Source organism: Lactuca serriola, chromosome 8, assembly GCF_051521515.1.
Source record: "Lactuca serriola cultivar US96UC23 chromosome 8, Lser_US96UC23_V15, whole genome shotgun sequence".
NCBI lineage: Eukaryota > Viridiplantae > Streptophyta > Magnoliopsida > Asterales > Asteraceae > Lactuca > Lactuca serriola.
Window position 1 is genome coordinate 289013332 of NC_136415.1, and position 72089 is coordinate 289085420.

The 72089-nt window shown below is 36.1% G+C and overlaps 1 protein-coding gene across 1 annotated transcript; it reads left to right on the plus strand.

Moving 5' to 3' along the window:
• The first annotated feature begins 23769 nt into the window (after nt 1–23769).
• On the plus strand, nt 23770–31271 carry LOC145069381 (cysteine-rich receptor-like protein kinase 2). The gene is made up of 8 exons (XM_079016302.1): nt 23770–23949; nt 28126–28894; nt 29290–29403; nt 29477–29616; nt 29723–29933; nt 30002–30236; nt 30477–30627; nt 30750–31271. Exons 2-8 carry the CDS (start codon nt 28138–28140, stop codon nt 31086–31088), a joined length of 1947 nt encoding a protein of 648 aa, XP_078872428.1. The 5' UTR covers nt 23770–23949; nt 28126–28137; the 3' UTR covers nt 31089–31271.
• The last annotated feature ends 40818 nt before the right edge of the window (nt 31272–72089 follow it).

The following is a 72089-nucleotide window of genomic DNA, read 5'->3' on the forward strand; positions in this document are numbered from 1 at the left end:
AATTTGTATTCCACACCTAATAGAGTGTATGATATAGGGTTCTATAGCAATAGAATTGCCAACTGCGCTTGTTCAAAATTTCTCCATAATTATGAAGTAGAAACTAATCCCATAGAAGCTTAATGTAACACGATTACCATAGTACCACAAGTTAAATTTCGGGGATGAAATTCTTTTAATAGGAGGAAAATATGACAACCAAGAGAAAATGCATCACCACTCCCTGATAGGAACAATGATACCTAGGAACGTAAAAGAATAACGATATAACATTTAATAACATCAAACAGTTTCAAAAATCTCATACTAAAAATACACTCCTAGCTAGATAGCAAAGCCAACTGTACTCGTTGAGACCTTCATGTGGGTATAAAGGTCGTCGAAAGTAGAACTTGTACGCGGAAGACCTTCACTTCAAAGGTGACTTCACGACCCTACTTTTTCGATTTTCAAATGTTTTCGGAGGGAGGGGGTGGACACATATGATACTACTACACTACTAATTTTATAATTATTTCTAATTGTATGATATTAGTGATATAATTATGTCTATAAAACGTTAGGATGATATTATGTCTGGTAGATATCTTGCCAAACCTTTAAAGATAATATTATGCCTCGTTGTTACATTGACCAACTCATTAGGAAAAAAATTATACATAGTCGTTACTCTGGTCAACTTTTAACATCATACCTAGTCGGTATGGTAGCCAACTCAATGGGAAAGTATTATACTTAGTCGTTACCCTGGCCAACTTTTGGGATAACATTGTACTTAGTGGTTACTATGTCTAAATATCCTACTGGAATAAACTATAATAACTTAATATATAACAAAACACACACACGCACACACGCACACACACACACACACACATATATATATATATATATATATATTAAGTACAACTGAAGATAACAACGGAAAGCAAGGTATACGATATGGCTACACGAAAACAATTGTTAAATGAGACATTGTTCATCTTTTAGCTAAATAATTTTTAGCTAATCTCGACATATAATTGTTAAATCTTAAGCGAACAGGAGATGTATGTATAGATCTATACAGAGTTTACACCCCCATTTATAGTTGCTAGCTACAAACTTGACGGTCGAATCACAACAAACATAATTTTCTAAACTTTGGCGACTTCCGATGAAGTGTCGTCTCGAGAAGATTGAACGTTTGTTCTATGGTTTTGATCTTTTTTTTTGTTCGTTGATTCTATGCCTTACAATTTTCTTTTCCTTTTCTGTGTCTTGATTAGTTGTGTTAGTTTCAATGTGTTTTTTTTATCTGATCTATTTTTTGTGTTAGTTCTAAAGATTATTTAAAAAAAATGTAAAAATGTTTAAAAACATTGGAAAAAACGTAAAAATAGATGTAAATTATTTTTATAAAGAGTTTAAAACAAATAACCAAAAAAGTTAAAAGTTGTATAGAAAAATTAAAAAAAAAAAAAAAAGAAAAGAAAAAGTGGTGTAAAAAATATAAAAATATATTGTAAAAAATGTTATAAAACAAATATGAAAACATTGAATACAAGTTGTAATTTTTTTTGTAAAAAAGATTTGAAAATACTAATACAAAAAAGTCAAAAGTTATAGAAAATGAAGAAAAGATTGTAAAAAAATATTTAAAAAAAAATTATTAAAACGTTAGGTTTAATATTTCTTATTTTGACATTGAAATGTTGGCAACTTGAATTCATTAGACAAAACTCCATAAATGATCCCTACTATTACTTTAAAATTGTCATTTTTGTCCAAAAAAATTTGGACTACCATAAGAGTTTTAAACTTTTTAGACAAAATTGCAAAAATGGTCCCTGTGGTTTGTTAAATTTATGTGTCTTTGGTCCAAAACAAAATGTTGGTGCACCACTGGTCCAAAATTTAATCTTTCTATTGTTTTTGGTCCTTATCAACATAAAAAGACTATTATACCCTTATATTTGTTTTTTTATTTTTTATATTTATTCAAATGTTTTTCATTAATTAAAAATGAGAAAAAGGCCTCTCTCTCTCACTCTTTCTCTCTCTCTCTCTCTCTCTCTCTCTCTCTCTCCATATGTGTAACCCACAGAAAAAAAATGGGTCGATGCCCTTATCCACCCAAAGCTTTATCATCTTCCTCGCTTCCTTGACGGTCACTACCATCGCCATCCCCCGTTACCCGAAAATCAGAAATCAAGGTAGAAGCCCATGAAGTCGGGGTCAAAGTTGTTCTCTGTTTTTGAAGAACACTAGAAGTCAAGGTTCAAATTACTCAATTTTCCCTTTTTTCTATCATCTTTGTATGTCTCATTCATTCTTCATTTTGATTAACGATTAATCTTTCAAGTTCCAAATTTGATGTGATCTCCTTTTGGATCGTAATCGGTACTATCACCGCCATACACCACAAACCTTGAACTCCATTACAACCATCCCGGCATCACCCATTCTAATCAGCCATCCTCACATTCTGCTCCTCTGTTCCATCATCCTGAACATAACCTTTAATGCCACCCACATCACACACCACCGGACTACCATAACCCAACATACCTGTAAGCCAACACACATCTGCCATCAAAAAAGATAAAAAGAAAAGAAAAGACAGAAAACGAGATTGATTCAGAAGAGAGAAAGAAGAAGGGGTTGTGATCTAGTTTAATAAAAACGAAAAAAACAAATACACACCTTAACCTCTTCTTGATTTACCATAGAAATCCGATCAACACTACCAGACTCACTGTCCCCAAGCTCTTGCGATCTGAATCGAAGAAGGTGTGGTGAGAATCGAATCAGAACATAAAAGAAGGAAGGGAGGGTCATGGTTGTTGTGGATTGAATCTAGAATATAAAGGAAACTACCTGTGATTGTGAAAGAAGGAGGGGTGCATCGATTTGAGATTTGAGCTACGTGTGATCTGAAGAGTTTGTTGATGAACACATTGAAGAACACCAATGATTTTTTTTGGGTGAATGTTTGATCTGAAAAGTTAAGTTCTTTGTGTGTGTGTGTGTGTGAGAGAGAGAGAGAGAGATAAGTGGGGTGATATATATTTTTTGTTTTTTTTAATTAAAGGAATTACGATTCAATTAAAAGAAATAGAAAAAAAAACAATTTTAAGGGCATATTAGTCATTTTAGGTGGGGTATAGACCAAAACCACACAAAAATGCTAACTATAAGGACCAATATCACACAAAGTATCCGAAATTGGACCACCGATGCACCACCAAACTTTTTTGGACCAAAACCACATAATTTTGACAAGCACAGGGATCATTTTCACTCTTCTGAATGGTCGTCAGAGAAGGAACAAGACAAAGTCAAATTTATGTGGTTTTAGTCAAATTGGACCACCGATGCACCACTAAACTCACAACCCCTTCTTCGTTTTGGTACAACCACATAATTTTGTTAGTTTAGTCAAATTTGCTTTGAACTTTTTTATAATGACAATTATACCTTTATTTTTTTCGTTTTCAGTTTATTTATTAAATTAAATAGTTTTCCAATTAAAAGAAAAAATAAAAAGAAAATTTTCCATTTCTATTTTATTTTTATAATTTTTTAACCGAAATAAAAAAGAATACCCACCCACCCTCCTTTCTCTCTCTCTCTCTCTCTCTCTCTCTCCCACACACACACACATATTCATAAATACTTAACAACACTTTTAACACACATTTAAGAACAAACACTTGTTTTCACCATTATCTGCCACCACCACCACCACTGTTGATTACTGGTGTCTGCCACCACCACCATCGGACATAGCACCACCGTTAGAAAACTCATCGTTGACCACCAGTCTGTAAAACACCCCTCGAGTTGTCACCACCACTAGAATTACAACCACTGGAGATTTAGAGCACCGTCGTCTTCGTCTTGCTCCTTCTCCGATGACCATTGGAGTAATAGAGCAGTCACCGAACCACCATTGGAAGGCCACCTAAAACCACCTCAGATTTGTAAGGAAGAAGACGAAAAAGTGGCAATCATTTGCAGATTATCTCCAGCAGCAGCGTAGCTCGCCACCCTAGCATCGAGTTGCCCCCTTTTTTCAAATGTATATCACCCCTTTCTCATATCAACATCGCCAGGGTTTGTAGATCAAGTCATTGTGACAACCCGGAATCTCCATTCTGTACAAACTATATCACTTCAATAGAAGTTGTAGCAGTCACAGTTAATTTTCAGACTTTTCGCGTAAGTTTGAGTAATTCAGGGTTTACACTTTAGGAAATATCAGGAGAGTGGGTGCACTAGGGTTTTGTGCAACACTGTTATTCCAACACTCTATTATATTAGAGATCATTTAAGGAATAAAAATATTTTCTGCCAAAAATATTTCAGGACTATAAATAGAATTCTGAACCAAATTCATTCATTATTCGCATTTCCAACTAGAGAAAAGCCATTTTCTCTCTCACGGATCTTTGGATTTTTATCCCGAATCGTGAGTACCTCTTTCTATTAATGTTAGAAAGCTTTATATGTGTTTATAACATGATTTAGAAGGCTAAATCACTAGATCTAGGAGTTTACTCCCCAAGGTGTTCTTGGGCGGTAAACTCCCGAAACAAAGCCGAGACCGACCCTTGTGTTATGCAACTGCCTTAGACTCATATGTATGTCTGTTAGGGGCAAGAAAACAACCTAGAATCACCCAAGTTTGGGAGTTCACGGCCCAAGAGTTTCTTAGGCCGTAAACTCCCTTTTCAAACTCAAAATGGTGTTTTAAGGCACCTAAAGCTTTAAGACTTTTATCAAGACTAGTTCCCGTTTAATCTAAGGCCTTAAGCACATCAAAATCATTTATCAAAGTGAGTTTACGGCCAAGACTTTGTTCTTGGGCCGTAAACATGAAAGGATGGCACCAAAGTGTGCCTAATGTCTTCATATGCTTGGAATAAAAGCCTAGAACTTATACCACCTATGCTTGAGACTTGAAAACAACAAGAACACCATTCCAATGGAGTTTACGGACGTAAACTCCAAAGGAAATGGCCTTAGGGCCGTAAACTCCTAATTGGAGTGTTTCTAGACCTTAAACCCTTTCAAGAATTGAACCACCAAGTTGGAATAATTCTAGGAATCATTTGGGACTTCAAAACAAACAATACCCCCATGGTTGGGAGTTTACGGCCATAAACTCAAGAGTTTACAACCGTAAACTCCATGTGTGATGGTATATGGGGAGTAAACTCATATATGGGGTCCTTTGGAACCCTAAACACAAGTACCTTGTCCCACAATAGCTTAGATGCAATCCTTAGGGCTTAAAACACTTATATAAAGTGTTTATTATGTCTAGGATGTCTTAACATTATCAATTAGTGATTTGAGACTAATTGAGTGCATATATGTGTGATTATATGTTCATTAGGATCGTAGTGTGTGTACAAGTCCTCGCTTAACACCTAGCAATCCTATACCGTTCAGTTCATCCCAATCACCAACTTCAGGTGAGTTCATACCCCTAATCAATGTTTTAAATGATTTTAAATGCTTTAAAGGGGGGGGGGAATACAAGTAGAAACAAACATGTTATTAAATCATTAATATGTATTTTATAACTGTGTTTGTCATTTAACAGATTTCACATGCTACAAAATGTGATGCATGAAATGGTTTTAAATCTTAAAAACACATTGTTATCAAATGTTTTACCTTTGAAATGTTTATTAAAATGACATCAAGTCATTGTTAATTATTGTTCAAAACCCATAAGATGTCTTACAAAACCATTTTACATTCTTGAACTAAACTATGCATATAAACTTATATTCTTATATATGTATTGATGTTATAGTTTACATCTTTCATTTAGTTTCCCACACCCTTGAGTAGTAAGAGTGTATAAACCTACATGATCAACCAGTTATATTACAGTAAATTAACATAGGGATAATTTGAAGATATCAAACATTACTTCTATTACAAGGAATCACACAAGAGTCAGTTCATTCATGAGTCTATACTAGTACATTACCTGATACATGAGTACTTACAGATGTTTACCTCATACATGAATATGTTTACATATACTTACCTGTTACATGGACACACATACATGAATACCATACAGGAACACTTTTACATAGGTACATTATCCTGTATTCACTTACCTGGATACTTGTACTTAGAACTACGTGGATAATTTATTAGTACTTACTGTGTAAATTATCTTTCCTATCCTGGTTCAATGGGATAGCTCGGCGGGACTCACCATTCCGAACTCCACTGATTAGCACCAGTGGTCGATGACCATCTACAGAGGTCTAAGGTTACTACTTATACTAGGTAGATCGATAACCGGGGCTAACCCCTCCACCCACCTGCTGCTGCTACAGAGGACAAGTGGACAATCTTCGATTGTTCATTAGGTTATACCTTTTGCTTAATGCGATGTTGTGTTACTCCTAGTACCCATCGATGACACTTACATTATTACTTTTTCTGGACAATCTTCGGATGTTCATTAGGTTACATATTTCTCTTAATGCGATGTTGTGTTAGTCCTAGTACCCAGTGACCACACTTACAGTAGTACATTTTCTTGTTTACTTTATTTTGTGATACTTTCACATAAACGATGAGTTAGACTAAGTACTTTAGTACTAAACAATTAAAGGAAAACTATCATTTTACTTACAAAACATTCAGGTCTTGGTAGAAGACTACATTTCATACTTATAGAAAATAAGGGATTTTCTAGGGATTTCATACTTACATCAACATTTTCATTTAAAGGTTTACATGGCCTTCATAACAGATTTTCATAAGCAAGACAACGACACTTAATTACTTATGAATTCACCAGCTTTAAAGCTGATACTCGCTTTCAAAATAACTTGTATTCTCAGGTCAACAGTAGACAGGTTTGATGGCCAGGTTTTGAGAAGACGGAGCAGACAAGTCTCATCTTTTATTTTGATTGTATATTTTTGGTGTCTTATTACAATGAAAGAACACACATGTATTAAACTTTACTTATAATGCAATGGATGATGTTGTTTCTTGTTTATTATATTACACTGTTGTGATACTGTACATGACGTCCTCCACCCCTGAACGTTTCCGCCGTTCGTGGTTTTGGGGTGTGACAGATTGGTATGAGAGCATTGTTTATAGTGAATAAAGTATATCAACCCATAAAAGATATACTAACTATAAATACATCTGGATTAAAACACTCTGTCTAAGAGTTATACTTTTAAATAATAAAATATTTAACAAAGTATACATGCCTGCATTCATACTAAAATCAGTGTCACAACGACAAGTACAAAAGTATTACGATTGTTGAATATCACAAGTAAGCCTGAGGATATATGGTCAGTCTTGGGAATGGTATAGCCTGATCAACTATGCTGGTCCGAGGAGTGATTAGAATATGCCCAAGAATGGTTGTGATATGGCAACAAGTCGAAAAACTTACCAACACAACCATAAAGAAATACCATAGGGGTATTGGTCTTACTATAATTATCTTAGTCAGTTCGTCTATCTAGCTATTCCTTACATCCCTTTTCTCGCGTAGATTAAAATGGCTGGATTTCACCATGGCGATCCGTACTTCCCAAACCAAGGCAATGCTGGTTGGCTAGAGGCTGAACCAGAAGATGATCACCCAATCCCTTTGGATGATCACCATGCTGAGGGTTTTTCCGATAGTTCTGACTTAGAGCCTGAAGTCAACAACCTACCCCCAAGTGCTCAAAACCCAAACCTGAACCCCCGCCTTGTGTTTCAAGGACCCACACCTCTGTGGGCCACTGACTTGATTACTTGGAGTCATGAACAGGGTCAGCCCATTCCCTACAATGGAGACCGAAGTTTCTACAACCTCACTGAAGGAGGTTCTGCTGATAGAGTCTTACCGATCATGGTGCGTAGGATTTCTCGGAACTCGATAATGGCTCAGGCGACTATCAATCAAGTCTTGGAAGTTGACGCCAACTCTGGTGTTAACACTGTCCACATTCGCCAACTAGAGTCTACTTATGAAAGGACTTTGGTCCGCAATGCAAATCTGCAGAGGGAACTTGCTGAAACCCAAGCTGAAGTTAGAGAACTTCGAGCTCAGCAAGCAAGGTCGGACAAGCGTATAAGGGACATTGAACGTCTACTGTCGGGATCGAGGACTCATGCTAGCAGTTCTCGTTGCCGATAGAATATCCTCAACTCATCTTTTGGATATAACCTAGTTTATGTAAAACTTTGTTCAAATTTCCTGTCTTTATAAATCTTAGACCTGTTAGGTCTTGATCTAGTCTTAATTCTGTCAAAATTTTCCATCTTGGTTGATGTAAGGCCTACTTCTAGGCCATTTTTCCCGAACTTTTTACATCTGTAATTCTAGTATTATTGACAGATATCTAATCTTATGGAAATCATTATCTAAATGTTGTCATCTTCATTTAAATCATTCTATTCATTCTGTTGTTGGACTATGGGGAGTTAGTCCATGAGACACATTCATTAATAATTTATTCTTATCCATGTCGTCATCTTTTAAACGTACAGTTAAAGATGCCGCCACGCAGAAGTACAAGATGTAACCCAAACAACGAAGCACCAATACCACCACCTGAACCTCTTCAACCACCTAATCCTTTTGATGCCAACATGTTCCAGGCAGCTTTCACAGTAGCAGTTGCAGCTGCTGTGTCAGCAATCAACGCTCCTGCCCCTAGTGGATCAGGAACAGGTGCACCACCCTTGAACCACGACGAAAGCCATGGACACCCTCGAGAATGCACCTACAAGGACTTCACAAACGCCAAACCCCGCAGCTTCAATGGTACTGGTGGGGTTATGGTGTTAAGACAGTGGATTGAGAAGATGGAATCTGTCTTCGGATCTGTGGATGCCAAGAAGGCAACAAGGTCAAGTTTGCGGCTTGTACCTTCTCTAACAGAGCACTAACATGGTGGAACAGCCATGTTAACTATCTGACCTTGGTGGTGGCGTATTCCATCGGCTGGGAAAAGTTGAAAGACATGCTGATGAAAGAATACTGTCCTCGAGGTGAAATACAAAAACTCGAGCAAGAATTCTGGGGTCTACAAATGGTTGGATCCGACATCACGACCTACACAAATAGGTTCTGTGATCTGGCAAACTTATGCCCTGACATGGTTGCTCTCCAGAGCAAAAAGATAGAGAGATATATTTGGGGACTGTCGCCCCAGATCCAGTCAAGTGTGATTGCTTCTAGGCCTATTACCTTTGATAGCGCCAAAGAACTGGCATAATCTCTCATCGATCATCGGAAACCTCAGAACCCAACAATCCCTACACCCATACCCCAAAAGTCCAACCCCGACAACAACAAGAAAGGGTGGAATAAGAGGAAAAGAGGGGCTTCGCAAGGATCCTCCAATAAACAACAACGTGTGGCGATCAATGCTGCCACAGTGACTCCTGTTGTCCCTGCCAACCCCTTACCAGCAAAAACTTATGTTGGGTCTCTCCCGAAGTGCAACAAATGCAGCTTCCACCATCGCGGGCCTTGCAAGGAGATGCAATGCACCAACTGCAACAGGAAAGGGCACACAGCCCGTTTCTGCCAGGCTCCAATAGCTCAAGCCGCCCAGGTTCCTAATGCCGGTATGGGCCAAACTTGCTACGGTTGTGGCGAGGTGGGCCACTACAAGAAGAACTGCCCTAAAGCGGGGATGGCTAGCGGAGTAGGAAGAGTTATGGCCCTAGGCCACGAGGAACCAGTAGTTGATCCTACGATAGTTACTGGTACGTTCCTCCTCTATAACTCATATGCTTTCATACTTTTCGATAGTGGAGCCGAGAAAAGTTTTGTAAGTCACAAATTTGCACACCTGCTTAAACAAAAACCATGTGCATTAGATAATTCATTCACGGTAGAAATGGCTAACGGGAAAATAGAGAGTACAAACTGCATATACGTAGGTTGTACCTTAACTTTAGATGACTATACTTTCAAGATAGATCTCATGTCAGTCCCAATTAAATGTTTCGACGTTATCATCGGTATGGATTGGTTGAGTCTTCTTCACGCCGACATTATGTGCTTCGAAAAAGCAGTTCATCTTAACCTTCCTAACAATGAAAATTTCGTTATCTACGGCAAAAAACCTAGTACGAGCCTTCGCATCATTTCGTGCATTCAAGCCCAGAAGTGCTTGCGGAAGGAGTACCATGCATTTCTTGCACACGTCGTCGATACCAGTCAAGAACTGAAAGACATCCAGAAAATCCCAGAAGTACACGACTTTCCCGACATATTCCCAGAAGAACTTCCCGGTTTACCACCACAACGCCAAGTCGAGTTCAGAATCGACTTAGTGCCAGGGGCTACCCCCGTCGCTAAATCTCCTTATCATCTGGCACCGGCTGAAATGCAGGAACTTTCCAGTCAACTTAACGAACTTCTCAAGAAGGGATTCATTCGACCAAGCTTCTCACCATGGGGAGCACCGGTCTTGTTCGTCCAGAAGAAAGATGGATCGTTTCGCATGTGCATCGACTATAGAGAACTCAACAAACTTACCATTAAAAATCGTTATCCCTTGTCCCGCATTGACAATTTATTTGATCAACTTCAAGGAGCCAACTACTTCTCGAAGATAGATCTGCGATCCGGATATCACCAACTACGAGTGTTAGAGGAGGATGTTCCCAAGACAGCCTTCCGAACTCGTTATGGGCACTACGAGTTTGTAGTGATGCCGTTCGGATTAACTAACGCACCCGCAGTATTCATGGATCTGATGAATAGGGTGTGTCGTCCTTACTTGGATCAGTTCGTCATCGTCTTCATTGATGACATACTCATCTACTCTCGAAGTAAGGAGGAGCATAGTCAACATCTCCGTAAAATCTTAGAAACATTGCGATCGGAGAAGCTCTACGCGAAGTTCTCAAAGTGCGAATTTTGGATTCGGTGAGTCGAATTCTTGGGCCATGTTGTTAGCGAAGAGGGAATACACGTGGACCCTTCCAAAATTAAGGCCATCGAGAACTGGTCAGCACCAAAGACACCTACTGAAATTCGTCAATTTCTAGGTCTAGCTGGCTACTATCGCAGGTTCATTCAGAACTTCTCCAGTATAGCGAAACCTCTTACCACCCTGACCCAGAAAGGCGTGGCCTTTGACTGGGAAGAGAAACAGGAAAGAGCGTTCCAAACGCTCAAACAAGCCTTGTGCACCGCCCCGATACTATCCCTTCCCGAAGGGATAGAAGACTTCATTGTCTATTGTGATGCATCCAATCAAGGACTCGGATGTGTTCTGATGCAGCGAGGTAAAGTCATCGCCTATGCCTCGAGACAGCTGAAGACACATGAGGTTAACTACACAACCCACGATCTTGAACTAGGAGCAGTTGTGTTTGCTCTAAAGATCTGGCGACATTACATGTACGGTACAAAAAGCACGATCTTTACAGACCATCAGAGTCTACAACACATTTTCGACCAGAAAGAGCTGAACATGAGACAACGACGGTGGGTCGAGCTACTTAGTGATTACGAGTGCAAAATTCGTTATCATCCGGGTAAAGCGAATGTAGTAGCCGACGCCCTAAGTCGGAAAGAATATACTGGTCGTAGAGTCAAATCTTTGACTCTAACTATCCATTCACACTTGTCCACGCAAATAAAGGAGGCTCAGCTCGACGCTTTGAAACCTGAAAACGTGGCGGGTGAATCCCTTAGAGGGATGGATAAGAACTTAGAAATCAAGGGTGGCGGAGCCTTATACCTCATTGATCGGATCTGGACACCGAAACACGGTGGCTTCAGAGACTTGGTCATGACCGAAGCTCACAACACTCGTTATTCCGTCCACCCGGGTTCAGATAAGATGTATTTGGATCTTAAAAAGTTATACTGGTGGCCTAACATGAAAGCAGATATTGCTACCTTCGTGAGTAAATGCCTTACTTGCGCAAAGGTCAAGGTCGAATACCAGAAACCCTCCGGTCTTCTACAACAACCGGAGATACCAGAATGGAAGTGGGAGCGGATCACTATGGACTTCATAACCAAGTTGCCCAAGACGACGGGTGGACTTGATTCCATATGGGTCATCGTCGATAGACTGACCAAGTCTGCACACTTCCTACCGATCAAAGAAATAGACAAGATGGAGAAACTTACCAGAACTTACATTAGGGAGATTGTAAGGTTGCACGGTGTTCCTTTATCTATCATCTCGGACCGAGATAGTAGATTCACTTCGAGATTCTGGCAGTCATTACAAAGTTCCCTAGGAACTAGGTTGGACATGAGTACAACCTACCACCCACAAACCGACGGGCAAAGTGAGAGAACTATCCAAACCTTAGAAGATATGTTGCGTGCCTGTGTGATTGACTTTGGAAAAGCTTGGGATACCCATTTACCCCTTGTTGAATTTTCCTACAACAACAGTTATCATACGAGCATAAAGGCAGCTCCATTCGAGGCCCTCTATGGCCGAAAGTGCAGATCCCCTCTGTGTTGGGCTGAAGTGGGTGATACCCAGTTAGCTAAGGGACGAATTCCCGAAAGCGCTCTCACGGGTCCAGAGATCATTAGGGAAACGACAGAGAAGATCGTTCAAATTCGTGAACGATTGAAAGCCTCTAGAGACCGACAGAAAAGATATGTTGACAAGCGTAGGAAACCATTGGAGTTCCAGGTGGGCGACCGAGTCCTACTGAAGGTCTCACCCTGGAAGGGCTTGATACGCTTTGGAAAGAGTGGGAAGCTCAATCCAATATACATAGGGCCTTTCGAGATTCTTGCGAGAATCGGCCCTATGGCTTACAAACTCAATCTACCGCACGAACTCAGTAACGTACATCCTACCTTCCATGTGTCAAACTTGAAAAAGTGTCTATCCGACGAGACTCTTGTTATTCCACTCGACGAGATCGAGATCAACGAGAGCCTCAACTTCGTGGAGGAACCAGTAGAGATCATGGACTGAGAGGTCAAGCAAACAAAGCAGAGCCGTATCCCGAAAGTGAAGCTGCGCTGGAACGCAAAGCGTGGATTGAAATTCACTTGGGAACGTGAGGATCAGATGAAACTGAAATACCCTCACCTTTTTGCTTAGTTATTTGTAATTTCTTATTTGCTTAAATTCTAATTTCGGGACGAAATTCCTTCTAACGGGGGGATGATGTGACAACCCGGAATCTCCATTTTGTACAAACTATATCACTTCAATAGAAGTTGTAGCAGTCACAGTTAATTTTCAGACTTTTCGCGTAAGTTTGAGTAATTTAGGGTTTACACTTCAGGAAATATCAGGAGAGTGGGTGCACTAGGGTTTTGTGCAACACTGTTATTCCAACACTCTACTATATTAGAGATCATTTCAGGAATAAAAATATTTTCTGCCAAAAATATTTCAGGACTATAAATAGAATTCTGAACCAAATTCATTCATTATTCGCATTTCCAACTAGAGAAAAGCCATTTTCTCTCTCACGGATCTTCGGGTTTTTATCCCAAATCGTGAGTACCTCTTTCTAGTAATGTTAGAAAGCTTTATATGTGTTTATAACATGATTTAGAAGGCTAAATCACTAGATCTAGGAGTTTACTCCCCAAGGTGTTCCTGGGCGGTAAACTCCCGAAACAAAGCCGAGACCGACCCTTGTGTTATGCAACTGCCTTAGACTCATATGTATGTGTGTTAGGGGCAAGAAAACAACCTTGAATCACCCAAGTTTGGGAGTTCACGGCCCAAGAGTTTCTTAGGCCGTAAACTCCCTTTTCAAACTCAAAATGGTGTTTTAAGGCACCTAAAGCTTTAAGACTTTTATCAAGACTAGTTCCCATTTAATCTAAGGCCTTAAGCACATCAAAATCATTTATCAAAGTGAGTTTACGGCCAAGACTTTTTTCTTGGGCCGTAAACATGAAAGGATGGCACTAAAGTGTGCCTAATGTCTTCATATGCTTGGAATAAAAGCCTAGAACTTATACCACCTATGCTTGAGACTTGAAAACAAAAAGAACACCATTCCAATGGAGTTTACGGACGTAAACTCCAAAGGAAATGGCCTTAGGGCCGTAAACTCCTAATTGGAGTGTTTCTAGACCTTAAACCCTTTCAAGAATTGAACCACCAAGTTGGAATAATTCTAGGAATCATTTGGGACTTCAAAACAAACAATACCCCCATGGTTGGGAGTTTACGGCCATAAACTCAAGAGTTTACAACCGTAAACTCCATGTGTGATGGTATATGGGGAGTAAACTCATATATGGGGTCCTTTGGAACCCTAAACACAAGTACCTTGTCCCACAATAGCTTAGATGCAATCCTTAGGGCTTAAAACACTTATATAAAGTGTTTATTATGTCTAGGATGTCTTAACATTATCAATTAGTGATTTGAGACTAATTGAGTGCATATATGTGTGATTATATGTTCATTAGGATCGTAGTGTGTGTACAAGTCCTTGCTTAACACCTAGCAATCCTATACCGTTCAGTTCATCCCAATCACCAACTTCAGGTGAGTTCATACCCCTAATCAATGTTTTAAATGATTTTAAATGCTTTAAAGGGGGGGGGGAATACAAGTAGAAACAAACATGTTATTAAATCATTAATATGTATTTTATAACTGTGTTTGTCATTTAACAGATTTCACATGCTACAAAATGTGATGCATGAAATGGTTTTAAATCTTAAAAACACATTGTTATCAAATGTTTTACCTTTGAAATGTTTATTAAAATGACATCAAGTCATTGTTAATTATTGTTCAAAACCCATAAGATGTCTTACAAAACCATTTTACATTCTTGAACTAAACTATGCATATAAACTTATATTCTTATATATGTATTGATGTTATAGTTTACATCTTTCATTTAGTTTCCCACACCCTTGAGTAGTAAGAGCGTATAAACCTACATGATCAACTAGTTATATTACAGTAAATTATCATAGGGATAATTTGAAGATATCAAATATGACTTCTATTACACGGAATCACACAAGAGTCAGTTCATTCATGAGTCTATACTAGTACATTACCTGATACATGAGTACTTACAGATATTTACCTGATACATGAATATGTTTACATATACTTACCTGTTACATGGACACACATACATGAATACCATACAGGAACACTTTTACATAGGTACATTATCCTGTATTCACTTACCTGGATACTTGTACTTAGAACTACGTGGATGATTTATTAGTACTTACTGTGTAAATTATCTTTCCTATCCCGGTTCAATGGGATAGCTCGGCGGGACTCACCATTCCGAACCCCACTGATTAGCACCAGTGGTCGATGACCATCTACGGAGGTCTAAGGTTACTACTTATACTAGGTAGATCGATAACCGGGGCTAATCCCTCCACCCACCTGCTGCTGCTACAGAGGACAAGTGGACAATCTTCGATTGTTCATTAGGTTATACCTTTCGCTTAATGCGATGTTGTGTTACTCCTAGTACCCAACGATGACACTTACATTATTACTTTTTCTGGACAATCTTTGGATGTTCATTAGGTTACATATTTCGCTTAATGCGATGTTGTGTTAGTCTTAGTACCCAGTGACCACACTTATAGTAGTACATTTTCTTGTTTATTTTATTTTGTGATACTTTCACATAAACGATGAGTTAGACTAAGTACTTTAGTACTAAACAATTAAAGGAAAACTATCATTTTACTTACAAAACATTCGGGTCTTGGTAGAAGACTACATTTCATACTTATAGAAAATAAGGGATTTTCTAGGGATTTCATACTTACATCAACATTTTCATTTAAAGGTTTACATGGCCTTCATAACAGATTTTCATAAGCAAGACAACGACACTTAATTACTTATGAATTCACCAGCTTTAAAGCTGATACTCGCTTTCAAAATAACTTGTATTCTCAGGTCAACAGTAGACAGGTACGATGGCCAGGTTTTGAGAAGACGAAGCAGACAAGTCTCATCTTTTATTTTGATTGTATATTTTTGGTGTCGTATTACAATGAAAGAACACACATGTATTAAACTTTACTTATAATGCAATGGATGATGTTGTTTCTTGTTTATTATATTACACTGTTGTGATACTGTACATGACATCCTCCACCCCTGAACGTTTCCGCCGTTCGTGGTTTTGGGGTGTGATAGTCATCACCACCATCCATTTTCTCTGGTAGCATCGTTATCACCTAGAATCGTCATCACATCGAGATAGATCGAAATACTTGCAAAGGGTTTCAAGATCTGGTATGGTTTTCTGACGGCGGTGACATTTTATAAGAGACCAATGAGAAGGGTTTCAATATTTGGTAGGGTTTCACCGGAGATCTAGGGTTTCCTGGCGACGATGAAATTTTAGGAAGATACCGATAGGTGGCAGTGCTTCAGATCTACATCGTCGAATATTCAAATTTACGTCGTCGGAGGTGGTTTTGGGTGGTCTAGCAAAAAAAGATTCTCCAGCGACTAAGATAGGCTGACACACGATGGTGGTCCAACAGATGATAGTGGTCCATGTTGAGTATTTAAGATATTGAAACTGATATGGCATATTTGGTTATTTAGGGAAGCCTTTTTAGGGTTAATCATTTTATGATTCCCTACAGTGCCTTTACAGTAGAAGTTCTTAATCGAGCTCTGCTAAGGCATTGGTTTTATATTAGACATTTATTTTATATTTATGGTAGATATTTATTGTTCCCTATAAATAATCATTAGGTTTACTTTTGGTGTAAGCTTTTTACCATATTAGGGTTTTTCTCTGTACGTTCATGAGATAATCAATATACAAAAACCCTTTATCAGATTACTTTCATATTATGGTGATTGATTCTTGATTGTTCATGATATTCCGCATTCGTCATCTCAGATTCATTCCCAACAAGTGGTATCAGAGCAGGTTCTTGTAGATCTCAGCGATTATTGCAAGAATCGAACTTGTTTTTGGCGAAATTTTATCTTGAATCTCACCTTGTTCTTCAAGTTTTGTAAGTTTTCTGAAAAGAAAAAGTCTAATATCTCGTTTTATTGCAAAATCTTGTTCAGATCTGTTATCTTCTACCCATTCTATCATATGATTTGTTCTTGAATCGTGTTCTGGAAGAGAGTTAGAAGAAAATTTTGTGTTTGTTTGAATTTTCGTGTTCAGATCTACTTTATCTCTCTAAAATCCACTCAGATCTGTTTTCTCTCACTAAAAACCCTTTCAAATCCGTTTTTCTCTCTCTAGAATTCTCATCAGATCTACTTTCTCTCTCTTCAAGTTTTCTTTCTTATTGAAGATTAAATGGAAGATTATTAGGTGTTAAAAGAAATTAAGAGACTAGGATTAAAAGTTACAGATCCAAAGTTTCGACTTAAAGAAGGATATTTGTTTTGGGATGTTCCTGAACAATCTATGTTAAAGAATGCCATTGAGATGTATAATCTCTATGTTGATGAGATGATTGGTGATTTTACACAGATCTCTAGTGGTGGATTTAAAAGTAATTGTGTAGAGCAAGATAAAGATTTGTTAAAACAATTTATTATCATCAAAGAATACTTACTTTTGAAGCATATAGAACAGAAGTCAGAGAAAGAAAGAAAAGAAAAAGAAGATGTTCTTGATATTCTTGAAGAAGTTCATGATGTTCTTCAAGGTTCTGAAGAAAAAGCGACTCCAGATGTTCTTGTTGAGGGGGAGTCAAGTGTTTCAAGTTTTTCAGAAGCTTCACAATCCGAATCTAGTTGTTCTGAAGAAGAATCTCAAAGTATATCTCCGGAAATCGTGAAAGTGAAGGAGTTTTGCTCTAATGGAACAACTACAGATGATCAGATTCAGAAAGATGAAAAGGTTGTTCAAATCAGAAATTTGTTTCTGAAGCCTAGAAATAAGAAAAGAAAGAACAAGAGAAAGAACAAGAGTAAAATGCAGAAAGTTTGGATGCCCAAGGTACAAGTAACCAATGCTTGTGAAAAAGTTCAGAAAGTTGAAGTCAAGAATGTTCAAAAGAAATTCCGTTCACACTTTTCTTCAGATGAATATGGTAAAAGTTGGAGAAAAGAGAAAAGAGTATTTGGTTGGTTCAATGAAGTTTTTGGAAATTTTTGTTTTCCAGCTAAAAAGAGGGTATTATTTTCAGAGGATGATATATTTTCTTCAAATAAGTGGGTGTGCAAGAAACCAACTTCAAAGTTGAACCTTAAATGGGTACCAAAAGTCCCATAACAATTTTGTTCTCTATTTAAAAAAAAAAAACAACAAAAAAAACAAAAAAAAATGGGGACAAAATCTTGGTGAAATCTGGTGAATATTGGGTCAAAGATATGAAATCTTATTGAAGAAATCAAATTTATTGTTTTTTTGTGTGTTGGAATTGACAAAAAGCTGAAAAAGTTGAAAAAGGGGTGAAAAGTGTCATTATTCTGCAAAAATAAAGCTGCTCTCTGACACTTTTCTGCTTAAAGCGTACAAACTGTCAATTTGTTGTAACAGGAGGGGTTGCTTCCGGATTTAATCTCAATAAAAGGTTCTTTTCTCAACTATGAAGATGTAAAGGGATGAATGTGTCACTTCGTTGATTCTCTAGGGGCCAAAATCATAACTTTGGTATAGACTTCCAATTTTGCAATTAATCGCAATCAAGGTTTCGTTTGTTCATTTGCAGTCGGCATACTGTATATCTATGTTTCTTTGAAGCCGACTCAAAAACGAAAGTCTCAGTCAAGAAGGAGATTATGAACCGAACTCATAGAAGCGAACCTCACGAATAAGAACCGAACTCAAGTTAAAGAAGCGAAACTCAGATTAAGAACCGAACCTCACAATTAAAGAACCGAACTCTCGATTAACAACCGAACCCAAATCTACTGTTCACAACCGAACGTTCAGTTGATTTCGCTTTCGGTTGTGTAATTGATGGAGCGAACCTGCAACTGTATTTCAAGCGAACCTAAGAACCGAACTCAAGATTAAGAAGCGAAACTCAATTGGAACCGAAATAGACCGAACGTTCGGTCTATTTCGTTTTGGGTATGAAATTGAAGCGAACCTGCTCTCGGTCCTTGATTAGCTTTCGGTTCATGAACATTCGATTGGGAGCGATAGGAACGAATCTGGATTCACAGTTGGAACCGAATGCCACAAGAGGTGAAGGTTGGTTCATCAAGAACCGAACTCACCAGAACCTTACAATCAAGAAGCAAAACTCATAGGAGCGAGACGTCAACGATTCCGGGCTGCCTTGATTTGCACCATTGAACTTGCAGCGAACCTTGTCGATGTTTCTAAACTCAGTTACCCTCGCTCAAATCAAGAGAGTTCGATTTCAAATGTGAATACTGAAAGCAAAACGAAACTGAAATCGGGGTTCAAGCGAATTGAAATCAGAATTTTTGTTGGAATTAGATGTCAAAAATCGTCGGCATCGTGAAGTCGCTATTTGATATTTTATATAATCGGCACTCCAAATATGATAACGGGTCTTCTAGCTTGTGAATTTGACACTGGGAAATAGGAACAAAAATCAGTCGACGTCATTATTCTAAATCGATTTGGATTTTGTTTGAAAACAGAAATCAGTAGTATCAAAAGCGATTTGGGATCTGAACCAATCAAACTACGATCGGAATCTGTTCGTCGTTATAAACATCAAAGTTTCGAGAATCAAAATTGAATACGGAATTGGACTGACTCGGAATCAGATTTTACAAATCAAAATCGAAACTTGATATTGTAATCGGAACTATTTGCTTGAATGATGTTTGTGTTCTTCTGCAATTTCAAATGAAGCTTCAATGGGTTCGTATCAGGAGTAAATTTCTAAGCGGGATCTATTTGGACTTTTTAAAAGTCAAAGAAACGCCGTTCTCTGAATGAACGAAGAAGATGACTCAATGTTATTTCTTTTAGCGTTAAAATGAAGCAATGAGATATATTTTCATCTTCAGCCCCCTGACTTTCAGAACTTCACGGATTTAACCACATATCCCAAATTCTTTCCAAACTTTTCGGATTTTTACCCATTCTTTCCAAAATATTTTCATTTCTTATCCTTTTCTTTGGTCTTATTCTTTTCAAACTCTTCTAAAATAATTGTTTCTTATTCTATTCTTTTGTCTAAATTTAAATATTGGAAAATACAAAATTAATTTTTGTTATTTTTCCGGTTTTAATTTTTGAGAAATGGGTTTATTCTAACGAGATTTATTTCATCATATCTGACGGGTTTTGATGATTGTTGGTGATACTTCTTAACTTTCCGGATTCTCTCCATGGTATTTGTTGAAGATTCAAGGGGGAGTGATGATTATTCATGGGGGAGTTCGTATTTGGAAGATTATTTCTAATTCTCTCGCTTTGAAGACCCCATGTGCTGATGAGTATCACAATTTAGGGGGAGAAATGCCAAGAAGATCTGAAATCGTGATCTTCATCAGTTTCAACATCTAGGGGGAGATTGTTGAGTATTTGAGAATTGAAACTGATATGGCATATTTGGTTATTTAGGGAAGCCTTTTTAGGGTTAATCATTTTATGATTCCCTACGGTGCCTTTACACTAGAAGTTCTTAATCGAACTCTGCTAAGGCATTGGTTTTATATTAGGCATTTATTTTATATTTATGGTAGATATTTATTGTTCCCTATAAATAATCATTAGGTTTACTTTTGGTGTAAGCTTTTTACCATATTAGGGTTTTTCTCTGTACGTTCATGAGATAATCAATATACAAAAACCCTTTATCAGATTACTTGCATATTATGGTTATTGATTCTTGATTGTTCATGATATTCCGCATTTGTCATCTCAGATTCATTCCCAACAGTCCATTAAGTGGTGGTTGTCCGTCGGTGGTGATCGATAGAAGGTGTTGGTCCGACAACAATAGAGAGAGAGAGTGTGTGTGTGTGTTAATGTTTCTGGAGGTATGTGGGTGGGGTATTTTATTTGATTTTAAATAAGAAATACAATAAAATTATAAAAGAATTAAAAGAAGAAATTAATAAGGGCAAATCTATCATTGAAAAAAGTTCAAAGCAAATTGGACCGAACTCACAACAAAATAAAAATTTTGGACCTCTTGTACTAGTCCAAACATTTTAAAACCAAAATAACAGTTTTGAGCTAACTATAGAGACCATTTGCGAGTAATTCAATTCATTATGACAAAAAAACATTGTTTTCTAGAAAAAAACAGAATTGTAAGATGTTTTTATTTTTATTTTTTAAAACGTGTTTGGTTTAATATTGTTTCTTAAAAAGCTTTAAGATTTTTTTTTGAACTTTCTATTTACTAGCAACTTGGTTGAAGATGTTAAAGAAAGTTTAAACGAGGGCTGAAAAGAGTTTTTTCTTTTAGATATAACTAGTCAAGATAATTGCCCCAAGTTAGAGATTCAAGTATTAAGATATTACGAAAAATATATATGCAATATCGTCACATAGAGTTGAAATCTTGATAACATTAAAATAGTAAAACTATCTTACTAAAATTATTTATTGTTATTTTTAACTTTATGTTGAATCATATATGATATATTAATTTTTTTTTCTTATATTAAATTTTTGTTTCATGTTCAAATATCTTAAAGATTATATTATTTGAAAAAAAATAAAAAATCAAAACTCAATCATTTTAAACAATACATGTTTTCTTAATTTTCCCATAGAAACTAGAAATGACATTTTCACTCTTTTTCTGAAAATTTTCTCAACGAAAGTGAAAACAATTATTTTAGAACCACACATATCCATTCTTTTACGGTGTAATTACCTTTTTTTACAGGTGCCATTTTATATTTGTAATATTTTTAGAACTTCTTAAAAATAATGGTATTTATCACCAATGTTCATTTTTTCATAACAATTTTTTCAGAAAAAAAAAAGTTAATAATAAAAAAAAACTCAAATAGTTTTCGAAAGCTTTTATATTTTAGTTTTTGTGTTTTGTTATTTCATAGTGTTCAAAAGCTTATAAAATCTTTCGGTTAAAAGTTAAGTTATAGTTTTTAGTTTTAACTATTAAGGGCATCTCCAATCCACCCCTAAACTTCATTTTCCCCCATTATTCTCCAACCCTACCTCATTTTCATCTCATTTTTGGAGATATGAATAGTATTCCCCCGTATATGGGGGAATACTATTCATATCTCCAAAAATGGAGGTGAAGTTTGATTGTCAATTTTAGTCTCTCTTGTTTTTATTTTATACATTTGTAGTTTATTTTATCTACTAATTATAATTTAAATACAATAATAAATATTTATAATATATGTTATATACTAATTTATATTAATTAATCATAAATATAGAGTTTAATTAGTAGAGGGGTATATTTGATAATATATAAGATATAAAAATGAAATATTTTAGGAATATAATTTTTAGGGTAAAAAAAAAGATAAAAAATGAAGTAAGGTTGAAGATGAAACACTATTTACTTTATTTTTTACTCCATTATGGAAGAAAAAATGGAGATGGAATGGAGATGATGGTCTAAGAGCATCTCTAACCTACGCTCATTCTCCATTTTTCTCCTATTTTTTCCCCTATTACTCTCCAACCCTATCCCATTTATTCCCAAATTTTTGGGAAATGAATAGTATAACACCATATTTGGTGTTATACTATTCATTTCCCCCAAAATGGAATGAACTTTGAATTGTCGGTTCTAGTCTCTCGTTTTATATATTTATACATTTCTGGTTTTTTATCTACTAATTATTATTTAAACGTAATGTTTAATACTTATAATATTGTGTTATATATTAAATTATATTAATTAATTATAAATATAAAGTTTGTTTTTTGTTTATCAAATTCATATTGAAATTTAAATACATATTGAAATTTTAAAACATAATAACGTATTTTACAAAAACTTATAATTATGTATTATAAATATAATATTATTTATTTAATATTATTAAAATGAAAAAAAATATAGATTATATATTTGTTAAAACCAAATTAATAGAACGAGTGTGTTTGACAATTTATATAAATTATCAAAATGGAATATACTTTTTGGAGGTAAAAATGGAGTAAAAAATAAAGTAGGGTTGGAGATGAAACACTATTTACCCTATTTTTTACTTCATTTTTTGGGAGAAAAAATAGAAATGGATTGGAGATGGTCTAACTACTAGCTTCCAACTTATATAATAGTTAACTTTAGGAATGAACATTTGGCCTAGTAGAAACGGAACTAACCCTGGACCGGAATTACATACTGTTGGGACGGCTTCCCATTCCAAGATATCCATTTTTTCAGTTTTCGGGAATTATGTCCCCCTTTTAGATCTGAAAATCGGTTTCGAAAAAAAAACACACACACATTTCATGGGCTAAACACGGTTTTGGAACCAAAAACCAATTTTTGAAAAAACATTTCGTTAGCTTAACCTAGTTCTGGAACCGAAAATCAGTGCCACCATCAAAATCGATATCCACTTAACCGGTCTAGCTTTCGGTCCTATATTTCTATGCATTTCAGTTTCTGGGCATTTAGTTCCCACTCAGGGTTAGAACCGATGCCCATCCCTAGTTAATTTTGCCAAACATATTTATTTAAGCTGAACTTTTAACGTGGTTGGCAAGCTATAATTCGAAAACCTAATATATTATAGGCAACATTTAAAATATTTTATCTTATTTTAAACTAACATTTGAAATTTTATCAATCAATTATAAATATAATGTCACTTGAAATAATTTCAAAACAAATGAGTTACAAATGATAAATACAAAAAAGGTAGGAAAATGAGCAAAACGAATTAATATCAACATTATTAGCTTCGGTCAAATATTCTTCCTTTTTTCTTCTTCTCCTTGGACAGTCTACACTCAAATTCTGTCTACAGAAGGTGGCTTCAACGTTCTATATTAATCCAGACGACCAGGACTTATATATACTAAACCAAAAATCGATCAACCTCCATTAAACTCCATGAATCAAGTGTAGTGAAAAAGGTACGATTCGGATCTCAATTTCTTTTTCGTTTATACTCTTTTATCAGGATTACATGTGATATTTATCGAGTTTAGTTAGATTTTAGTGTTCTGATTGATGATCATCGTAAACTCTGTGCGATTGATAATACCAAAACTGTTTTTCATTAGCGACAACAACGGATTTTACTTACTTTCTGCTAAATTACTACTAGCTTTAGAAGCTTAAGAAACAGAGGAATTTCAGCGATTACTTTGATTAGAACTATAAAATTCTACTGTTTACTAAATATCTTCAAGTTCTTTACGTAGTTTAGCGCATATAATTTTGATGCTCCTTTCTTCAGCATTTCTTCATCCCCTTTCTGTAAATTACTCTTGCGATTTCATTATACAAATGTAGTCAAAGCGAACAAATCCCAATCTGATTCGTCATATATTATGACGTTGATTAAATCTTAAGAAACGGAGGAGTTTTATGTCAATTATTCATGGTAAATCTGTGAAATAATGATGTTGCAACATCGATATAAGTTTATAGCAACCAATTTGATGCTTCTGTTACAAAATAAGTATCTGTTAGGTTGTTGCAGAATTTTGTTTATTGTTTTTGTACTTTACTTACTGGGAATATATATTTATTCCATTATATGTTTAGATATATAAACACATCACATATCCATTGGTAATTGTATACGCATTCAACACACCACATATACGCCACAATGGGCCCAGCGCCTTTAGAAAATATGTAGAGTTGTTGAACAGTGGAAGTTGTAATGAATGATGCGTTTTGAATTTGTGTTGCTCAATTAATTCATAGAACATGGTACCACATGCATTAATACTATGTGGCAAAACATAAATTATAAGTTGGATGATAATTTTTACCTACTTATTATTATATTATGAGAAATTAAATATTTTTCTATATTTTTTTTATCTATCCTCTTATTTATATTAAATAATGATAGAACTCAAGAAAATACTTATGAAGAAAATGTAAGAGAATATATACCTTTTGGTTTTTTTAGATAAATCAACAAGACTAAAAACAATATAATATATCTTTTATTGGTCTAATAACATACTAAATTTGACTATGTGTTTAATATCATAATTAAAAACTCTAATTTGCTTCGTATTGCGGTTTCGAACCTGATAAGATGTTGAATCTGACTTAATCAACAAGACATCAAACTCGTGAGTTTTTTAATTTCTTTTAGACAGTATAAATGTTAACAAATTGCATGTAAATTCTATAAAGTTTGATGATATTGCCTCCCTTTATTTCGGTTTTAAGTTTATTAAATAGATCGAATAGTCTCCTTTCAATGAAGCCTTTTAAATCATTGATAATTTTGGAAGTCAACAAACCTAAAAGTTCCTATTTAGGGAATAGGGAATCCTACGAATGTCTTCTTCTTTTAACTTTATAGACTCTTACTTTATTTTCAAAAACCAACAAGTTTGGCCACGGTATCTTGGGCTATTAATTTTGTCTTACGCTTCTTGCATTAGGATTTTTGGTTCTCCCCTTTGTGACAAAGTTAGGTACATTAATAAAAAAAAAAAGAAGAAAAAAATACTTCATTTATAAAAAGAATTGATCACAATTTTAACATCATAAAAATTGGTATGGTTGAATCAAAGGTTATTTTATTTATCAGTTAAAAGTTTGTAGTTAAAATGTTTTTTTTTAATCTATCATCAATTTTTTCAGTGAATTCATCAAACATAGTTTTATATTTGTCTTAACATCCAACATTTTCTACTTATAATTTTGATTGAAATATAATAGATTTTATCGTAGACACAGAAGTGCGTAACTGCTCATTTTATTTTTCATTTGATTACATAATTTAGAAAATACATAATATAAAATTAGAATTATGTTTAGGGTATGTTAAGCAAAAATAGTTGGAAGTTTGGAATATATAATGTTTAGTTGTATTGAAGTTTTTGACAAACATGACTACAAATTTTTGAAATGTGTAAAATTATATAAAAACAAAATGTTTTTAAAAACTATTTGAACTTTTACATTACGAGTTTTTTTGTTTAAAAGAAATTAACTAGATTTTTAACAAGTATGTGTGTGTTTTTATTAAAACAGTTTTATAAATGATATTATCATAAAATTATAACTAAACAAATTATTGGTATACTTTACAAATTATATTAATGGTAAAATATATCTCAATTATAAGTTTTTATAAACTATGTTTTTGTTTTTTATTTTTCTTAAATATATTTAAATTCAATAGATAAATATTAAACTTTATATTTTTGATTAACTAAATATGCTTAAAATATAATATAATATTACAGATATAATAGTTAATGCATTTAAATTATAACTAATAATCAAAATAAACTTATATATATATATATATATATATATATATATATATATATATATATATATATATATATATAAGGCTAAAATACAACATAGTTAATTTGTACACAATAGTTTTTATCAATACACAATAATTTATGTTTTAAAATGTTGTAATATACAACTATATATATATATATATATATATATATATATATATATATATATATATATATATAGAGAGAGAGAGAGAGAGAGAGAGAGAGAGAGAGAGAGAGAGAGAGAGAGAGAAAACATATTGTGTATGAACCACTTCCCAAAATATAAAATACTAAAATTGAAAACTAAAAGTTCCTTACATTTAATGTTATTTTATATTTAGAGAAATAGTAATACCACGGCTTTCAAATATATGTTCTATAGAAACCAACAAATATATAACAAACTTAACCAATATATATATATATATATATATATATATATATATATATATATATATATATATATATATATATATATATATATATATATATATATATAGAAAACCAACAAATATATGACCAACTTAACTAATAAATTTGGAAGTCAAGATGTTTGAAAGCCAAAATTTTTGATGGATGGTAACGTACCAATTAAGTAATTATGGTATAATAATGTACAAATTTATTACCACATTATATCTATACTAAAATCCAATGTCTTTACCGACAGTTCAGTTGGCACCCTTAACTTTCAGAAATTATACTTTCCACCTATTATATTTTAAAATATTTGTTATGACATTTCCTCTTTACTTTTTAAAATGTTACTTTAACTCCCTCGATTTTGAACTTTGTAAAGTATCGTTTTTACCCATTTATTTTCTAAATTTTCGTGTTTATTCTCTGTAATCTACATTTCAATGTGAGTTCTTTATTATTCTGATTATTTTTTATGTTTTCATTCTTATTGCTACATACGTTTTCTATGTATGAGTCGGGTCACACTTAAAACGTTTTTGATTATTTGAACTTCCGTTTGTTAACTTAAAAAAATATTTTATACTTATTTATGTGTATTTGTATAAATTCTGTTTTTTTACGTTTCAATGCTTATTTTTATGTATGTTTCTACAAATGAATTTGGTCACATATTCGAACTTTCGTTCGTTAACTAAAAAAACACTTACTTATTTTTATGTATATGTCGATAAATTTCAGTTTTCTTACGTTTTAATGTTTATTTTTATGTACGTTTTTAAGTATAAATTTGATCACATATAATACGTTTTTGCTCAACGGTGTACATTAGATTTAGTCAGTGATAACGACTTTATATATTTACCTACCAATAAATACAACCATATCTAACTTTTATCATTAGTTCTTGTAGGTTTACTATTACAATTGAAAAGTAGAAAAAATTGGTATTTATCATTATAACTTTATACCAACCAAACTTGTTGGTAACAAGATAATTGACAAGAAGCATGTTTTTTACCCGATAGCAAAAGTTATACGACTATAGTTGTTATAGTATACGGTTTGTAGAAAAATAAATCGATGGATTTAAACCAAAATAAATTTAGGTCGGTAAACTAAAAGGGAAATAAATTTTGAAGGTCAAACTTTATTGAACCACAAAATGGATAAGTTGAAATTCTGCATTAAAGCCACCATAAGTCCATAACCACCAAATTAGACTCTGTTTATTGTTTATTTTGATTTGCTACTTACAAAAATGAAACCAACTATTGTTTAATGTTTATCTTCAACAATTATGTATTCTTTTCCTTCAACTCATTTTTTTCCTTAACCAAAATAACAAACATACTTCACTTTTCAAATCCATTACTAACAAAAATTTCTGTACTTCAGATCAACTAGAAGATGAAGAAATCAACCCTCCTCATCGCTTTAATCACAATCCCCCTACTAATATCAACATCAAACGGGGATGCTAGAACACAAGTAATCAAAATGTATTGCGACGAAGGATTCGAAAACAATCAAACCATATTCGTCCCAAATTTCGTACAAGCAATGGAAATCATCAACGTCCGATTACGAACATCAAACAACGCAACCATAGAAATCGGAACAGGACCCAACAAAAATTACGCTCTCGCACAATGCTTCAACGATCTCTCTTCACAAGATTGTATGTTATGCTACGCCCAACTCCGTACTGTTCTTCCCGGTTGCTATCCCCATAGCGGTGGTCGGATTTACATCGACGGTTGTTATATGCGGCTTCAAAATTATAGCTTTTTTCAAGAGTATAAAGGACCTAATGATACGATTGTTTGTGGGAATGTAACGAGGGAGAGTTTAGGGTTTCGAGATTTGACTCAACAGGCGGTGGTGGATGTTGTGTCGGAGGCGTTGAGTAGTGATGAGTATTTTGGGAGGGCGGAGGTGGTGGTGGCGAGTGGTGGTGGTAATGAGTCGGTGTTTGTGATGGCGGAATGTTGGAGGACTTTGAGTCCGGCGGATTGTAGGAAGTGTTTGGAGAATGCGTCGGCGGCGATTTCGAAATGTTTGCCGTCGACGGAGGGAAGGGCGTTGAATACGGGGTGTTTTATGAGGTATTCTGATAGGGATTTTTTAAATCCTGTAGAGGTGATACAGAGCTCCAACAATAGAGGTAACAAATCAACTTTTTTTTTTAGATAAATCTAACCATGTTTATCTAAAAAAAATAATGTAGTGTACTTTTTTACCTTTTTTTTTTAAATGAAATGTTTGACTGAGATAATCTTTTTGGGAAAATTATGTATCCATTCAAAACGAACCGTACTATATACAAAAAGAGTCAAACCAAAAGTTTTTGATTTGTCCATTTAAAAATAGGGTTTAAAAATAAGATGATAGACTTTTATATCTTTATTTTAATTTTAATTAAAATAGAGAATCATGACGAGGGATATAAAAATAAAATCACATAATAATTCATGATAACCGAAATATGGAATCTTCCATTTAAAAACATGAAGGCGTTTTTTCATTTTTGATTAACTTTTTTATTTATGTGTTTTACAGGAAAGATGGTAGCGGTTATTGTTTCCATTGTTAGTTCCGTGGTGGTTTTGATCGTTGCTTTGACTATTGTTTTATATATTAGGAGACGTAGATATATACAATACAGGAGAAGAGGTACAACTCATTCAACACCATTTGTTTCATTAATTTATTAAAACAACCTTCAATCAGTCCTTAATGTTTTCAGGCTCTTATGATGCTGAGAAATTGGCAAAGATTCTTACTGACAGTAGCTTAAACTTCAAATACTCCACTATTGAGAAAGCCACAGCAAATTGGAATGATTCCAACAAGCTTGGCCAGGGAGGATTTGGAACCGTTTACAAGGTACTGCTTTTGCTTTTGACATGCATTGGACTGGTATGACTCAGACTCAGACTGTCTTGTCCTTTATATTTATAAAACTAATATTGGCAGTGAAAATTTCACTCAGGGGGTACTTTCAGATGGAAGAGAAATAGCTGTGAAGAGGCTTTACGTCAACAACAAATTCAGAGTAGCAGATTTCTACAACGAAGTTAACATAATTAGCAGTGTTGAACACAAAAACCTTGTCAGGCTTTTAGGATGCAGTTGTTCAGGACCCGAAAGCATTCTCGTATATGAATATCTTCCCAACATGAGTCTCGACCGCTTCATTTTTGGTAAATTTAAAAAGTTTCAAAATCCAAGAATCCGATATATATTTATAAATTTATGAATTGTGCTACAGATGAAACAAAGGGAAGAACACTAAACTGGGAGAAGAGATTTGAGATCATTATTGGTACAACAGAAGGTCTAGTATACCTTCATGAGAACACCAAGACCCGTATTATTCACAGGGATATCAAAGCTTCTAACATCTTGTTAGACTTGCGTCTTCGTGCTAAAATAGCCGATTTTGGGTTAGCCAGATCTTTTCAAGATGATCAAACTCACCTCAGTACCGCTATTGCGGGTACACTGTAAGTCGTTCTTTTTTAAGGAAAAAAAAACACCTCTATACATAACTTACCAAATTAAAGGGTTGTTTCTTTTTCCCCAAGTATAGATAAAGTGTTAGCATACATAAAGTTTGTTTTTTTTTTTTTTTTCTAGACGGAATTAGCGGTCTAAATGAGACTAAAACATTACCTCTTTCAAGCTATTTTAGATGTGAATAAATTACTAAAACAATCTTTTAATTTTTATTTCATCTTCATCAGTGGATATATGGCTCCAGAGTATCTAGCCCATGGTCAATTAACCGAAAAGGCAGATGTTTACAGCTTTGGTGTTTTACTTCTAGAAATAGTTAGTGGTGTAGAAAACAACAGAAGCAATACAACAGAATATACGGACAGCATAGTCTCTACTGTAAGTATAAACCCTTCGCCTAAAACATAATATTTCAAGTTCTTTTTTTTGTTTTTTTCTAAAAGAAGTAAAAACATTCCAATTATAATAAGTTTAGAAATTTTATATTTGTGGATGAATAGGCATGGAAGCACTTCCAGGAAGGTACAGTGGAGCAAATCTTTGACCCGAATCTATTGATGGATATTTACCCAAACGTTATATTCAAAAAAGACGCAATAAAAGTGGTACATGTAGGACTTCTTTGCACCCAAGAAGCTCCATCTTTAAGGCCAACAATGTCAACTGTACTAAAAATGTTGGCAAAAGATGAACATTTACCCTTCCCTTCTAATCCCCCTTTCATAGACGAAAAAACTATGGAACTCAACAACATTACACAAACTATACTTGGTGATCATGAAAGGGAAAGTTCTTATTCGATTGCTACAATTTCCCACAGTCAATTCTACCCTAGGTAACACAACAATGGTTATCTATTTTTGGCAACAAGGGCATTTATGTCATTTGAATATACAAAAGATCAAGAGCAAGTCATGTACTCATTAACCACCCATTTAGGTAACACAAGTTTATAATATTTGTCCCCTTGACGTTGATCACAGTTTTACTCCAATGCAAATTAAATACAGAACAACATGTTATATGATAAGTGAATACATATATGATATATATAGAAAACGGGCCCACCTTCTACAAATTCAAACATGATTTCTATATTTTGATTAGTAGAAGGAAATGCAAGTAAAAATATCGATAGACACAAAAAAAAGTTTGATACATATTTACCACAATATAGAATAAAAGAGATCTATTATGTAGTTAGACTTACTACACAAACAATACATACAAAATTTTATTCTATAGTATAATATTAATACGTTAAAATAATACAGGCATTTCATAAAGTTTTTAAAAATAAAAGGTAAATTTTGGAATACATACACAAATAGAAGGGGTATAAATGAAAGTGTATTTTCTGTAAACCGTCTGTTGAATTCTAAGCATCTACAATACACATTTTACACAAGTTTTTTTTTGAAAAGTGTTTAATCATTTGAATAGGTCATTTAAAAAGTTATGACCCGCCACGCAAAAAGTTTTTTAAGAAAAAAATTTATATAAATTCTAAGAGTATCTACGATACACATTTTACACAAGTTTTTTGAAAAGTCTTTTATCATTGGAATAGGGCATTTAAAGAGTTATTATTTGAGTTTCTTGACGGAAGGAAGATCGGTCCTTAAACCTATTGACGTTTTGATTTTTGTATGGGTTGGAGGAAAACATGCTTATATGGACCTTACAGGGATATCCTCTCTCATGGAGTTGAGGGATATCAAGGAGAGGCATGCTACTTTAAAAACTGCTAAATACAATATCATAAAACAATATCATAAAACATGAAAAATCAACATGTGTTCATACCATTTGTGTTTGATATGTTTGGTTTCCTTGCACCACATGCGATAAAACTTCTTAATAGAATTTAGCAATGTTATATCTCCTATATCTATGGATGTAGCCTTCCAAAGAACTGGCTTGACCATAGAAAAAAGCTTATCAGTGTAGCTTGCTTGTTTTCCTTCTCAGTCGTTGTATTGTGATAACGAAGTTGTTTTTAATATTATAGCTATAGATTTGTAAGGGTTATGATCCTCTGAGCAAAATGTTTTTTTTTAGCAAAAGTTGTTTATTCTATATGACTCAAGCATTTTTATCAATTTGTTAGAGGAAAATATAGTTGGCAAATTCTATAAGTCTTTACAAAGACTTAGGTGTTGTTTGTTTTTCGGAAAAAACCTTTTCACATCTCTTATTGTTGTGCGACGCAACACATGTGCAATACTATTCATCTCGCAATTGTTTGTTTTTCAGTTCGAATTAAAAAACATATGTGCGTGTTCTTCTTGGTGCAATATTTGTTTTGTCTCTTCCCACCTCTTCGAACCTCTTTTTTTTTGTTCTTCCTAAAATATTGATTATATATTGCCGAAATTTTATTTCACATTTTTTCGTTTTTTTTGTTTATTCTTATTGAAATTTTTTTCTTTTTTTAATATTGGCTAATAATAATTTGTTGATGAAATATCATTATTTTATGCTAAAATATCTTCATTTTTTGTTAAAATATCATTATTTTTTTGCTGAAATATCATAAATTTTTGCTGAAATGTCATACATTATTAAAATTTCGGTATTAAAAATCTATTTTCGGATTATAAAATCAGTTTTTAAAATTTTTTTAATATCTGCAATAACATGCAGATGTTAAAAAAACAAACTCGCTTCTTATTACAGTATGTAGCCGTTTTGTCCACCTCTTCTACTGCAGAGGGTTGCAGAGTTGGTCCACAAACTTTATGGATTTTTGCTTCAAAAAAACAAACAACACCTTATGCATTTAAAGATGTTCTAAGGGTGTGATTTGATTAAAGTAAACATAATCAGTCACTTCATTGGAGTTTTTGACCAAGTGTTTCACAAAAGTATTCAACAAATTAGATATAATTTTTAAAAAACTGATAAAAGAAAATGATTTTACAATTTAATCTCGAATAATTATAGTTTTATAGTAACCTAACTCTACATGAGCCCACCATGGCTTCATACATCTAGATACAATTTCATCTTCGACAATAGTAGACACGTCGACTCCGTTTCCTGCCATAGTAGACGGTTTGATTTTTTATTACTCTTCCCTAAAGCTAATACAATTTATTTTTGAACATTTGTTTTTAATTTCTGATTACTAGTATACCCATTTGAGATTAAATTGCAAAATGTATGGTTCTTGTTGTATTTTCAATCTACCATACATGATACTTTAGCATGTGAGTTTTTCTCACTTTCTCATGAAACGTATTGGCCACAAGCATTGTTTAGATAATTGATTCTAATTTAGAGCTCGTGTGGAATAAAAAGGTCGTCCACTCAACGAGACTAAAAAATGGTTTCCTTTGGAACACATTGTTAAAGTTTCCTTAGGAAAACATTGTTAAAGGTTTCCTTTGGTGCGTGTGAGTAGAACATTGTTAAAGGCTTCCTTTAGGAAACATCGTTAAAGTTTCGTGTGAGTAGAACATTGTTAAATGTTTCCTTTGGAAAACATCGTTAAATGTTTCGTTTGGTAAACATCGTTAAAGGTTCTTTCGGGAAATATAGTTAAAGGTTCCCATGAGTGGAACAATGTTAAAGGTTTCCTTTGGGAAACATTGTTTAAGGTTTTCTTTTGCAAATATTGTCAAAAGTTTCCTTCAGGAAACATCGTTAAAGTTTTCTTAGGGAAACATCGTTAAAGGTTCTCTTGAGTGAAACATCGCTAAAGGTTTCCTTCGAAAAATATTGTTAAGGGTTTCCTTTGTGAAACATCGTTGAAGGTTTCTTTCGGGAAACATCGTTAAAGGTTTCCTTTGAGAAACACAGTTATAGATTTCGGTATATACATTTATATGTAAAGCTTATGTTGGGAAACAAACTCCTCATGTTTGTTGTTTATGACTAGTTGAAGTCTTAAATATTAAAATTTGTTTTCATGATACTGCAATCGTGAAAGTTGAAAAGAAACTGATGGCTATGGAAGACTTTGTAAAGTCTTTGGAATGGATTGAGGTAATGCCAAATATTTGTAAACTATGATAGACTTTATGAAGTTTTTGTAAGGCTGGATTTTATCATGATTACATGTCATGATATTTGTACAACCAAAAGTGAAATAATGGTTGTTAAAAAGTATAGGTGTTACCAGTGGCGAACGCAGACTATTTTAGTAGGGGTGTCTCTCATACTTTAAGCGGGTGCACCTAATAGAAAAAATTAAAAAAAAAAAATTACACTACGAGCCGGAAATTGAGCAGTGGCTCGGGACTCCCAATTCTCCATATAGGTCCGCCACTGGGTGTTACAAGTGGTATTAGAGCCATAATATAAGCGAATTAGGTTTCGAATAACTATACCTAAGCTTAAACTATAAGATGTGTAAAAAATCAAGTGATTACTTTCCAATCGTGATCGTGAATTGTAAACGATTCAAAGGAAGGTATCATTATAAGGGTAAATGAATTGTAATGACCAAAAAAATTGAGTATTTGACTATGCTTTATTTTGCATGTAGAACTAATTTTAGTATAGCCATCAAAGAAGATATAGCTATTTCAAAAAATAGCAACATACTTTGAGTTTGGATAAAGTTAACCACAGGATGTGGTGCATTTTATGGTTGACGTAGCGCATCAATGTGTTCATGCAAGGGACACGTGTAGGTTGTTTGTGACGCATGGAAAACCAAAGGACACATGGAACAATCAGGAAAAGTGATAATTTGAAGTTGTAACACGTCTGATAATACACACGAAACGTGTATATATATATATATATATATATATATATATATATATAATACACACACTAGCCGTTTATCCGCGTCAAGCGACGGATACGAATACTTTCTTTTGAAAATTATTTTTATTTGCAACATGTATAATTAGACACCCAACTTTGATACGAATGTAATGAAAAAGTAAACCCTTAATAGTGAAATCTAATTTGTTATGAAAGAAGATAACTTGTAATTTGGAATCTAACACATGTTACTTAAGTGAAAAAAACAAAAAGATACACGTGGGATTGTTATGAAATGAATATATATCTTAAATAAATAAATATATATATATATATATATATATATATATATATATATATATATATATATTTTAAATAAGATCCACACAATTTTTTATCTTATTATATGATCATTTTATAATATAATTTTTGTTTATATATTAATGTAATTATTCTACTTTGTTATTAATATAAGTCATGGACTATTTTTAATAAATTACGTTTTAATTAATTTATATATATTGAAAATAATTGCCTTTTTTAAATAACACATATGATCTCCTCTTTTTTGACATCTTAACTTTTTATTTTCATTTTCATATTATTGCAACTCTTTTGATTATTTCAATAAAAATCAATCCACATTTTTCACATTAATCATTTTTACACAATTTCATACCTTATGAGTGTTAGGCTATATGGAGTGGTCACTACAAACTCACTGGAAAAGTGGCGTCACCTATGCGCCACGTCATCTTCACCACCAACCCACTCCACTATGGAAATGGTCACCACTAACAACATTCACTTTTATATTATTTTTTTTTATTTTTTTTTTACCATTTTGTTAAATAAATAAAATATTAAATAAATAATATATTTTATAAATAACATATTTTATATTAATTAAAACCATATTACATAATTTAAAACACAGAAAATTAAAACTAAAATACTAAAAAAACATAATCCATACTTAGAAAATTAAACCTAAATTATTAAAAAACATCAAATCTAGTTGCGATATTGGTCGATAACTTCTTGTTGAATTTTCATAAAGACCCTTAAATTTTCCGGGTCGAGATCGGGTTGCGGCATTGTGTTTACAATTTGAAGATTGGTGAGTGCCAATTGTCACCGGCGTTGCTCCTCCGTTGAATCAAATTTTTTTTCTAAAAAATGTAGAGTTTTTTCGATTTTCTCCGCTAACACGTCCTCGTTGGTTGATTTTCCGCTAGACGAAGCCCCCTTTCTCCCTTTGTCCCTACCCGGTGGTCGACGAAGATGGACGTCCGATGGACCCTCACCCTCGGCAGCGTCGAACTCATCATTGAGGTCGAGGTTAGCACCGATCTCCGACTCGGACGTTCTCGGCCTTTTGTTGGAACCGGTGGTAGATCCCGAATGCGCCGTTTCCGGATAAAGGACCCATTTTGGGCCATTGCGACAAACTTCCCACGCTTTTTGGTTGCCAAAAGGTTTACCATTGTTGGTAATTTTGTATTGGTGCAACGCCGTTGACAAAATGTTGAAATCGTTGCTACCACTTCGATGCATATTTTTTAAATTGTCAAATACGCCGTTAAATTTGGTACACGTTGCTCTAAGATCGCGTCATTTAGCATTGACTGAATCATATGTCCGACTCGTTTGCCTTCCCAATAACGCGTGGAAGTGGTCTAAAATACGATTCCAAAAGCTATGTCCCGATTGCGCGTTGGTGACATCCCTGTCTTGTGATATGGCAATCCAAGCTTTAGCTAAAATTGCCTTCTCCTTCTCGGTCCATTGGGTGTTTTTCTTCTTTGTTGAATCTTTGGATTTTTTTTGCCTTCTACGAATTGGTTGTGTTTCTTGAACCCGTTCGTCGTCGTCTTCATCGTCGAGGTTTACGGGTTGAGATTGCGATAATGGAACTTGAGATGGTTGTGAACTTGGTTGTGGTTGTTGGAAAGTTTGGGGCTGAAAACGCGTAGGAGGTTGTTGTTGAAAGGGTTGAAATTGGGTTTGAACAAATTGTGGTTGTGGTTGGTTTTGGTAGTAGTGTGGGTGGTATGAAAGATTAGTAAATAAATGTTATTGTTGAACGGAGGATGATAACAATTGCATATAGCCAATGTTTGCTAACGGATCATTTGGAGTATTTGGGGTGTTTGGGGTGGGTGGGTTATTTTGGTTTGGATCCATGGAGGAAAGTGTATTTTTTGAATGAGAGTATATTTGTTTGTGTTCAAAGTTTGGTGTGTGTTTGAAAGGTAAAATATATGTTGATATATATAGAGATTTGGTAGTAATTAATTAATTAATAATTTTTTTTACAAACGGTAATAAAGCAACGGTCAAAAAGAAAGAGTCAATCAAATCCATCGTCTTCACCCGTCTTCAGCTCCACGGAACAAGACACCCACCAGAAGGTGGGGCGGTGTTCATGCGTGAAGGGGGCTGACACGTCAGCTCCCACGCGTCTTTTCCTTCCCACTCCTGATAGCCTTAAGACGAAAAAAACACATTTTCTGTTTAAAACTCAATAAAACCACCAATAAATTTAAACACATCGATAAAACCACACATTCAAAAGTGATTTAACCATAAATTCAAAAACAAATATACAGAATAAATCACTTTGTTAGGGTTTAAATGTTGTAATATGTCGAAGTGTTAGTTAGGTTGTTACGAAGTATATTTTGTCTTCGTAAGAAGTGTCTTCGGATGTAATGTTATTTTTACTAAGGCATTATAATGAATAGTCTTAATATCTAGTCCTTAGTATTTTATTACGCTTTTGTTCTCCTATAAATATGGGTCTGTACTAAGTGAGTATAAGAACTTTTCACTTAGTCTTTTACAGATTATTCTTTGTACTTTGTAAAATCAAAAGCATAATATGAGCTGAACAAATATTATATTTACTCTCGTGTTCATCGTTTTTCTTCTTTCTGAATTCTGACTTGAATTGATCTTAAACTCGATTACAAATCTCATCAATTAGTATCAGAGCAGGAATCATTTCTGTGATTTGATTTTCATACGATCAAAAAGGTTTTTCAATCTACTATTTGATTTAAAAAGTTTCTGTCCTTTTTGAAATTGAAAAATTCTTCTTGATCTCAATCTAGGATTTGATTATGCAAAAATATTTGTAAATCGAGTGTTCGTTGTGTGATTCTGAGATGAATTATACAATTTGATTTCAATATTCTCAAAAGTTTTTGTATCATCTTGAAGTTCTTGTCCGTACAACAATGGCGTCATTCAATCTGAATTCGATGACATCATTTTCTCATTTGCTTGGATCATCCACAAAAATTCCGATGCTTATTCCAGAATATTATGATCAGTGGGCAGATCGGATGGAAGATTACTTGAACGGATTGGATGAAGAATCATGGAAATGTATCACAGGAGAAATCAATCAACCTACACAAGTTCAGCCAATCGGAATGTCTTCAAGTAGTTCAAAAGTTGATAATCAAACCGATCGTTTAAAACGACTGGAGAAGAAATGCATGAGGGAATTAAGAGGTGCGTTGCCTCCTGTTGTGTACAATTATGTCAGAACATGCAAAACAGCTAAAGAAATCTGGAACAATCTCAAAGACAAATTTCAAGGAAGTGAAAAGACGAAGATCACATCTGTGAAACAATGCCTGGTAGAACTCAAAGATTTCAGACAAAAAGATAATGAGTCTATTGAAGCATACTATGATAGGTTCAACGAGCTAATCTATCGTTGTAACCGTTATAGTATAATAAGATCATCAATGGAGTACAATTTGATATTTGTAATGGGACTTCGAAAGGAGTGGAGGAGTGTGAGTATGATGGTGAAAAATCAACAGAGTTTTGATACTTCGACTTTGAATGACTTGTACAATCAATTAAAATCTCATGAAAATGAAGTTAATGAAATAGCTGAGGAAGCGATAACAAGTCTTTGTGGACCATTGCCACTAGTTTCGAAGGTTTCAGAAAGAGAGAATGAAAAATCGAAGTCTGATGAAGAAGAAGGTTTTCTGATGAATTCTGATGACGAGGCTGTTGCTTTTTACTCAAACAATAGAGTAAAGAAATTTTTTAAGAAACCTTTTAATCCAAAGAAGTCATCAGATTCGAAGGGTAGTTTTGAGAACAAAAACAAACTGGATGAAAAGAAGAAAGAAATGAAGACAGATTCGAAGAATGAGTTGGAGCAAATGAAGATGATATTGAAAGGTGATACAGGTATTAATTGCCATTATTGCTATGCAGCAAATCATTTGACAGTAGATTGCTTGTTGAGGAAGAAGGAAGAAAAGAAAAATAAAACAAAGGATGAAGCATACTACACTGAGAAACTGGAGGAAGTAAAGAAGAAAGCAAAGAATTTGTCATTATTGGCTCATGGAGAAACTGAATCAGATGGCACATATCAAATATGGTCTTCGGGTTCAGATGATGAAGAGATGAAAAATCCATCACATGGAGCTATGTATGCAAAGATGGAAGAGGATTCAGATGAAGAACAGACTTACGAAGTGTGTGGGCAATGCTTCGTTTCAAAGTCTACTGACAGGTCGCCCATGACTACCAAGGTACGTAACATTCTTGAATCTTTTAACATTCCAGTTTCTGCATATAATTCTGAGTTAGTATCTTTTGATGAAACTATTACTTATTTTGATTCAATTGTTGTGTCTGCTAGCAATGAAGCGAAAAAGTTAAGTGATCAATTACTAGAGACAAGAAAAAAGTTGGATTCAAAAGTCACTAGGATTGATTACTTAGAATTGCAAGTTTCAAATATTATGGAGGATAGGGAAAGTTTAGCAAAGGAAATAAACTTGTTGTTCACAAAGAAATATTTTTTGTAATTCTGCGAAAAGATTGTATGGAAAATTAACTAAGTTACATCATTCGAGTGAGATAAGTAAGGAACAACATAGAAAATCACTACCATTTTTAGCTTATGATAGAGCTAAGGTAGATAGTATTTCATATGATTGTGAAAAAGAAATTTCTGATTTTAACAAAGTTCCAGATGATAGGTTTAGATATGGAATTGCTAAAGTCAAAGATTATCTTGATGCTAATGATTTAGTAAAAATTGTAAATGAGACCTTATCTAAATCAGAACAACTTCGAATTTTGAAAAAGACTGAGAATTCTACATCTAATTGTGAAACTAATTTTGCTGATATTGAAGATAATTCTGATAATATTAGTGAAATTAGTGATTTAGAGGATGTAGATTGTTCTCAATTGTCTGTCATAAATGTAGCAAATTCTTTTAAAGGGAAAGAAAAGTGTGAAGATTTATTCTTAAAAATTGACACTGATGAACCCTCAACTTCGAAAGTTTGTGATATGGAGTTTGTGGAAATACATGATAGTCAAACCGATGATAGTGACAATGAGGAAGAAAATACAAATTCGAAGCCAATTCAAAGATCGAAAGAAATTGGAATTCCTCGAGTGGTTGTTGATCAAGTCTATTTGGATACACAAAAATTTGAGAAAATTCTTAGTGAAAAAGGTGCTCATTATCTTGAATCGAATACTGTTGTGTATCCAATCTTCAAATGCACTGATGATGTTGTGTTCCCAAATCAAGTCTTCGTAACAACAGGTAATGTTGAAAATATAAATCCTGAATTCAAAAAGATGATTGAGGAAGACAATATGCAAACTTCAAATGAAGGTTTCTTTTCGAATCAAAGCACAGTTGAAAACAATCTTACAAAGAATTCATATAAATTTCAACATCAAAAACCAAAAAGAGTATGGGTTGAAAAGTCAAAAGTTGAAAAGAAGAAAGTTAACTCAACTGAAAATGTGTTTACAAAGCACGAAGGTGTTAAAACAGTCAACAAAGCAATAACATTAAATTCAAAAGAATTTAAAGCTCAAGTTGAAAAATTTTCAAAGGAAAATAATATTTCGAAACGTCAAGCGAGAAAAACAATTTTTTGGCAAACTATTGAATCATTAAATATGAAATCAACAAATTTTTCAAGAGGAAGAAAAGTTTTTAGAGAAAAATTAAAGTCTCAAAGTTTTGAAAAGAAAAATGATTCATTTTCAAGTAGAACAAAAACAACACTTCCAAGAAAAAGTTTTCAGAAAAAGGTTGAAACACAGATTTCAAAATCACAAATCAATACATCTTATCATGAATCATATATTTCAAAACCAAAAGTGGATTATGTTCCAAGTTCAACAAAATGTTATAATCCTTTGAAGAAACAAGCTGACAAAGTCTCATATGTGAAGGGAATAACAACGAAAAGAAATATTGATCATTGGTTGGAAGGAAAAGGAAAAATATATCAATCAAGTAAGTTTTCGAAAGAACAGATACATGAGGCGTATGACAAGTATGCTAATCCTTCAACGAATGGTAGTTCGTCATCCAAAGAGTCAAATATTTCGGTTAAAGTTTGGCAGCCGGTCTCAAAAGTAAAAAGGGAAGAATCACAAACTCAAAATGCGAAGGGTATAATCAGTGAAAATTTGAAAATAGTAAAAACTCATATATCTGACCCTTCGAATGAAAATGTTAAATTTTTTGACAGTTTGAAAATACAAGTTTGTGATTGGGTTAACGGTTATACTTTACAATTGAAAAACAAATCTAATATGAATGGACCCAACAAGGCTTGGGTACCTAAATTTTTCCAATGATCGCAGGTACTTTGTGACGAGCAATATGATAACAAATGGTATATTGATAGCGGTTGCTGACGTCACATGACAGGGAAGAAGGAAAACTTGCGTGATTTTCGAAGCCTAGAAAATGGAGGAGTGGTTAAGTTTGGCAATAATCACAAATGCAAAGTCAAGGGTTATGCAAAGATACAACAAGTTACATATTGAACAATGAATTTAAATCTATCCACAGTATTGAGACATTTGATTATAGAACTGCAACATTTTTATATTTTCATCAGTTTATATGAATTATATAAAAACCATACAATTTAAAAGGTAAAACATACTAACTTACCAAGACAGATAATATGGTCCTCTTGTGATTATAAAATAATATATAAATAAATTGCAGCCAAAATTTGAACTTATAAACATAGAAAGCTGAAGTTGGGGCTTCTCTTCTCCAAATTTGTAGATTTGTTTCTTGCATTCTTATCGTATTCAACTCCTTGTGTAATGGTGATGAACATAAAAAATTAGATGGTTGGGTAGATAGCATTTAATGTGAATTTAAGAAGCTAATAAGCTCTGACATCCACAATAAGATACCGGTATGTAATGCCCAGATTCTCAGGTATTGATTATATAAAAGGTTCTTTGGTTTTAAGTCCTACTCGACTAGTTGGTTGCCCTACTCGTCGAGTAGCAGCAGGGTGGGATCGCATGTGTAGTGACCTACTCGCCGAGTCTATATAGGGACTCAACGCGTAGGAGCTGACAGATGAAACCCTAAATCCCGGGGTTTTGCACCCTATTTAAAGGAGCCTCAGCCTCCTATGGCCTCTTTACAGTCTTTGAGAAGTTCAGTGAAACCCTAATTCGTGTGGTACTCTTCTTGGTGTGATTTAAGCCTTGGAAAGAAGGTTGGCTAGGAGGGAAAAGCTTGAAGAACAAGGGAGTTGAAGCAAGGAAGTGTGGGAAACAGAACTTACCTCAGCTAGCATCTTCTGGAGGTATCAAGTTGCAATATTTACTTCCCTTTCCTTATAGATCTCTTTTCTTTTGGTTGAGTTTTAGGGTTTTATGGATTTTGAGTTGATATGGGGAGCTATGGGATAGATCTGAAGTTGTAACTTCAGATCTGGACCCTTCCTAAGTCCTAGAGTCATAAAGTTGCGAGTGTGGGGGTGATTGAAACCCTCCTTGTGCATGAAACCCCATTAAGAGCTTAGAATTGCCATTAAGAGCCTTTTTAGCCATGCATACACGTAAAGTTTGCAACTTTACGTGAAAAGCATGCTCTAGAAGCTTGGATCTGTAATTTGGAGCCATTGCATGGCTTAAATGAGTCTGTATGGCTTAAGGGCTGAAGGAACTCGGTGAGTCGCAAGGTTGACTCGACGAGTCGTATGAAGATGGCCTTGAACTCGACGAGTTGGATGAGCAACTCGACGAGTCCGATGAAGATTATCATAGACTCGGAGAGTTGTATGAACAACTTGACGAGTCGGATGAGTTTTCTCCAGCATATGTATGTGTGTGTATCCGTCGAGTTGCAAGAAGGAAACTCGACGGGTGGCTTAGAAGTGTGATCAAGAATCAGAGGAACTCGACGAGTCACCTCGATGACTTGGCGAGTTGGATCAGCGAGTAGCCGAGGGTGCTCGACGAGTTAAGGTTAACATGGACTGTTGACCTTGACTGAGGACTTTGACTTTGACCTGGGGTTGACTGGTTGGTTTATGGAGTACTTGTGAGGTTGAGGATTTATGAGTATGCTCGTACTATGGTAATAGGTGGAGGAGTCTTTGGCGATTGATCTGAGAGTTGGGATTTATCTACCGAGTCGACATCTGTGAGGTGAGTTATCCTCATTATATCAAAAGGGTCTAAGGCACCAAGGCCGACCCTTTAGTTGTTATCGTTATTATATATATATATATATATATATATATATATATATATATATATATGGTTATGATCTGATAGATTGGAATCAGGATAGACAGTATGTTATGCTTCTATGATCCTTAGGGATCGGGATGTTAGTGGCCTGCTAGGTCTGTATTCTAGTCATGAGAGATTGCTATGATTGTTGTTTAGTGAGTTAGCTATGTTTGATGCTTATATATGCCAATATATGTTAGTTTTACGCACATGATTGTTTGCACGTTGATTTGGGTTGAGGCGGTCCTACTTTGTGTTGAAGGCCAACATACCTTATGAGCGGTCTAGGAAGACTGTAGGTGCACGTGGCAGTCCCGTCATGCCGAAGGCTCGGTGAAGATTCTGTAGAATGTAGGCCCTGTAGGGCGGTCCAGTAAGGCCAACGGCCCAATATGCATGTTGTTGAAGGGTTATAAGGCTATACAAGAAGGTGTACGTTCAAGATACACACTATATGTGTGTGTGCGGCCTGGTGTGCTGCCAGCACATGTGTGCGGCCAGGTGTGCTGCCAGATGGTGTGTGCTGCCAGAAACTTGGTGTTCTTGGTGTTATTGGTACCTTTTATGAAGATCTTCAAAGAGAATGGATGATACTTAAGAGGATTTCGAGTTCTATGCTTGAAGAAGTGAAAAAAGTGTTCAAAATGATTCAAGTGTGGTATATAAAGGTGGAGTGTGCGGTTGGGAAGGGTGTGAGGCCGCAAACATGAGTGTGTGGCCGCACACACTTAAATGTGTGGCCACACACTCCATGTGTTGGAGTGTTTGGCCCGGTTTTGATTCTTACACTTCGAGTTAGCCCCTTTCAACACTCCTACCTTGATTTTATCACGTTTAGAACGCTTCAATAGACTTTAAATGGTACTAATATATAGTAAAATGGGTCTAATATTGATATGAATTGAAGGATGTACGCAAGAAATTTTTCGGGTTGTCACATTACACAAAACAAATCCATACATTCTTGGAAATCCTTCCGGCTTATCGGTTACTTGAGATTCAGTGGCAGAGCTAGGGTCAAAACAAAGGGGTATCCCAAACCGATGGGTTCGGTTTCTCGGTTTTTCAATTTCGGTTTCGGGTTTAAACACAAATCCATTCAGAAGTTTAATTGGATAAGAATTAAGAAGCTCGTGGGACAATTTTAGAATTTTAAAAAAGAAATTGAAAAAGTGATAAACAAAAATAAGTAAACCAATGTAAGTGCCAAGATTCGAAATTGGTACCTCAAACTTAAAAGTTTAGCTCTTTTGTAGAGACTAGATGTTGTAAAAGTCGAAGTGTTTGTTTGTTTAGTTTCGCATGTTAGTTATTTTACTAAGTCTTCTTTTGTGCGAAGCGTATAGTTCTAGACTTAGTATATTTTTTGTACACTCAGGTTGCCTATAAATAGGGACTGAGGTTAGAAGTAGAAAAATCGAATAAACGAGTGATTCATTAATAATTCTCAAGTTCTCTCTGCTTAACTCTGTAATCAGTTCTTCATCAATATAAGATCTGATTAATATTTAATTTATGTGTTCTTACTTTTCATTCATACAATCATGATTGCTTTCTAAATCTCGATTACAATTCTCTTCAATTGGTATCAGAGCATGATTTCAAACTGCATTGATCTGATTTTCGTTTTAGAATCATTTGCTTTTTGAGTAATAACTTTACTCAAAATTTTCCGCGTATTTTGGTTCTAAAAATCTCTCTTGATCTTCAGATTTGAATCGATTCTGCATCTGAATTGTTTAGTCGAGTGATCGATTAGCAATCGGTGATCATTTCATTTGATCAATTCACAAATTCATCAAGTTTTTCAAGCTTTCTAAAAATTCTTCTGTTCAAGCTTCTCTCACTTACTTGGTTCTTGAACCAAAATTCCAATGTTAATCCCTGAATACTATGATCAGTGGGTTGATAGAATGGAGGATTACTTAAATGGAATTAATGAAGAACTTTGGAATTGTATCAATAGAACTTTTCAAGCTCCTGTAAATGTTCAACCAATTGGACAGTTTGCTACTTCAAATGATGTTGCTGAACAACAGAACCGTTTGAAGAAAAATGAGAAGAGATGTATGAGGGAACTAAGAGGTGCTCTACCTCCTGTGGTTTATAATTACATTCGTAGTTGTAAAACAGCCAAGGAGATATGGAACACTCTTAAAGAGAAGTATCAAGGTAGAGAAAAGACGAAGATCAATTCTGTTAAGCAATGTCTTGTTGAACTTAAGGAATTCAGACAAAAGGATGCTGAAATTCTTGAAAACTACTATGATCGTCTGAATGAGCTTCTTTATCGTTGCAGCAGGTATGGAATCACAAGATCTCTCATGGAATACAATCTTACATTCATCATGGGCCTTCGCAAGGAATGGAAAAGTGTGAGTATGATCATAAAGAACCAACAAAGTTTTGATACTTCCACGTTGAATGATCTCTACAATCAGTTGAAAACTCATGAAAGCAAAGTTACAAAAATGTTTGAAGAATCAAAACAGAGACTAGGAGGTCCTTTGGCTTTGGTTTCAAATATTTCAGAAATTGATACTGGTGAAACGGAAGAATCAGACAATGAAGGTTTCTTAATAAATTCTGATGACGAAGCAGTTGCATTCTATTCAAACAACAGAGTTAAGAAATTTTTCAAAAATCCTTTCAATCCAAAAGGAAAGTCAAATGATGCGAAGAGTGGTTTCATAAAAGCTGGAGGTGAGGAAAAGAAGAAATTGGAAAAGGTTGAAGAAATGCAGAAAGATGCGAAGGAAGAGAAGAAACTAAAAGGTGATTCTGGAATTTATTGTCATTACTGCAATGGTGCAAATCACTTCGTAGCTGATTGCATGCTGAGAAAGAAAGAGGAGAAGAAAAGAAAAATCAAAGATGAAGCCTACTACTCAGAAAAGCTTGAAGAGGTGCGTGCGAAGGCAAAAGGAATGTCATTAGTTGTGAAAGGAGAGTCTGATGAAGAAGTAAGTGGAACATATCAGATCTGGTCTTCAGGATTTGATGATGAAGAAATGAGGCATCCAACTCATGGTGCAATGTTCGCAAGTTATGAAGATAATTGCGAAGAGGATGTCTCTGGACGATGCTTTGTGTCCAAGTCCACTGATAAATCTTCAATGACCACCAAGGTACGTGCTATTCTCAAATCTTTTAATATTCCTTTATCTGCTTATGATGTTGAAATTACTTCATTTGATGATACTGTGGCTTATTTTGATTCTGTTATTGTGTCTGCTAGTACTGAAGCTCAAAATCTAAATTTGCAACTAGTTGAGACAAGGAGAGAATTAGAAATAAAACGAATTAGGGTAGATAAACTTGAATTACAGATGAAAAATGTAAATTGTGATAGGGACAATCTTGAAAAAGAAGTTAGGTTGTTACTAGCACAACGAAACATTTATTGTAACTCTGCTAAACGTTTGTATGCGAAGTTAACTGCTTTACATCATTCATTTGAAATAAGCAAAGAACAACATAGGAAACTTTTACTTTTTCTTGAATATGAACGCGAAAAATTTGATGTTGTTTCTTATGACTGCGAAAACACAATTGCTCAATTTGACAAAATACCTGATGATAGATTCACATATGGAATTGTCAAAATTGATGAATTCTTGAATGCTGATGAGTTGGTTAGTATTGTCAATGAAAGTTTGACAAAGAATGAACAAGTGAATATCTTAAAGAAAACTGAAACTTCAACTCTTGATTCTCAACTCAATTATGCTGATGTCGATGACAATTCAGATAATGTGAGTGAAATCAGTGAGATCGAAGAGGAAGAAGAGGTCGATTGTTCTAAATTGTCAATCATTAATATCACATCTAAGGTCAAAGGTAAAGAAATTATAGTTGATTCGATAGTAAAGGATGAAAATTATAAACCCTCTACTTCGCAACATTGTGAATTTGATAATATGGAAGTTGAAAGCTAGAAGGCTGATGACACTGATGAAGACAAAGAAGAAGTGAAGGATTCACATGAAACACCTCAACGAGTTGTTGTTAATCATGTGTTTGGTGATACAAAAGAATTTGGCAAAATTCTTAATGACAAAGGTGCACATTATTTGGAAAGTAACACTGTGGTTTATCCAAATTTTATATGTACAGATAATACAATTTTTCCAAATCAAGTTTTTGTCACAATTGGAAATGTTGAGAAAATTAAACCTGAATTCAACAAAATGGTTGAAAATGATAATCAAAAGTCAACTACTGAAGGTTTCTTTGCAAATCAAAATACAGTAGAAAACAATTTAACTCAAAATTCTTATGTTTTTCAAGGTCAAAAATCGTCACAAAAATGGGTGGTTAAAGGTGACAAAGAAAACAAAGTTTTTGAAAGAGATGAAAAACCAAAGATGGAAGTGAAATTAAATTCTCATGAATTTAAATTGATGGTTGGAAATTATTCAACAGAAAATAATGTTTCAAAAAGAAAAGCAAGAAAAGCAATCTTTTGGCAAGTTATGTCTAATGATAAACCAAAAGTTGAAAAAGCACAAATTTCAAAGAAAAAATCATCAAAATTTCAGAGAATAAATCACCAAAAGGATACAAGTTTTCACAAACCAATATATTCTGTTGACAAATTCCAATGAAAAATAACGATAAATTTGTTCGGAAATATGACAACATTAGAAAATTTGAGACTTCGCAAAATTTGTGAATGATCATAACTTTCACAATGTTGGCAAATTAACGAATAATTCATCAACTTTGAATGTCAAAACTCAAGCAAAACCAAAATTTTCACCTAAACAACCAAATTTTCCAAATCCTTCGATCTCAAAACCGACCAAAGTTTCGTATACAAAAAGAAAATTTGATGTATGTACGATCAACCGTTGGCTTGAAGCGCAAGGAAAACAATATCAAAATGGGAAGTTTTCAGAGCAACAGATAAAGACTGCATTTGACAAGTTTGTGAATAAGTCTTCTACTGGTAGTTCATCGTCTCATGATTCGCAAGTTCCGGTACAAAAATGGAAACCAGTTATGAAAGTTGCGAATGTTGTGAAGGATGAGATGAAAGTCAATGGAAATCCAAAACTATTGAACAACTATACTTCAATATCTAGATCTGATGATGTTGATTTAATGGATAGTGTCACAGACAAAGTGAAAACATGGTTTTTAAATTCAAAGAATTTGTTCAATATCACTAATGAAGGACCCAATAAGTCTTGGGTTCCTAAATTTTTTCAATAAATGCAGGTGATATGTGACGAGCAATATGATGCGAAATGGTATATTGATAGTGGTTGCTCTCGACACATGACTGGAAGAAAGGAAAACTTGCGAGATTATAGAAGCTTGGAAAACGCTGGAGTAGTCAAATTCGGAAATAATCACAAGTGTCAAGTGAAAGGTTATGGAAAAGTCACAAATAGACAATTCACAGTTAACAGGGTTGCTTATGTTGAAGGTCTTCAACATAACTTGATTAGTGTTTCGTAACTTGTTGTGGGTATTGGAAATCAGGTTGTGTTTAACGAAGAAGGAAGTATCATTTCAAATGCAAAAACAAATGAAGTACTTCTCAAATCCAAAAGATATGGTGACATGTTTGATGGGTTTTGAGCATTCTAACACTTCCTAAGTGTGCATGCAACCCTAATAAACCATGGATCTATGTTTGTCTAAGATACATGCAAATAATTATTTTTCCAAGGTTCATATCCTAACTAGCATGGCATGGGGAACATGAATCAAATAAAGCTAGTAGAAATACTTACCTTGTAGTTGTAGTTGATTGTTTGGAGTTTTAGAGCCTAGCACCAATAGTGTGGATGCCTCAAATGGAAATCACAAATCACCATAAACTTGGAACTTTAAGAGAATAGACACTAGTATCTTGAAATCGGCCCTCACCTCAACAAGTGTCAACTAGTGTTCATTACCTTGATTTCAAGAACCAAAGCCTCCTTTATATAGTGTGGTGGATTAGGGTTACATCCAGGTAAACCCTAATACCCATGTCTCTTCATTTCCATGAGATCCATGGGTTAAAGCTCCATGGAGTATCCATGGACTTTTCCATGCAAGCCTAGCCCATTCCAAATAAGCCTTAGCCCACACTATATAAATATAGAAGCCCATATTTAATTAGTAATATCTTTGATCTCTAAATTAATCCTAGATTAATTATAGATCAATACTAATTAAATAATATGATCTTATATTAATATATTAGAACTTATAATATATTAATAAATCATAACTTGTACTATTCTCAACAGATTATCCATAAATTGTTCGGGTGAAGTGCAACCCAAATGGACCATGCCGGGTCGGGTCAAGTACATACCAAATATAGTTATGGACTTAGACACTATATCCAACAGTCTCCCACTTGGATAAGTCTAATAACTATAGTTGCAAGTATGACTTCAGGAACCGATCTGCAATCGTAGCTCTTTAAACTCTGTTGAACTAGAACGCGCCATTTTAGATAAGTGATCATATAATCCTCTGTTCTAGATATCAGTCGGACAAATACATGGAACATGGTCTTACTTATTGCCCAGCATTTGTTTCCCGATTTCCGATTTGTTTGACATAGAACTTAACTGAACACATCAATTTAGTTCTGACCGGGCCCGGTACATAGGTCAAAACAAAATCATCGAGGGGCCCAGATATCAGCTTCTAATCCAAGAAGGAACATATAAGCTTCGACTCATATGTTTGTTCTACCACTCATTGAATTATACACAAAGGCACGTTTTATAACATCGAGTTACCAATGCGGTTTCGTACAGTCAATGCATAACCAACTCGTAAGTAACAAATCATATCTCTAGGTTTGAAGACTTATATGATATTACCGTCTCATGATCACTCAAGATAAAATTCCATGAAGTGATTCCAGTGAGCGTGGGTTGAGTCCAATGCTCAGAACTTATGAGCACTCATGATTGTTGTAGCCATGTCCAACACCTTAGACCTCTGCAACCAATCATGACAGTCTTGATTCATACCTACTTTCGACATATGACCGACTGTGGAGGTTTGAATAATATGATATACCAAACATAATTATTCTGGAAGTCAAAACATGCAAAAGAAATATAGTAAACGATCGACAAGAGATAGCAACACTTTACTCATAAATAAAACACCTTTTATTCATCATCTAATGTCAATTAGACTTTACAAATTTCATAATTTATCTAACTACTAAAACTTATATCATCCTTCAACCCTATGCTCCGAGCATGCTGGAGATGCTTAACCCTACTCAGTCCCTTTGTGAGGGGATCTGCTGGGTTCTCATCCGATGATACCCTCTTTGCCACGAGGATTCCTTCTTCTATTCGATGTCTGATGAAGTGATATTTTCTGTCAGTGTGCCTGGATCTCCCATGATCTCTTGGTTCCTTGGCTAAGGAAACCGCACTATTGCTGTCACAGAAAATCTCCATTGGCTCTTTTATAGCTGGTACAACTCCAAGGTCTCCGATAAAGTTCTTTAGCCATATAGCCTCCTTTGCTGCCTCACTTGCTGCAATATACTCTGATTCACAAGTGGAATCAGCCACTGTCTCCTGCTTGGAACTCTTCCAAGTGATAGCTCCTCCGTTTAAGGTAAAGACCCAGCCCGACTGAGAACGGAAATTATCCCTATCAGTCTGGAAGCTAGCATCACTATACCCTACAACTCTCAAGTCATCACTCCCACCGAGGGTAAGGACCCAATCCTTAGTCCTCCGCATGTACTTGAGGATATTCTTTACCGCAATCCGGTGTGCCTTGCTAGGGTTCCCCTGATACCTGCTAACCATGCTCTAAGCAATGGCTACATCAGGTCGAGTACACATCATAGCATACATGATCGATCCTACAGCTTAAGCATAAGGTAGTCGACTCATTTCTGCTATCTCAGCCTCAGTACTAGGGCTTTGTGTCTTACTCAATCTGGCATTACCCTGAATGGGTAACTCACCTTTCTTGGAGTTATGCATGTGGAATCTTTTCAACACTTTATCCACATAGGTGCTTTGACTAAGTCCAATTAGTCTTTTACTCATGTTTCTCAAAATCCTTATCCCTAGGATATAGGCAGCTTCACCAAGGTCCTTCATAGAGAAACACTTCCCAAGCCAGGACTTAACTTCCTGCAGGGTTGGGATGTCATTTCCTATGAGTAGTATGTCATCCACATACAGTACCAAAAAGCTGACTATGCTCCCACTAGCCTTGATATAGACACAAGATTCATCTTCACTCTTTGAAAAGCCAAATTCCTTGACTTTCTCATCAAAGCAAAGATTCCATCTGCGAGGTGCCTGTTTCAATCCATAAATGGATTTCTCGAGTTTACACACTTTATTGGGGTACTCTGTACTGACAAAACCCTCTGGCTGAAACATGTAAACATCTTCAGCCAACTTTCCATTAAGGAAAGCGGTTTTGACATCCATTTGCCATATTTCATAGTCATGAAATGCAGCAATGGCTAACAGAACCCTAATAGACTTTATCTTGGCCACTGGTGAAAAGGTTTCATCATAATCAACTCCTGGAGTTTGAGAATAACCTTTTGCAACTAGTCGAGCCTTATAAGTGTGTACATTACCATCCATGTCGGTCTTCTTCTTGAAGATCCATTTGCACCCTACAGTCTTACGACCTGGTACATTCTCAACCAAGTTCCAAACTTGGCTGTCATACATGGACTGTATCTCGCTATCCATAGCCTCTTTCCATTTAGCAGCCTCAGGGCCTGCCACGGCTTCCGTGTAACTGTTAGGCTCATCCAGACCTACTAGCATCTCATCACTAATAAGTGTCTCACCTTCCGCAGTAATATGGAAACCACAGTAATGCTCAGGTGCATTCCTAACTCTTGTGGAACGCCTCAGATGTACAGATTCGTCAATTGGATCAACAGGAGTTTCCTCCTCAAGTTGAGGGCTAGCGTTTGAAGTTCCTTCACCACTTGACTCTTGAATTTCTTCAAGATCAATTTGCCTCCCACTGTCTCCTTGGCTTATAAACTCTCTCTCTCTCTCTCTCTCTCGAAAGACTCCTCTTCTTGCTACAAAGACCACATTATCACTAGGTCTGTAGAAGAGGTAACCAAAGGATCTTTGTGGGTAGCCGATGAAAATACACCTCTCGCTTCGGGGTTCTAGCTTGTCATGAGTCTCGTGCCTCACAAAATCCTCGCAACCCCAAATCTTGATGTGGTCTAGGTTGGGTACTTTACCAGTCCACATCTCGTGAGGAGTTTTGGCAACTTTCTTTGTAGGGACTAGATTAAGAATATGGGCGGCAGTCTCTAAGGCATACCCCCAGAAAGAGATTGGTAGCGAAGCTCGAATCATCATGGAACAAACCATATCCAACAAGGTTTGATTACGCCTCTCAGCTACACCATTCAATTGTGGTGTCCTGGGTGGTGTCAATTGTGAGACAATCCCACATTCCCTAAGATAGTCGAGGAACTCTGAACTAAGATACTCACCACCTCGATCGGATCGAAGTATCTTAATGTTCCTGCACAATTGATTCTCGACTTCCTGTTTAAATTCCTTAAACCTTTCAAAAGTCTCTGACTTATGCTTGATCAAGTAGACATATCCATATCTACTGTAATCATCAGTAAAAGTCAAATAATAACGATTAGCATCCCTTGTGGCATGTTTGAATGGTCCACACACATCTGTGTGTACAAGGTCCAACAAACCTTCACCCCTCTCACAAGAACCTGTGAAGGGTGACTTTGTCATTTTCCCAAGTAAGCATGATTCGCAACTATCATCTGACTTTAGGTCAAATGACTCCAAGACTCCATCCTTTTGGAGTTGGCTTATGCGTTTCGTGCTTATATGTCCAAGACGACAATGCCATAATGATGCTTTATCCAAGTTATTATTATTAACAGAATCAATACACAATACATTATTTCCTAAGTTATCAACCACAGATACTGTTTCATACACGCCGTCACAAGGTAATGCTTTAAAATAAAGAACATTATTAAAGAAAGCATTAATCAAACCAACTTCATTATCAAATGAAAAGGTGAAACCTTGTTTATACAATGCATGAAAGGAAATAATATTTCTTGCCATTTCTGGCGAATAACAACACTTATTCAAATCCAAACTAAACCCACTACTTAGCGATAAAGTATAAACTCCAATCTTGGTGACAGGTGAAGCTTTCCTGTTTCCCATGATCAAGTTTATTCTTCCTTGCTCCACATTCTCACTTCTTCTTAGTCCCTGTAAATCAAAACAAATATGAATACCACAACCGGTATTAAGGACCCAAGAATTAGAATGGGGTGAGTTATTAGATAAGATAGTGTAAATACCTGCATGGTTGGGTTTAACTTTCCCATCCTTCACATCTTGCTGGTACTTTGGGCAGTTCCGCTTCCAATGTGCCTTTTCATGGCAATAGAAGCATTCAGCCTCTTTTGGGTCAGAAGAAGGAGTGATGAAACCTTTCTTGGTTCCACTTGAAGAAGAGCCATCAAAGGTCCTAACCTTGGTACCCTTCGAAGAACTCTTTCTCTTCTTCCCTCGTCCTTTCCCGATTGCCAAGACAGGGGCGGAGTTGGTAGGAGTAGGAGTAGTAACAATCGCCTTACCCTTAAGACCACTTTCCGCGGTCTTTAAGAGTCCTTGAAGTTTGCTGAGAGTGGCCTTTTCCTTGTTCATGTGGTATGTCATGCGGAATTGATCATAACATGAAGGTAAGGAGTGCAAAATAATATCTATTGCTAGCTCCTCCGGGAAGTTCACATTAAGCTTCAACAAACGGTCCACAAATCTTTGCATTTTCTGCATGTGGCCCGTGATGGGTTCTCCATCCTTCATGCGAGTTGTTATCATGGAGGAGATGATTTCATACCTCTCTTGACGAGCACTCTGATGGTATCTTTCCATCAAGTCTTGGTGCATCTCATAGGGGTAGAAATCTTCATAGGATTTTTGGAGATCCGCGGTCATAGTGGCCATCATGATGCATGCCACTTTGGTGGCATCCCTTTCATGTTCCCTAAACTCAGCAATCTCTTGAGGAGTAGCAACTGTCTCACCAATCTCCTTAAGCTCCTTATCGAGGACATATTCCTTGTCCTCGTAGCGAGTAATCATTCTGATGTTTTTGATCCATTCATTAAAGTTGGATCCATCAAAAGTGACTTTCCCACACAAGTTCATAAGAGAAAAGGAGCCACTAGGATTAGAGCCAGAAGCAACGTTGTTTGCAGATATCTAGTAAGAGAAGAAAGAAAGAATTAGTTTAGATATAGAGATAGTCCTTAATAAAACACCCAAATGTAATATTAAGGCTAGGACCCAATCACAATATATTATACTTAGAAGAGGTATGCCGTAATCTAAGTAATAACATATTTGAAAGGTAGGTGAATGACGATTCACCAATTTCCACCAAAGTCGAAATATTAAAATATTTAATTTGGTTCTTAGAAACTCCTAGATTCTTTTGAGATTCAATGAACTTTTCAAAGGCATGTTTCAATCTCGAGTGTGCCCTCCAAGTTTTGTGACTGGGATGCCGAGGATCACAAAACGAGGTGTGAAGTAACCATGCAAATTACTTGGTACCCTTAATAAATTACCCCTCAATCGATGTGCCGGTTAACCACACACGCTCCATCGATACTATGATAAATATTAAGTCACCCTTTACCTACCTTGTTAAGTCCAAGTTAGTGTGCCGGTTAACCACACACGCTCCACTAACGACTTAGACAAAGTGTAAAGTGTAATTTCATGGATTAGCACCTTATTCACATTTTTCCTAAAGTAACTAAGATTGGGAATTTAATAAAACATTTAGTTACTTTATAATATTCATCATACTTTTAATGAGAATTTATAAGTCCTTGTCTTACCCGTTCGGCTAACGACCCTCCACCAGTCTAGCAAGCGGTGGGTGAGAGTGGACACCCATTAAGTTGCCATTTTATAGGCAACAACCTTATACCCACCTTATAGATGATGGGTTTTTAGCATTCTAACACTTCCTAAGTGTACATGCAACCCTAATAACCTTGGATCTATGTTTGTCTAATTATCATGCAAAGTTGAAATCCAAGGTTATATTCCTATCTAGCATACATGGGGAACAATTTTAACTTGAATCATAGATAGAATAACTTACCTTGTTGATGCTTGTGTTCCTTGAAACCTTGTGAGCCTAGCACCCCAAGTGTGATGCCTCAAATGCTTCACACAACACCAAATGCTCTTGGAAAGACTCTTGAGATAACACACACTTCTTAAAATCGGCCAAGCCCTCTTGTTTCTTAGTGTTCAACTTGTGTTGCACTTGTGTAGCCAATTTTGTGGAGAATGGGACTCTTATATAGTGTTGGCACATCTAGGGTTACACCATGTAAACCCTAATGTGTCATGACTCTTCATTTCCATGACCCATGGGTTTGTAACTCCCATGGAGCATCCATGGAGCATCCTATGGGTAGAACCCAACTTGATAATCCATGGAGCCTTTTAGCCCACTATACAAGATATGAACCCATATATTTAATTAGTTATCCTTTGATCACTTAATTAATTCTAAATTAATTCTTTGACCAACTAATCAAATAATATTATTAATATATTAGAACTTATAATATATTAATAATCTCCAAGTGTTATTTCTCTCATTTAGTCTATCCAATTGCATGGTGCCATGCAACCCAAATGGACCATGCCGGGTCGGGTCAAGTACAAGCCCGAAATAGTTATGGACTTAGACACCTTATCCAACAGTCTCCCACTTGGATAAGTCTAATAACTATATCTCTAGTACTTCAGGAACCGACCGGCAATCGTAGCTCTTTCAAGGTCTCTCGGAACTGAGAAGATGATGATACGCCATTTAAGATAAGTGATCATATAATCCTCTGTTCTAGATATCAGCCGGACAAATACATGGAACATTGTCTTGCTTATTGTCCAACATTTGTTTCCCGATTTCCGATTTGTTTGACATAGAACTTAATTGAACACATCAACTTAGTTCTGACCGGGCCCGGTACATGGGTCAAAACAAAATCATCGAGGGGCCCAGATATCAGCTTCTAATCCAAGAAGGAACAGATAAACTTCGACTCATATGTTTGTTCTACCACTCATTAAATTACACACAAAAGTACGTTTTATAACATCGAGTTACCAATGCGGTTTCGTACAGTCAATGCATAACCAACTTGTAAGTAACAAATCATATCTCTAGGTTTGAAGACTTATATGATATTACCGTCTCACGATCACTCGAGATAAAATTCCATGAAGTGATTCCAGTGAGCGTGGGTTGAATCCAATGCTCAGAACTTATGAGCACTCATGATTGTTGTAGCCTTGTCCAAGACCTCTACAACCAAACATGACAGTCTTGATTCATATCTACTTCCAACATATGACCGACTGTGGAGGTTTGAATAATATGTTATACCGAACAAAATTATTCTGGAAGTCAAAACATGCAAAAAGAAATATAGTAAACGATTGACAAGAGATAGCAACACTTTACTCATAAACAAAACATGTTTTATTCATCATCTAATGTCAATTACACTTTACAAATTTCGAGATTATCTAACTACTAAATCTAATATCATCCTTCAGCCCTATGCTCCGAGCATGCTGAAGATGCTTAACCCGAGTCAATCCCTTTGTGAGGGGATCTGCCGGATTCTCATCTGATGATACCCTCTTTGCCACGAGGTGTCCTTCTTCGATCCGATGTCTTATGAAATGGTATTTTCTGTCGATGTGTCTGGATCTCCCATGATCCCTTGGTTCCTTGGCTAAGGCAACAGCACTTTCACTATCACAGAAAATCTCCATTGGCTCTTTAATAGCTGGTACAACTCCAAGGTCTCCAATGAAGTTCTTCAGCCATATCGCCTCCTTTGCTGCTTCACTAGCTGCAAAATACTCTGATTCACAAGTAGAATCTGCCACTGTCTCTTGCTTGGAACTCTTCCAAGAAATTGCTCCTCCGTTTAGGGTAAAGACCCAGCCCGACTGAGAGCGGAAATTATCCCTATCAGTCTGGAAGCTAGCATCACTATACCCAACAACTCTCAAGTCATCACTCCCACCGAGGGTAAGAACCCAGTCCTTAGTCCTCCGCAGGTACTTGAGGATATTCTTTACCGCAGTCCAGTGTGCCTTGCCAGGGTTCGCCTGATATCTGCTAACCATGCTCAAGGAAAAAGCTACATCGGGTCGAGTACACGTCATAGCATACATGATCGATCCTACAGCCGAAGCGTAAGGTGTTCGACTCATTTCTGCTATCTCAGCCTCAGTGCTAGGGCTTTGTGTCTTACTCAACCTGGTGTTACTCTGGATGGGTAGCTCTCCTTTCTTGGAGTCCTGCATGCTGAATCTCTTCAGCACCTTATCCAAGTAGGTACTCTGACTAAGTCCAATTAGTCTTTTACTCCGATCTCTCAAGATTCTTATCCCTAGAATATAGGCAGCTTCACCAAGGTCCTTCATAGCGAAACACTTCCCAAGCCAAGACTTTACTTCCTGCAGGGTTGGAATGTCGTTTCCTATGAGTAGTATGTCATCCACATACAATACCAAAAAGCTAACTATACTCCCACTAGCCTTGACATACACACAAGATTCATCTTCACTCCTAGAAAAGCCAAATTCCTTGACCTTTTCATCAAAGCAAAGATTCCATCTGCGAGGTGCTTGCTTCAATCCATAAATGGATTTCTCAAGCTTACACACTCTATTAGGGTACTCGTTGCTGACAAAACCCTCTGGCTGACTCATGTAAACATCTTCAGCCAACTTTCCATTAAGGAAAGCGGTTTTGACATCCATCTGCCATATTTCATAGTCATGAAATGCAGCTATGGCTAACAGAACCCGAATAGACTTAATCTTGGCTACCGGAGAAAAGGTCTCATCATAATCCACTCCAGGAATTTGAGAGAAGCCCTTTGCAACCAGTCTAGCCTTATAAGTGTGTACTTTACCATCCATGTCGGTCTTCTTCTTGAAGACCCATTTGCACCCTACTGTCTTACGACCTGGTACATTTTCAACCAAGTTCCAAACTTGATTGTCATACATGGATTGTATCTCGCTATCCATAGCCTCTTTCCATTTAGCAGACTCGGGGCCTGCCATGGCTTCCTCGTAGCTGTTAGGGTCATCTTGACTTACTAGTGTCTCATCACTAATAAGTGTCTCACCTTCTGCAGTAATATGGAATCCATAGTAATGCTCAGGTGTACTCCTAACTCTCGTGGAACGTCTCAGAGGTACAGATTTGTCAATTGGCTCAACAGGAGTTTCCTCCTCAAGTTGAGGGCTAGAGTTTGAAGTTCCTTCACCGCTTGATTCTCGAATTTCTTCAAGATCAATTTGTCTCCCACTGTCTCCTTGGCTTATAAATTCTCTCTCTCGAAAGACTCCTCTTCTTGCTACAAAGACCACATTGTCACTAGGTCTGTAGAAGAGGTAACCAAAGGATCGCTGTGGGTAACCGATGAAAATACACCTCTCGCTTCGAGGTTCGAGCTTATCATGAGTCTCGCGTCTCACGAAAGCCTCGCAACCCCAAATCTTGATGTGGACTAGTTTAGGTACTTTACCAGTCCACATCTCGTGAGGAGTTTTGGCAACTTTCTTAGTAGGGACTAGATTAAGAATATGGGCGGCAGTCTCTAAGGCATACCCCCAGAACGAGATTGGTAGCGTAGCTCGACTCATCATGGAACGAACCATATCTAACAAGGTTCGATTACGCCTCTCAGCCACACCATTCAACTGTGGTGTCCTGGGAGGTGTCAATTGTGAGACTATCCCACATTCCCTTAGATAGTCGAGGAACTCTGAACTAAGATACTCACCACCACGATCGGATCGAAGCATCTTAATGTTCCTGCCCAATTAATTCTCGACTTCCTGTTTAAATTCCTTAAACCTCTCGAAAGTCTCTGACTTATGCTTGATCAAGTAGACATATCCATATCTACTATAATCATCAGTAAAAGTCAATTAATAACGATTAGCATCCCTTGTGGCATGTTTGAATGGTCCACACACATCCGTGTGTATAAGGTCCAACAAACCTTCACCCCTCTCACACGAACCTGTGAAGGGTGACTTTGTCATTTTTCCAAGTAAGCATGATTCGCAACTATCATCTGACTTTAGGTCAAACGACTCCAAGACTCCATCCTTTTGGAGTTGGCCTATGCGCTTCTTGCTTATATGTCCAAGACGACAATGCCATAATGATGCTTTATCCAAGTTATTATTAGTAGAATCAATACACAAAACATTATTTCCTAAGTTATCAACAACAGATACAGCTTCATACACACCATCACAAGGTAATGCTTTAAAATAAAGAATATTATTAAAGAAAGCATCAATAGAACCAACTTCATTATTAAATGAAAAGGTAAACCCTTGTTTGTACAAAGCATGAAAGGAAATAATATTTCTTGCCATTCCTGGCGAATAACAACACTTATTCAAATCTAAACTAAACCCACTACTTAGCGATAAAGTATAAACTCCAATCTTGGTAACAGGTATAGCTTTCCTATTCCCCATGATCAAGTTTATCCTTCCTTGCTCCACATCCTCACTTCTTCTTAGTCCCTGCAAGTCACAACAAATGTGAATACCACACCCGGTATCAAGGACCCAAGAATTAGAATGGGGTGAGTTATTATTAGAAATCATAGTGTAAATACCTGCATGGTTGGGTTTAACTTTCCCATCCTTCACATCTTGCTGGTATTTTGGGCAGTTCCGCTTCCAATGAGCTTTTTCATGGCAATAGAAGCATTCAGCCTCTTTTGGGTCAGAAGAAGGAGTAATGAAACCTTTCTTGGTTCCACTTGAAGAAGAGCCATCAAGGGTCCGAGCCTTGGTACCCTTAGAAGAGCTCTTTCTCTTCCTCCCTCGACTTTTCCCGATTGCCAAAACCGGAGTAGAGTTTTGAGTAGGAGTGATAGCAACCGACTTCCCCTTAAGACCTGTTTCTGCGGTCTTGAGAAGTCCCTGAAGTTTGCTGAGGGTGACTTCTTCCTTGTTCATGTGATATGTCATGCGGAATTGATCATAGCACGATGGTAAGGAATGCAAAATAATATCTATTGCAAGATCCTCCGGGAAGTTCACATTAAGCTTCAGCAAACGATCCACATACCTTTGCATTTTCTGCATGTGGCTCGTGACGGATTCCCCGTCCTTCATCATGGTTGTTATCATGGAGCAGATGATTTCATACCTCTTTTGCCTTGCACTTTGATGGTATCTTTCCATCAAATCTTGGTGCATGTCATAAGGGTAGAAATCCTCATAAGACTTTTGGAGTTCTGCTGTCATCGTGGCCATCATGATGCAAGCTACTTTCGTAGCATCCCTTTCATGTGCCCGAAATTCAGCGATCTCCTGAGGAGTTGCAGTGGACTCATCAATCTCCTTAAGCTCCTTGTCAAGGACATATTCTTTGTCCTCGTAGCGGGTAATCATCCTGATGTTTCTGATCCACTCATTGAAGTTGGATCCATCAAAGGTGACTTTCCCACACAAGTTCATAAGGGTAAAGGAGCCATTAGGATTAGAGCCAGAAGCATTGTTGAAAGACATCTGAAGGAAAGAGGACAAGATTAGTTTAGATAAGAGAGTCCTTAATAAAACACCCAAATGTAATATTAAGGCTAGGATCCAATCACAATATAATATAACTTAGAAGAGGTATGCCGTAATCTAAGCTATATCATATTTGAAAGGTAGGTGAATGACGATTCACCAATTTCCACCACGAAAACCGCAATATTTTAGTATTAGGTTTTGAATGGTTCTTAGAAATTCCTAGATTCTTTGAGATTCAATGAACTTTTCAAAGGCATGTTTCAATCTCGAGTGTGCCCTCCAAGTTTTGTGACTGGGATACCGAGGATCACAAAACGAGGTGTGAAGTAACCATGCAAATCACTTGGTACCCTTAAAGTTTATCACTCAATCGATGTGCCGGTTAACCACACAGGCTCCATCGATACTATAATAAACCCTAAGTCACCCTTTACCTACCTTGTGAAGTCCAAGTTAGTGTGCCGGTTAACCACACACGCTCCACCAACGACTTAATCAAAGTGTAAAGTGTAATTTCATGGAATAGCACCTTATTCACATTTTCCTAAAGTAACTAAGATTGGGAATTTAATAAAACATTTAGTTACTTTATAATATTCATCATACTTTGAATGAGAATTAATAAGTCCTTTTCTTACCCGTTCGGCTAACGACCCTCCACAGATCAAGCAAGCGGTGGGTGAGAGTGGACACCCATTAAGTCACCATTTTATAGGCAACAACCTTATACCCACCTTATAGACCGGCTTCGTGAATGAGGCGTACTAGCGGTAAGACGACTTTGTTCTTATACATATATATATAATTATTAAATCATAATAATATAAGTATAAGGGTTGAATTTTAACTTTTAAAATTCTAGGGGTTGGAACTAAAGTTTTAACTTAACTTTACTTGTTCCAAAACTTGAGGGCAAGTTTTGTAAACTTTCAAAAGTTTTCATTTCTTGTAACTTATGAGTTTATTAGAGTAATAAAATGAGGACTTTTCATTTTTCCTAACTCTTGTGTTCTTTTAATGGTTTTTAATCCAAGAAACTTTTGGTTTTCCATAACTTGAGGACAAGTTATGGACTCCATTAAAACACATTATGATCATGAATTAATCTACCACATAGGTTACAAATAATTCCTATGATCAACTAAACATCATAAGAACAAGAATATGAATATGAACACTTTCAAGAATCAAAATCACATTTAATCTTTGTAATTTTGATAACTTGTTGTTGTAAATGAGTTAGAAAAGACATTACACCTTCTAAAATAAGTTTTCAAGTACCAAAACATTTTAGGGTAATGATTCTAATTCATTTCCAGCAACTTAAGTCGAAATTCGGCACTCTGTCGACCCTACTCGCCGAGTGCATAAACCTACTCGCCGAGTAGGTTGAAGATACACATGAACTCGACGAGTCCTCCCCATGGACTCGCCGAGTCCATCAGTCAGACAACAGAATTTTCGACTTTCTTCAACTTTTAAGCACAAATAACAAACAAACAAGCCTAGGCTCTGATACCACTGATGGGTTTTTAGCATTCTAACACTTCCTAAGTGTACATGCAACCCTAATAACCTTGGATCTATGTTTGTCTAATTATCATGCAAAGTTGAAATCCAAGGTTATATTCCTATCTAGCATACATGGGGAACAATTTTAACTTGAATCATAGATAGAATAACTTACCTTGTTGATGCTTGTGTTCCTTGAAACCTTGTGAGCCTAGCACCCCAAGTGTGATGCCTCAAATGCTTCACACAACACCAAATGCTCTTGGAAAGACTCTTGAGATAACACACACTTCTTAAAATCGGCCAAGCCCTCTTGTTTCTTAGTGTTCAACTTGTGTTGCACTTGTGTAGCCAATTTTGTGGAGAATGGGACTCTTATATAGTGTTGGCACATCTAGGGTTACACCATGTAAACCCTAATGTGTCATGACTCTTCATTTCCATGACCCATGGGTTTGTAACTCCCATGGAGCATCCATGGAGCATCCTATGGGTAGAACCCAACTTGATAATCCATGGAGCCTTTTAGCCCACTATACAAGATATGAACCCATATATTTAATTAGTTATCCTTTGATCACTTAATTAATTCTAAATTAATTCTTTGACCAACTAATCAAATAATATTATTAATATATTAGAACTTATAATATATTAATAATCTCCAAGTGTTATTTCTCTCATTTAGTCTATCCAATTGCATGGTGCCATGCAACCCAAATGGACCATGCCGGGTCGGGTCAAGTACAAGCCCGAAATAGTTATGGACTTAGACACCTTATCCAACAATAGACCGGCTTCGTGAATGAGGCGTACTAGCGGTAAGACGACTTTAATCTTATACATACATATATATATATATATATATATATATATATATATATATATATATATTATTAACTTATAATATTATAAGTATAAGGGTTGAATTTTAACTTTTAAAATTCTAAGGGTTGGAACTAAAGTTTTTAATATGACTTTACTTGTTCCAAAACTTGAAGGAAAGTTTCTTAAACTTTCAAAACTTTTCATTTCTTGTAACTTATGAGTTTAATAGAGTAATAAAAATGAAGACTCTTCATTTTTCTAACTCTTGTGTTCTTTTAATGGTTTTTAATTCAAGTGACTTTTGGTTTTCCATAACTTAAGGACAAGTTATGGACTCCATTAAAACACATTATGATCAAGAATTAAACTACCACATAGGATACAAATAATTCCTATGATCATCTAAACATCATAAGATCAAGAACATGAATATGAACACTTTCATGAATCAAAAAGTTACACATAAAACTTTGTAATTTTGATAACAAGTTGTTGTAAATGGATTAGCAAAGACATTACACCATCTAAAACAAGTTTTCAAGTACCAAAACAGTTTATGGTAATGTTTCTAGTCCATTTCCAGCAACTAAAGTCGAAAATCTGCACTCTATGGCTTCTACTCGCCGAGTGCATGAACCTACTCGGCGAGTAGGTTGAAGATACACATGAACTCGGCGAGTCCCCCCATGGACTCGGCGAGTTCATCAGGCAGAAAGCAAGTTTTTTGACTTTTTCAACTATTTTGCATCAAGTATCAAACAAACAAGCCTAGGCTTTGATACCACTGAGGGGTTTTGAGCATTCTAACACTTCCTAAGTGTACATGCTACCCTAATAAACCTTGGATCTATGTTTTTCTAAGATACATGCAAATATTTATTTTTCCAAGGTTCATATCCTAACTAGCATGGCATGGGGAACATGAATCAAATAAAGCTAGTAGAAATACTTACCTTGTAGTTGTAGTTGATTGTTTGGAGTTTTAGATCCTAGCACCAATAGTGTGGATGCCTCAAATGGAAATCACAAATCACCACAAACTTGGAACTTTGAGAGAATAGTCACTACTATCTTGAAATCGGCCCTCACCTCAACAAGTGTCAACTAGTGTTCATTACCTTGATTTCAAGAACCAAAGCCTCCTTTATATAGTGTGGTGGATTAGGGTTACATCCATGTAAACCCTAATACCCATGTCTCTTCATTTCCATGAGATCCATGGGTTAAAGCTCCATGGAGTATCCATGGACTTTTCTATGCAAGCCTAGCCCATTCCAAATAAGCCTTAGCCCACACTATATAAATATAGAAGCCCATATTTAATTAGTAATATCTTTGATCTCTAAATTAATCCTAGATTAATTATAGATCAATACTAATTAAATAATATGATCTTATATTAATATATTAGAACTTATAATATATTAATAAATCATAACTTGTACTATTCTCAATAGATTATCCATAAATTGTTCGGGTGAAGTGCAACCCAAATGGACCATGCCGGGTCGGGTCAAGTACATACCAAATATAGTTATGGACTTAGACACTATATCCAATAATGTTTACACTAGACATCAAACCAATTGTGGGCAAACCTGCAGTGTGTCTACTATCAAAGGCCTCCAATGATGTTAGCTGACTCTGGCATAGGAGATTGTCGCATTTGAACTTTCGCAATATTAACAAACTTGTCACTCAAGATTTAGTTCGAGGTTTACCTATACTAAAATTTTGTGTGCAGCTTGCGAACAAGGAAAACAACATAGAAAAGGTCATCCAATTGTGATAGATTCAAAGATCGTGGAACCACTGGAACTTCTTCACATTGACTTATGTGGACCGTCGACTGTTGCTACAATCAACAAAAAGCGGTACATTTTAGTGATTGTTGATGATTTGTCTCGATTCACATGGGTATTTTTTTCTCAGGTTAAAATCTGAAGTTGCTCAGATGATGATTGATTTTATCAAAAAGATAGAGATTAGTCTTAAAAGGAGTGTTCGCAGAATTAAAAGTGACAATGTTTCTGAGTTTAAAAATCAAACAATGGATTTCTTTCTCACAGGCAAAGGCATTTAGCATAATTTCTCATCACCATATACTCCACAACAAAATGGTGTTGTTGAAAAAAGAAATCAGTCTCTATGCGAAGCATCCAAAACCATGTTAACATATGCGAACTTACCTCAATATCTTTGGGCTGAGGCTGTATCGACTGCATGTTTTACTCAGAATCGGTCATTCATTCATCGAAGATTCAATGTCACTCCATATGAAATACTCAACAATCGAAAACTGTTGGGTTGAAGATTCGCTTAAGGATTGCGTCATTTGGGCTCGGCTGTTAGTCCATTTGTTTTGTGCTCCGGTTTTGGGCCTGTCCAACTATGAGCTTGTTAGGTTTACTATATAAGTATATGCTTGCATGCATATTAGGTTAACGATTTTAGAGAAAACGATAGAAAGCGATTATTACGATAGCTTTGCAGATTTCTTTATCGTTCTTGTAAACCTCCAACCCTCTACAGTTGATGTTCTTGATCGAGCTCTTCTGAGGGTTATTTTATAATCATTCGACTCGTTTGATTCATTCTTGAGTTGTTCATTATTTTCGTGTTCTTGCTGTTTAATCGTTATTTACCTGTTTAAGATCTAATCGATCTTCTAGATTAAGTTTTAATCACATCAATTGGTATCAGAGCAGGAGGCTGTGTAATCGATACACTTCTTTTCTGTGAAAAGGTTTCAATTAGGGTTTTTCCGCAATTACTGATATTTATTGAGCCGTCATCTCATTATTGACGTATCTTGATATTTATTGTTTTGCCCTAATCTGATTTATTACAAGTCTGATCTTTGAACAGGTTATTCGATCATTATGGACGAGTCGCAATCGAATCCCATCAATATTTCCAACAGCATTGGTTCAACCACGAAGATTCCCATCCTATACACCCATGATTATGAAGTCTGGGCGCATCACTTTGAAGACTATGTTATAGGATCTGAGGATAATGGATACCTCATCTGGGAAGCAATTATCAATGGACCGTTTTCTCACTCTGCAACGTCAAGGATTATTAAAACTAAAAAGCAGTATAATGATCTACTGAAGGATGTTAAAGATATTGCGCAAGATGAAAAGGATAAATTCCAGTGCAATATCAAGTCGTTAAGATTGATCAGATTGCCCGTCAGTCCGACACTTTCCGGTTGGTAAGCTCATGCACGACGGCAAAGGAAGTTTGGGATAGACTTCGTGAACTGTATTCTACAGACGAGGATCTTGAACACTCTATCCAAACCTTACTCTTATCTGAGTTTGGAGAATTCAGGCAAGGAGCCGAAGAAACTGTGACCCAAACGTTCGATCGCTTCAATCATCTTCTCAGCAAGATGATCAAACATGACATCGAAAGGAAGCTTATCGAGCAGAAGGTTACGTTTTTAAATGGTCTAAGGTCAGAGTGGAGAGCAGTGGTGTCTACAGTTAGAGCCCATGAGCAGTTTAAATCATATTCTTTGGCGAAACTGGTGGGTATTCTCAAGTCTCAAGAGAAGATTGTGCAGCAGGAAAAGAATGTTGTCTCAAGCCTAGGTTCGCTGGCCCTCCTGTCAAAAAGTAAAGCTGTGATGGAGGACGAAGACCTCAACTTGGAGGAGTATGACCTCACGTCTAAGGATTATGCCATGATGGTGTCTAACCCCAAGAGGTTCATTAAGAAGAGATTCCCCAGCAACAAAAACCGAAACTGGCAGGGGATTTATAGTTCAGAAAAGGTTAACAATGAACCGAAGGTTGAAGAGCCCAAGAAGGAACCGAAGGCAGAAGGTGATTCTGGAGTAAGCTGTTACTACTATGGAGGGAAAAATCACTATGCTAAGGATTGTGTCCTCAAAAAGATGGCTGAAAAGGATGAGGAAGCTTTGCTGCAGAAAAAGCTTGATGAGATGAGGAAGAAGAAATCTACCGCTAACCCTTCCATGAATGCTCTAATTGTGCAGGGTTCGGTTGCTGATGACGAGTTCGGTGGCGTGGAAGTTTGGTCAACCGACTCTGAAGACGATGAAGTGAGGAAGCCTTCTCATGGAAAGGCTTGTGTGGCTAAAGAGGAGAGCAGTGGAGGAAGGTGCTTGATGGTGTCTGAAGTATATCAGATGAGGGGATACAACACTGATGGTGGAAGCAATGAACCGAAGGAGCAGCAGGATATGTGCTTTACGGCCAAACCGCTCAGCGTGCAGCTCAACGAACTCGATGAACTGATCAAGAAGGTACAATCGGTTTTTATTTCATTTAAAGTACCACAAAGCTCATATGAAAAAGAACTAAAAAGTGTTAATTCACGAATCTCTCATTTAGATAGTAGTTTAACTCAAACTCGAGTCACCAATTCTAACCTAACTGATCAATTAAGCAGGGTGTCTTCGAAGAGTGAGGAGCGGCGCATGTGGATCGAGTTGAAGGAGTCAGAATTAGTTAAAATAAAAGACGAAAACATTTATTTACAGAGAGACAATTTAAAGCTGTTAAAACAGCGAAATGTTTTTTGTTTAATTGCAAAACGTCTTTACACTAATATTACTCAGCTTCACTTGGATTGTGAAATAGGACAAAAGATCTATCGCATGATTTTGCCCTTCCTTGAGTTTAAGGAGGATGAAATTGATGCTGAAGCCTATAATTGTGAGAGTGTGATATCATCTGACGACGTCAATCCGACCTATATGTATGGACTGGACAAAATAGAATCTTTCATTAAATCCAAGGACCATAAGGACATGCTCAAAAACCTTTTGGATGAAAATGATAGACTTAAACTGAGAACCGAAACCATACAAAAATTTGACTCTTTAAATGCCAACTTGAGCTCAGAAAACAAAATTGATGTTGAAAATGCATCTGAGCTTAATGAGGATGACAATATGAGTAAAATTTCTGTAGAGGACACGGTTGACTGCTCAGAATTTGTGAAAAGCGAACCTGAAAATCACAAGAATCTAATTTCAGAAAATTCAGTGGAGTTCGCTCGATTGTCCCAACAAAAGTCCCCGATCTTAGCAGAGAAAGCGGTTGTATATCAAAAGGTTAGGACCACTCCAAATCAAGTATACAAGGTCACAGGAGTAACCGAACATCAGACTGCTGAACTCACAGCAATTGTTAACGAAGATAATGCTGATGGCTGCGATGAGTTCTTCTGGTTAGCTCCAATCGATAACGCAGATGAAACGGTAGGCTTATCAGAAAGGACCTCATGGATAAGTAAAGGCAGATACATACCAGAACCATTGAACAAGCCAGATAATTTCGATGTGCCAAGTACCAGTGGTACGAAAGACATTCCTCAAGAGAATGGAAGTTCGGCCAAAGAAGACATTCCCTCTAGTTCCTCAGTTCAAAGTGAAACTCCCACAGTTCAAAGTGAACCAGCCAAAGAGAAACCGAAAATGAAAGTCAATATCCATCATCAACCGAAGCAGATGAGGAATCAGAAACGTGAAAGGAACCAGAGATACAGGAAGAATCTCTCTGAAAGGAAACAATTCTGGCAATCCCAGAATGCATATTTCTCACATCAAGACAAGAATCTGAAGTTTGAGAATAATCCTGTCAAAAAGCATGAGAGCCACAACAACCAAAAGCCAAGGTTCGGTTCGGAAAAGAATACCAACCGAAAGTAAAGGTTCAGTTCTGAGGATGACTCCAACCGAAAGCAAAGGTTCGGTTCACAAAACGACTCCAACCGAAAGCAAAGGTTCGGTTCCGATATCAAAAGAGATCAAAACTCTAAGGTCAGTCCCACCAATGATCAAAAGCAAAAGGGTCACCTAGAGTCTCTAGCCAAGAAGTCATCTCAACCTAAGTCCACTCCTTCTCACTCATCTAATTCTTCTAATTCTTCCAATTCATCTCCATCTCGCTCTAAAGTTCACTCAGCTCATTCTCAAAAATCTCATTCGTCATCTGAACAAAAGGGCAAACAGAAGGTTTCTGAATCCAAACCAGAGTCTAAACCGAACGCACCTAATCCTAATAAAATCAAAGTTTTTACCATCAAAAAGAAAGATGAAACAACACTAATAAAACGGACATATCTTGTTGACATCTCTCTTACTACTCCTGTACCTGTGAAAGGCTCACGAGGACCCAAGAAACTTTGGGTTCCTAAATCTGCTTAATTTTTGCAGGTTATAAGTGACGAGCAGTTTGACGAAGAATGGTACATCGATAGTGGCTGCTCGCGTCACATGACAGGGAGGAAAGAAGAGCTCAGGGAATACAGGTCTCTTTCAAATGGTGGCAGCGTCAAGTTTGGAAATAACTCCTTCGGCACCATAAAGGGATACAGAATGATTACCAATGGTGATTTCACTATAAGAAAGGTGGCATACGTGGAAGGACTACAACACAACCTCATCAGTGTATCTCAGCTTGTTGGAGGTACAGGTCTTAAAGTCTCATTCGACGATGAAGGTTCTAAAATTATTAAGAAGAAGACGAAGAAAGTAATTCTCAAATCAGAGCGTAAGGGTGAAATGTTTCCTCTAAACCTCAAACCCATCAAAGGAAACCCAGCTATATGCTTGTTATCAAAAGCACAATCTGACGAAAGCTGGTTGTGGCACCGAAGACTCTCTCATCTCAACTTTAAAGATATCAACAAACTTGTCATTGGAGGTCATGTTCGAGGTCTTCCATTGCTCAAGTTCGACAGAGATCATTTGTGTGCTGCATGCGAAATGGGGAAGCAGAGTCGTCAAAGTCATCCATCTATAATTAACACTTAAGTTGTTGAACCACTCGAATTACTTCATATTGATTTGTGTGGTCCATCATCTATCGAAAGCATCGGTGGTAGCAAGTATATTCTTGTTATTGTTGATGACTTTTCGCGATTTACATGGGTGTTCTTTCTAAAGCTCAAATCTGAAGCGACTCATAAGCTGAAAGTGTTCATCAAGCAGATTGAAGTACAGATCAAGAAGGTCATTCGCAACATCAGAAGCGACAATGGTCTGGAATTCAAAAACAAAGAATTTGAAGAATTTCTGGCAGAAAAGGGAAAAAGTCACAACTTCTCAGCTCCCTACACACCCCAACATAACGGAATTGTCGAAAGACGAAACCGATCTTTGTGTGAAGCTGCCCGAACAATGCTAAGTTTCGCTTCCTTACCTCTTTATTTTTGGGCTGATGCTATTTCTGCTGCTTGTTTTACACAAAACAGGTCATATCTCAACAAGCGATTCACGCTCACACCATATGAGATTCTCAACAACAGGAAGCCCAATGTGAAATTTTTCCACGTGTTCGGCTCACGGTGTTTCATCTTTAACTCTAAAGAACACCGCAACAAGTTTGATGTCAAAGCCGACGAGGGAATCTTTCTGGGCTACTCTCTCACTTCCAAAGCATATAGAGTTCTAAACAAGCGTTCAAGAAAAATCGAAGAGACTTATTACGTGACTTTCGACGATAACTATGTCAAAAAGCTACAGGCCAAAGAAGACACAGCTGGGGAAATCTTTCCTCAAACTGGCCAAGTCACAGTCTCGATCGCTAATCTATTCGAGAAGTTTATGGAGCTATTTGACGAACTAGAGAAAGCTACTCTCTCAGAAGCAGGCGCAGCAGACAACAAGGTAGACCATATGAAGCAAATTGTCGAAGAAGCTGCCAGGAGAATGAACGAAGGAGGATCGAATTCTGATGAACCTCCATCAAACGATGCTTCAGTCGAGGGGGAGCCAAGGTCACATGTTGAGGGGGAGCCAAGCTCTCCAACTGCAACCGAAAGAACTCCTACCGAAAGTGCTTCACCATCCGAAGGTGCATCAACGCCTGAAAACCCAGCACCACAAGAAACCTCTGAACCTCAAGTTTCTCAAAGCATTCCAGAAAGCTCATCTTTCGAGGGGGAGCAAGCTGATATGTCACTCGACTACGAAAGCCAATCCGAACCAGAAGAAATGATCAATGCTGAACTGGACCCAACCTTTGATCCAAACTACCCTCCTCTTACCAAATGGACCAGAGATCATCCTGTCTCTCAAGTGGTTGGTGATGTCTCCGAAAAGGTTCTGACCCGATCACAACTGAAGGCAAAACAGACATCCTTATTTTCCAAAGTTGAGTTTTGTATGTTTAACTCATTCGTATCAAAAGTTTAACCGAAGACAGTTAGCACTGCTCTCGATCACTCCGATTGGGTTCAAGCAATGCAAGACGAACTGAACGAATTTGAAAGGAACAAAGTCTGGCGCCTCATTCCAACTCCTCCAGATGCCTTGGTTGTTGGTCTCAAATGGGTCTTTAGGAATAAAATGGACAAGGAAGGGAACGTTATAAGGAACAAAGCTCGTCTGGTCGTAAAAGGATATTGTCAGGAGGAAGGGATTGATTATGAAGAGACTTTCCCTCCTGTAGCTAGGCTGGAATCTGTAAGAATATTTCTTGCTTATGCTGCCCACAAAAACTTTGAAGTTTTCCAAATGGACGTCAAGTGTGCATTTCTTAATGGAGAACTCGAAGAAATAGTGTATGTGGAGCAACCTCC

Excerpts from the sequence above, each read along its gene's own strand:
- LOC145069381 (XM_079016302.1), top strand. The coding sequence starts at position 28,138 with ATGAAGAAATCAACCCTCCTCATCGCTTTAATCACAATCCCCCTACTA. Across the intron at positions 29,404-29,476 it reads TATACAATACAGGAGAAGAG|GCTCTTATGATGCTGAGAAA; the intron begins GTACAACTCATT and ends TAATGTTTTCAG. Across the intron at positions 29,934-30,001 it reads TCTCGACCGCTTCATTTTTG|ATGAAACAAAGGGAAGAACA; the intron begins GTAAATTTAAAA and ends ATTGTGCTACAG.